Source organism: Urocitellus parryii, chromosome 9 (assembly GCF_045843805.1).
Source record: "Urocitellus parryii isolate mUroPar1 chromosome 9, mUroPar1.hap1, whole genome shotgun sequence".
NCBI lineage: Eukaryota > Metazoa > Chordata > Mammalia > Rodentia > Sciuridae > Urocitellus > Urocitellus parryii.
In genome coordinates this window covers 130,901,255-130,970,669 of record NC_135539.1, presented here as the reverse complement: position 1 = coordinate 130,970,669, position 69,415 = coordinate 130,901,255, and the positions used below count along the sequence as shown (strand labels likewise).

General features: G+C 39.9%; 1 long non-coding RNA gene across 3 annotated transcripts; it reads right to left on the bottom strand.

The window, feature by feature from the left end:
* Positions 1 to 47,796: 47,796 nt before the first annotated feature.
* LOC113185677 (uncharacterized) lies at positions 47,797 to 69,205 on the bottom strand. Of its 3 annotated transcripts, none has more exons than XR_013344336.1 (6): positions 68,945 to 69,205; positions 68,688 to 68,755; positions 66,573 to 66,646; positions 55,614 to 55,645; positions 53,793 to 53,824; positions 47,797 to 48,532 (listed from the first exon to the last, which is right to left on the bottom strand). It is a non-coding gene; the product is annotated as an uncharacterized LOC113185677 (long non-coding RNA). The 3 variants fall into 3 exon arrangements; XR_013344337.1 differs by lacking the exon at positions 47,797 to 48,532 and adding an exon at positions 50,415 to 50,487; XR_003301152.2 differs by lacking the exons at positions 47,797 to 48,532; positions 53,793 to 53,824; positions 55,614 to 55,645 and adding an exon at positions 62,560 to 62,725.
* Between the last annotated feature and the right edge of the window lie 210 nt (positions 69,206 to 69,415).

The window sequence follows — 69,415 nt, the reverse complement described above, 5'->3', positions numbered from 1 at the left end:
CAGGGCTATTGTTTGGACCCTGAAGATTCCCCAAAGGCCCATGTGTTAAAGGCTTAGTCTCAACTTGGTGCTATTGGGGGGTAGAAATTTCAAGAGGGGGGCCTATTAGGAGCTCTTCAGACCACTGCAGGGGTCCATTTGAAGGGGTGTGTGGGACACCAGCCTCTTCCTCTTTCTTTCTTTTGCTTCAGGGCCATGAAGTGAGTGGTTTTGCTCAACCATGCGCCCCTGTCATGATGAGCCACCTCACCATAGTCCCCAAAGCAACAGGGTCAACCAGTCATGGACTGAAACCTCCAGAACTGTGAACCACAATAGACCTTTTCTCTTTATAAGTTGATGATCTCAGGTATCACTTATAGTAATGGAAATCTGACTAATACCACCAGGAAACATGGTCTATATCTGTGTGGTTTTCTGCTTAAGGAGAAGAGAGAAAAAGATTTGTGGGAACAACTCTCAGTCTTTGAACAATTTTAAGTAAAGAAGAAAAATATCGAGTAGATTATAGAATTATTAGAAGGTTTGAGAACTAGGAATAGAAAGCAGACAACATCCAAAGGTTCCCAGACAGTTGTGAGTGAACACAATCAAATTCAAGCCCCAGGAACGGTCTAGTTAAGAGGCTCTGTGGGCACTATCACTGAATATTGTTGCAAATTTGTCTGACAGTGCCATAACAGAAAAGTCATTCAATTTTCTATTGTACCAAGGTTATGGAAATAATCTCTCCTCTTCATCTTTACATCACGACCTTTATACCTGAACTCTTGAACGAGAGTCACATTGATAAGACTCAATCCGATTGACTGAGTTAAAGCTCCCAGGAGGGTAAGAAGAATGAATGTGTGGCCCTTTTGTTAGTACAGTGGGTGGCAGGACTCTGTGTCCCTCCCAGGAGTCACACAATAGACATACCAAACTGGAAGAAGGTTGGTCTGTTGGGTAACCCAAGAAAGACAAATACCTGTTATACATGGTGTTCTTTGGGTAAGCAAGGTGTTTGTCAAGAAATCCAGCTTAGGGTGCTCCTCCCCACACCCATCACTGAGGTCCTAAGAGTGGCGTGCTTGACTGGCTCACCCAGGGCACAGTGCCCACGTATGTATTGGGGATGGGGGGGACTAGGAAAGACATTGCAGCTGAAAATCATTCATAATCCATGAAGTGGGGAAAGGGTGGTCACCCCAAGGTATACTATAAGATAAAAGTATGAAGTCCATTTTCAGAATCCCCATAACTATCTAGACTTCATTTTGACCAACATTTTTTAAAACTTTGTTATTATGTCTTCCTTTCTCAATTACCCGTATGTCTTTATAAACCCTCAGATGTCATTACTGATAGACCTCAGATTTTATCAGTCATCTCATTAAAACCCTATATAAACCTTCAACTACAAAGGACTAACTGCTGTGGGATTAACCTTCCAGCCACAAACGAACAAACAAACAAGTCTCTACAAAATTCATGAGACAACTTTGTATAAGCATTGGACAGCAGACAGCACAGGACTGGGATTCTTGAAAGAAGAAGTCACAAGATGAGCTCCATAACTCCATGACGGCCTACGGACAGCTTAGGAGTTCGGAGATGCTGAACTGGCTGGGATCTTTAAAGCAAAACAAGACACCAAAAAGCAAGGGGCTTCACAGAAAAGGGACTCAAAAGTCTCGGTGGATGTTTTTCATGTGTCCTTGGCTAGTGATAAGACTGATGTTCAGGATGAGAGACCAAACTAGAATCAATGCGAGTGGGTACTGTGGGAGTGAGTGGGGAAAGCAATATCAGAGATTAAGTAGCACTAGAAGGTGCTAGAGATCTGACCCATCCAGAGTGTAGGGACCTCCTTAGTACCCTGAGTCCAACAGAGACACCAATGAGGTCATGCTCTAGGGACGAGGATCATACTACAACAAGGCCTAAAATAGCCCACCCTAGCAAAACTTTAAAAAAAAAAAAGGACTCAGATGTGTAGGGATTTCAAATTTGGAAGCTGACTATACTCAGGTTAGAGGGTCTTGGAAAACACTTTGCATTTTCCATGTGTCTGAAATAACAGTGCAAAATAAGTCTATATAGGATCAATGTGCTCAACAGAAGTTGAACCTCCTCCTGAAACAAAAATCAATACTCTTCAGAGGATGATAATAGAATCCAAATGATCACGATACGGCATCCTCAATGTCTATTATACAGTTTAAACAATAATAAAATGCAAAACCTAGTACAAAAAACATAAGCCATAGTCAAGGAAAAAAGTAGTCAACAAAAATTAATTACCAGATGGCCCCAAAATTTGGTTCACAGATAGACTTGAAGCAGCAATCATGCAGAATTTCAAAGATTTAAAATAAGATATGGTCTCACTGAGGGATCAGACAGGGAATAATAACAGAGGAATAAAAACAAGAAGAAGAAAGATCCAGATAAAAGTTCTAGAACTAAAAAGTAAAGTCACTGAAAAGTTCACTGGAAAGGATTTACAGCAGAGTGGAGATGACAGAACAAATTACCAGTGAACTTGAACACAGGACTCATAGAAATCATCAAAAATTAGAAAGATTTATAATTAAAATCTCAAAAGGGAAAGAAAGTGAGAAAGGTTTAGAGAAAACAGTTGTAAAAATAGTGGGCCAAATTCTTCCAGATTTGATGATGGACAAACATTTGCCAATTCAAGAAGCATAATAAATTCTAAGCAGGATAAACATCAAGGAAACCACGGCAGACACGTCATTACTGCTGAGAGCCATGTGTGAGAGGTCAAGTCTAACGCAGGGCATTAGGAAACTGTTCACTGCTTCCCTGGACCTCAGGGTGGTGGGGAGAGATTGACTGGACACAGGCATGAGAATTTTGGAATGAAAGGAATGTTCTATGCATTGGTTGTGAGGGTGATGAAACGGCCGTATGCATTTATCAAAACTCATCACACTGCGGCACACTTCATACATTTTATGATGTCTGTTTAGTATGCCTGTTATTTCTAAGTCAAGTTTACTTACAAAACTAGAGGTGATATTTAAGATATGACTTTAAACATCTTACCTTGTCTTCATGTCTTTAGTCTCAACATTTTCATTCATATAAATCTGGCTTATGTTCTTTCTGTAAAAGGGCGAAGTTGACTGCGTATTGAAAATCGCAGACATTCAAATAACTTATGTGACTTGTCTTTTTCTCTTATTTTATGTGACCTCAGTCTAGTCCAACTCACTCACATAAAACACACCCACATACCATTTTCTACTGAAACAGAATGATTAATTCCTTGATAGAATGTCTCAGTTTCTGCCCTTGTACATTAGATATTGAATATTGCTGTATCACATACATCATTCATTAAAACGCAGATTGTTTAAATTTGCACATATAATTCCACTTTTGAAATGTTTGTAGATTATAAAGGAGTATGACAGTGCTCTAAAAACAGTGTTATATTTTTAATTTGCCATTTTGTTTCTTGCCTGCTATTTTAAAAATTAAAACTTTGGGGTTGGGGATGTAGCTCAGTGGAGCTGGCCAACCCTATAAGTGGCCCTGGGTTTAATCCCCAGCACTGAAAAAAAAAAAATTAAACTTTGACATTCTAGATGTGACATAAAGTTTCATCTTAACTTTAAAACGTGTTGAGGGAACTGGGATTGTGGCTTTTTCTCTTATCATAACATAAGAAGAAAAGGCAAGTAACAAGTTATTTGAATGTCTACGATTTTCAATACGTAGGCATGAGCACTTGCCTAGCATGTGTGAGGCACTGGGTTAAATTCTTAGCACCACATACAAATAACTAAATTTAAAAAATTCATCAACAACTAATGAAATATTTTTTTAAAAATGTGTTGAGAATTTTATCCAAGATATACAAACTTAAGGTAATTCATATGGAAGTAAAATGATTTACATTAATAGCTGAGATAATTTGGAACTTTTTCCCTTCCACAGCGTCCGCTGTGGATGAAAGCAGACCCTACTTGAGGTTTTGTGTTGTAAACATAACAATGGCAAAATGCTGAGAAAAGAAAAGACAGATCTAGTCTCAATGCATGATCAGTGGCAATAACTGAATCTATAAGGTCATTTTGGTCAGTTGTACCTATAGGACCCAAACAACCTGACATAAGCAAAGAAAAATAATACATTTGTTAAAGTTTCTGGTGAAGTGAAGAATGTCTATACTAAGTGATACAGAGTGGGGTAAGGATGATAATAAACACAAACTGTAAGGTTTAACAGTGGATGGAGGGTCCTTCTCCTACAGCTTTAGAAGTAGGGCTCATAGAAATTATCGAATATTAAAAATACATGTGACCAAAATTCCAAAAGGAAAAGAAAGTGAAAAAGGTACAGAGCAAATAGTTGCAAAAATAATGATTTCATTGCCTGCTGTCTGTGTGATATCTACAAATCTTGTTTTTTTATACTCCCAAACTGGCTGTAATGCTCCCTGTCTCCTGGAATGATTGTGAGAAGGAACTGAGATGACCCATGCAAATTCCCTAAGACAGTGACGGGCACACAGACACCCAGTGAATACGTGCCCATCCACGAACATCAGACTAAAAGACATGACCAGCGTTCTGATGGATTGAAGCTGGGCACAAGGAGCAGTGATGGTTTTTCTTTCTGGCTTCTACAAACATAAGAGTGCAAGCTAGCGGAAGGCGGATTTGCCATTGGGCCAGTTGTGTCTGGAGGAGCACTGGTGCCAAAGGAACCATCTACTCTAGATTTTCTTGGATCCAGCCATTATGCTGTAGGAAGACACTGAGGCAAGGTGAGCAGGAGAATCTGTCCTTGCGCTGTGATGCGACGATAGCAAAAGCAGCTGTCTCCCAACCTAGTTGTCTGTTGCTCCAAAAGTGAGATTAGAAGCAATACATTTTTTGTTCTGTGTCCTGAAAAACTTGAAGAGAAGGCCATGTAAGGAAACAAGCTTGAGACTTGGACAGCATCCAGAAGAGTGGCTGCAGAACACTCTTCTAATTGTTAGGTGACCATAAAGGTAATGCTCGCCATGTGCCAATGTCTGTAATTTAAATTTTGAGTATGAAATAATAATTTAATTATGGCAAGCAATTAAAAATAGTGAACCCTATTTTGCATCTCTTTAAGAGGCCTGCCAATTTTTTTTCATCCATTCTAGCATTGTGTGTGTGTGTGTGTGTGTGTGTGTGTGTGTACACACTCTCACATGCATGTGCAAGTGAGGTGGGAGGAGTTCAAGAAGTGAAGAATCAGATGATTCACTCAACCTTCTGGTCCACTAACGGGACAGAAAACATAAAAAAGTTTAAAATCTACTCTTCTAGGATGTACATGCTTTAAAATCACAATCTCTATTGCCTGAAACTATATAAGATTTTAAAGTTTCCATTTGTTTTTAATTTTCATTTAAACAATGCTTGTACTTAGTAAAAATTCAAATGGTGCTGGAGAACTCACAAAAACGGGTATTTCCCCAGCCAACTCTTGATAAATTCTCATCTCTTTTAATTGTTTCCACGTTTGGTTCTTTAGCTTGCTACATCCACACATGTAGTTAGTATAACTGTATCTTCTGATTTTTTTTATTTATACTCATTATCAACTAACTTCCAAGAAATAGAAATTTATACCACACGAACCTCCTCTTTTCCATCCTTTTCCAAACATTGAGTGTTCATTGTGATTCTAAACTCTTCCATGACTTTCATAACATTAAACAACAGGATTAAACATTTGCTTCCATCAGTGTCATCTGTGTCATACCAGCTTGGAAAGTGGACTTTCTGTCCTCTCCATTTCTCCCTTGCCCACGGCCCTCTCCGTCTTCTGTCAGTTACATAGTATTTCACATTGTCCCATATTGATTGACAGCTTCATTTTGTTCTGAAATTTCACCAACATTCCTGCTTTGTCCCCAGATTGAAATTTGAAAATAAGTAAATAGTTCTTGCATGAGTAAAATAATATAAATATCATTGACTGCTTGGCTAAGAAGCATATTAGACTACTTCTCAATTTCTATAATGTCACTGCCAAAGCTCTTGAGCCACTTTAAAGAGACTATTCCTAGCATCAAAGCCAAATAAGATTTTCCTTTTTTCCACTGCCTAAATGAACACCACATTTTGGGTTGCTTCCTGTTACACCATAATTTTCCTATAGAGTATTTGCTTTTCCTGGAATCCTTTCTGCCTCTTTCTTCTTTGAGAAAACGGGGTCACTTCAGACTTCTATCATGTACAAAATTATTATCAGTTTCCATCACACATTTGATTCCATTGAGACTTCCCTCCCAGTTCCCTGTGTCTTCTCTCAATAGTCCAGACGAAAGCTCTCTATATTTACAGCAAATGTCATCCTGAAAGTTCCCATCATTGTTTTACTTGGTGGAATTCACTGTGTTGAATTCCAAATCGCCCCTCTCCCCGCCAAATTATGCTGGCCTACATCCTCCAATAACCAAGACAAGTTGCGAGCAAATTACATTATCTAAGTGCTTTCTTGCCTTAGTCTTCTCTCACTACTGGCCAACATGCAGTTCTAACATGAAAATAATTTTCTCTGGTGTATCTAAAAGCATTGCCTCTTTTGTTTTTCTAACATCTCATTTCTCTTCAGGAGTCCAATGGCAGTCTGATATCCATTCATCGGTGAGTGAACTCTTTTATCTTTCTGAAAACTTTTCGGATCTTCTCTTTTTAGTGTTTTATAATTGTACACGGATGTATCCAAGCATAGGTCTTTTTTTATTCGTTGCACTGAACTAGACTCTAGTTTTCAATTCTAGTCATTTCTCTTCTATGTGTAATATAATTTCCTTCCTTATTTCTCTTTTCTTTTTCTGACACCCCTATTAATAGGATAATGGATTTCTTGGAATGTTCTTTTAATGTCTCATTTTCAAATTTCATATGTTTCATATTTTCTCTTTGACTTATTATTCTATATTCTGAGAGATTTCTTCAACTCTTCAATTAAATGCCTGATTTCCATAATCGTTCTTGGCCATGCCACCAGGCAGTCCCTCTGTGGCAGCCAAGTAGGTCCAACACTCAGATCCCCCATCACTCAGGATCTGCTGAGGGCTCAGTTCACTGACACGTCTGGTGCAATAGGTGTGGAATCCACCACCGCATTCAACCTGAGCCCTCTCAGCCCGCACAGTTCCCATCCAATGACAGAGCATGGCGGGACTCAGGGGCACCCCGGTGCTAGGGAGACTTTCTCAGAGCTGTACTGTCGTGCAATACCTTGCACTTGTAGTTATTCCAGTACTTACCAAAGTCTTGCTTTGCCACTGGATTCTAGAACTCTAGTAGCTGCTTTTTATTGTGTGCTAACTATATGCCCAGCCAGGCAAGGAGGGAAACACTTTCAAATCTTTGTTTCCTTTTCCATGCAAAGGACCCAATATACAGATGGAGACACTAAATCTCAGAGAGGGCTATAAATGGCCCACTGTCCCACAGTTAGGAGAAAGCACACATCTACCTGCCTTTGGAACCTGTGCTGTCTGTCACATCCATGCACTGCCTCTACTTCTGCCTGGACACTGAGGACACTCAATAGCTATGGATTGGTTGGTTCAGCCAAACAGAAAAATAGATAATAAAAATCTCATTTAATGTCCTAGAAAATGTGTTCGGTAGTCTGTGGTCATAAGGATTGCACATGCAGAGCTAAGGAAGCCTCATACGTTCTTGAAAGATCCTCCTAGAGTCAGGTGTGCTGGTGTATACCTGTAGTCTCAGTGATTTAGGAGACTGAGGCAGGAGAATTGCAAGTTTGAGGCCAGCCTCTGCAAGTTAGTGAGGCCATCAACAACTTAATGAGAACCTGTTCAAAATTAAAAAAAAAAAAATTTAAAGAGCCGAGGATGTGGCTCAATGTGTAAGTGCCCCTGGGTTCAATTCCAGGTACAAAAAAAAAAAAAAAAAAGAGAGAGAAAGAGAGAGAGAGAGAGAGAGAGAGAGAGAGAGAGAGAGAGAGAGAGAGATCCTCCAAGGAAGAAGCACCCTGTTTATCAATATCAAATCTTTTATTTTGTTTGAAGTTCCCTGACCCTGTGACACTCTAATAATAAGTTGCTTTTTTATCTTTGAAATACAAGTGCTGCTTAGGAAGAAGAGCATAATGAGTCTCTTATTTTCCCTCCCACATCGTGTCCTTTAGGGCCTCTGTGGCAGAGAAGGTAGTGTGTCCACATACGCAAGCTGGCTCTCCCACAAAAAACCAGATCTAGCTATCTGAGCCTCTCCTCGTGGCCCTGGAGAAGTAACTCAACCAAATCATTGACCTCTTCCGGAGGACCTCAGGAGTCAGCTTTATTGACAGGAGAGGAAAAGGTTGGGAAAGAGAAAATGTCATTGACCCTAAATCAGAATAAATCTGTTTGCACAGAAAACATGGACAGGAGATTTGGCAGCATCTTTTGTGATGTCCTTTTTCCAATATTCAGAAACATGAACTTTTTTAACACCACATGTCATCCTTTTTGTTGTTGGAATTCTTATTCATTGTGGACAATTACAATTTTGCTTCCAGCTGTTTGTCAGAGAATTAGGATCTGCCTAGGAATTGAACATGTGACTCCCCTCTCTCCCCCAGGAATAGGTCAGTTATTTAGAAGCAAAATTACATTTGTTTTTCTCCTCGTCTTTTCAATCACCAGCCCATGAGGCCATAATATGCACATTCACGTCCCTTATCCCAGAAATCACCAGAGATCAGCAGTCATTGCCCTAAAATGCAAAATGGTTATTTAACCATTTAGAATTGAGCTGTGACATGGAGAAGGAACTGGCACGCAGAGCACATTTGGCCAGCAAGGCTGGCCAGTGCCCAAGTCCTGTTGTAGTTGGTGGCCAATCGAAGTATCTATGGAAAACATATAAGCATAACATAACCTCTGTCCACTCTGGATGTTAAATTTTAGTTTGTCTCTTTTAAAATATTATGTCACCTAATCTGAAACTGTTCTCTGTTTTTCAAACATGACTTATTATCATGCAAGACTTTTAGAACTTTAGATGTTTTCTGAAAGGCAGAACTAACCTGTCAGACAAGAAGACTGCTGCCCAATCCGTTGGAAGCCCTCCTCTCCAATCTACCAACCTTGATCAATTACTTTCTACCATCAAGCCCCTGGAGTGGATGCCAGGGGTGCAGAGAGATAATTAGTATAAGATAGACATGGTCGCTGATGGTCACTGACATCAAGAGGCAATAACAGACAAATATCATAAATAAACAGGGCTGTGGGAGGTCCTACAAAGGTGAAGGCTGGGGAGCTATGGAATGGGCAACAGAGGAAAGCAAGACCTTATGGAAAGATGGGATGTCTGCCTTGAGAAGGTGGCGTTTACGTTGACGTGAACTGGAATTTGCCAAGGGAAGAGTAAGAGGCCCACTTGTGGGAAAGCCCAGTGAAGAAGGAACCAGAAAGCCAGTATGTCTTCAGAGCAGAGCTGAAGTGCTTCCCTCGGGGTCCACAGCTAGTCTCTGAAACACAGAGATGTCTATGACTTTGATGGCATCCTGAGAGTTCCAAAACACTCACCACCCATGTGCTGTTTGCTGTGCAGTGAAGAAGCAGCTCTTCCCAGGGTGCCAGGGCACAGCACGGTGGTGAGATGCAGGCTGTCTCCTGCAGAAACACCTGCACCCATCCCAAATGTCATTCATTGTCTGTCCTAGCAAAGACCAGAAACTCAATGTTCCTCTATAAGTTGCTGGTGAACTAAATCACACATACACACTTAATGTAGTAGAACACGAATGAGAAAAAGAAAATGATAACCTCTTTCTCTACTCAGATGACAAGATCTCCAACATAGAATATTAAGCGAAAAAGATTCAGAAAAATGCATACCAAGTGTCTGGTGGGAATGCAAAATGGCACACCCACTTTGGAAGACAGTTTGGCAGTTTTCACAAAATTAAACATGCTTTTACTGTATGATCCAGCAACCATGTTCCTTGATATTTGTACAAATGAGGTGAAAACTTATGTCTACATACACACACACACAAAAAAAAACAGATATTATAGCAGTTTTACTAATAATTGCCCAAACTTGGAAGCAACCAAAGTATACATTGGCACATGAATGGATGAATAAACTCTGGTATCTCCAAACAACAGAATATTATTCAACACTAAAAATAAACGAACTACCAAACCAAGGAAGGACACGTGGAAGAATGTCTTAATGCATATTACTAGGGGAGAGAAATCAGTCTGAAAGGCTACATATTGTATGATTCCAACTGTATGATTTTCTGGCAAATGTGCAACTGTGGAGACAGTAAAAAGATCAGTGGTTGCCAGGTGGGGACAGAGAGGTGAAAAGGAAGAACACAGAGGAATTTTTGGACAGCAATTCTATTTAACGGGATACTGTAATGATAGATCATGTCATTATACATCTGCCAAAACCTATAGAACGTGCCACTCTGCACATGAACTCTCATGTAAACCATGGACCTTGGGAGATAATGATGTGTCAGTGTAGGATCACTGATTCTAGCAAATGCACCTTTCTGGTAGGGATATTGATAAGGAGGAGGTTGTGCGTGTGTCAGGACAGGAGGCACAAGAAAGTCCTCTTTTTACCTTCCAATTTTTCCCATAAACTTAAAGGTGCTTTAAAAAAAATAAAATAAAAGATGTCTTTGTATTTAGGATTTTTCCACATCTTTGTTATGGTGAATTATATGGCAAGGAACAGGGGAGAGAAGATATATCTTTGAGATCCTGGTTCCAATCCTTTGGATAAATACAACTGGGACAGCTAGATCAGAGAATAGGTCTATTTTTGAGTCTCTGGGGCACTTCTAGGCCATTTTTCATAATTGTTGTAACAATATACATTCCCACCAATAGCGTGCAAGGGCTCCAGTTTCCCCACATCCTTGGTATCTTTTGTTTTCTCATAATAGCCACCTGATGGGTGTGAAGTGATATCGGATCACTTTGATTGCATTTCCATGATGATTCATGGTACTGAGCATCTTTTCACATGTGGTTATTTGCATGTCTTCAAGAAAAATCTATTCAAGTCCTTTGCCTATTTTTAATTGGTTTATTTGTTTTATTGCCATTAAGTTCCTTAAATATTTTTTTATATTAACCCTTTTTTTTTTGGATATATGGTCTGCAAATATTTTCTCCCCGTCCAGAGGCAGACGTTTCATTTCATTGATTGCTTTGCTGTGCAAAAGCTTCACAGTCTGTTGTGGGCCCGCGTGTCCTCTGTTGTTGCTTTTGTTGCCTGTGTTTTGGTGTCAGATCCAAGAAATCATTGCCAAGGCCAAGGTCAGGAGCGTTCCCTCTGTTTCCTTCTCGGAGTTTTTCAGTTTCAGGACTTGTGTTTAAGTCTTTAATCCATTTTGAATTGATTTTTGTGTATAGTATTTGGTGTCTTTTATTAAAAAGAAAGAAAGAAAGAAAGAAAGAAAGAAAGAGAAAGAAAGAAAGAAAGAAAGAAAGAAAGAAAGAAAGAAAGAAAGAAAGAAAGAAAGAAAGAAAGAAAGAAAAGAAAGAAAGAAAGAAAGAACCGACCATCGCTTCTCAGTCATAAACACTGCCCACGGGGTCGCCTTCCCCTGTGCCCTGCAACTGCCCCCCACCCACTCGCTCCCTCCCCTGTGCTCTGCAGCTTTGGTGTAGCATCCTGTTTTCTTGGTTTACTGTTGTTCCACATGAGTCCTACTCCTGGCTCTGATCCTAAATTCAGCCCTGCCTCTGACCGTTAGAACTAATGTCTGTATTGTTTACCATTTGAACCTGAATTTTACTTAAACTTATGTATGACTCCCACCCTAGCTTCATCCTCAGGGAACCACCACTGGTGGCAGGTTCCCAACGGTCACCATGGCTATCCCCTATGCTGGTGAGGGAGGCTGGCGGATAGAAAGTTAAATTAAACCATGTTTTATGCAGAGTGTATCATTTTTTGGCACAGTAAAAGAGTTGGCATCTGTGCCTGATTTCCAACTAAAGAAGTACAGAATTTATAAGGGAGCCATTTGACTTTCTAATGGGACATGATAAGCATGCCTTCTTGTAAAAGCATTTTTACAGAAAAACAGAACAGCACGAGGGGCTGACGGTGAAGAGAGTTCCATCAACAATTGCTGGAGCTATTCCCTACGGCGCTCAAGGATTACTGATCTGGAAGAGAAACCATAAGAAATAAGCTGTTTGGAAGTATAAGGAAGAGAGTTCCCTGGGCTCATTTCTAGAGTTTTAGGGAAAGAAGGGCCAGGGGCTTGCTGATTTCCAGCCTAAAGTGAACGTTGGGTTTGACAACCAGAGAGAACTCGTTCTGATGGGGGTTCTTTCCCCGATCTCGGCCACACTGTCTGCAGGGTTGGGAGGCAGGGAGGAAGAGCTGTCACTGCGGTGCTTTATGGTAACTATCAACAGGCTGAATTTGTGAGCCACTGCATGCTTAGCATTCAAAACAGTTCCCTTTAGGCTGAAGGAGGAAAGAGAAAAGAAAAGGTAAAACACAAAGGGATCGCTTCTGCTGGCTGGAAAACAGCTACAGCCCCACATTCCTAGCCACGGGCATGGAAGCACGCTTCTTTGTATTTGGGGACATCGTTTTTATTCTGATGGTGTTTTTAAAATTTTCTAGGGAATGCTTAGTTTTCACTAGGGAATAAAAATTTTTTTCCCTCTAGGTATGTTTCCCCCTAGTCTAAATGTGAACCCAGCCATCTTGAAAGCAAAGTCTTTGTTTTTTGTTTGTGTGTTTTCTCCTTTTCCTCCTTATTCTTTTTTCATTGAGTTGTCAAAAAAGCAGAAGAACGTGAGCTCATTATAAGGACGTCACGATAGAGAGAATGTGAAGTCACAGAAATTCTCTTGTAATCCTTGGCTGATAGTACCAGTAAAATAACGAATCAACAGTTTCAAAGTGCTCTATAAATGTCCCTACCTGACACTTATATGTGGACTGAGTAGCTGGTTTTGCAGGATAGCTCTGTCCCAAGGGTCCTCTATAAAAAAAGAAACAGCATAAAAAGTCACAAAAGACAAGAGGAAAGGAAGTATTTCCCATGGACCTGATACGCACTGGTCCTGTGCTGGATGCTTCTCAGACCTTCACCCCTGTTCTTCTCAGGCTCAGTCAGATGAAGCTAGGGTGCCAAAGATCAGGAGGAGGACAGCTGCCATTTTGGAGGTGCTATCTTCATTAGGCCTTTATTCAGTCAAGAAAGGTTTATTGAGTGCCCCACTGTGTGCCAGGACATTGAAATACATCCATGTGCAAAAATTCCCTATGAGGCTTCCTTTGGGAAAGAGAATGACCCTGGAGATGCACAATGATATATAAATAGGGAACTTCGAGAATATGATAGAAGGGGCTAAGAGCCATGGAGAAACGATGGATCAGAGGACAGCAGGCTAGGACTGTGGCGCGGGGTTTCCACTACCATGTTTAATTGCATGATGACAGGAACAGCTCCTGGAACAGCTAGAGAAGTTGACCACGCAGCATCCTGGAGAAGAGGGCTCCAGGTAGAGGGTGCAGCCAGAGTCACGGCCCTATGGCAGGAAGGTGCTTGGAGTGTTCAGTGGTCACTGAGGAGGCCAGTGTGGCTGGGCAGCCGAGTCAGGACACATAATTTGAGACCAGATCTTGTAGAACCTATCAGACCAATGCAAGGAGTTTGAATTCTACTCTAAGTGAAATGGTAGGTCTTTGGAGAGATGGGAGCAGACAACTGACGTGGACTGATGTATATTTTAAAATAATCACTATGGCTGTCAGGTTGAGACTAATACTACGTCTTCCAAACACTATCTCATTTAATGCAGTGGTGTTCTGATGTTCCTGGAATTTCTGTCTTACTAACGGGAAGCAGAGGAGTCCAAAAATCAAGTGAGTGGCAGAACCAGGGATCGAAATTAAACCAAGCACAATCTGGTCTCCGAGCATGGGTTCATTTTATGACTGTCTTAAAGAACAACTTCTAGGTTCACACTAGTTCATGATCACTGAAATGGAAATTTTAGGTGTAGAAAGAAGCAGTATATCCTGCCTGACTTCAAAGGAAGGTATCAAAAATAATAAACTCATGGGCTAATTCAGCAAATAACTATTGAGTTCTTAGAATGTTTGTAGACAGGCAACTCGTAAAGGAGGTTCAAACTCACCCCTTAGGTATTTTATAGTCCAGAAGGGGAAAGATGAATATTAACAAATATGTGTAATACAGTATTATGGGAATTATTTTAACAGGATGGATAAGCTGCCCTGGGGCCCAGGCAGAAGTTGACGTTCTAAGGTAGGGGGCACTGTGTGTTCCTTTATGCAGCAGGCAAAACTTTTTTTCATACCTAATGTCTCATACTGCCAAGTTCAGTGTCTCAACATTTACTTCAAATAGCTTGAGAAAAAAAGATTTTTTTTTTCTTTTGAGGTGCTTTCCAGGAAAAGAAAAAAAAAAAAAAGCAACTAAGATTTTTTTCTCATTCAAAAGCATCCTCTCTCTGGGTCTTACTACTAACTTTAATTTTGAAATTTCAGTCTGTTGAATTCTTCTGTCTGGGACACATTGCAGACTGTTAGAAACCCAGAAAACAGAAGGGAACAGAAGGCTGTCTGTGCCTCGGATTCAGTGAACTCTCTGTTTTAGGTTGAGTGTGCGTGTGCACGACGTGTGTGTGCATGTGTGTGCGTGTGCGCGCACATAAACACATGTGTGCGTCTCAGATTCCTGAGGGGGAAGAGTTTTTAAGGAAGTTTAATCGGTGTGGCATCGCCCTGATGAAGCTGGCATCTCTCTGTGGGATGAAGCATCCAGCCCCCCTCCCCCACCCTCCCCACCTCACCCCCACCCCCCATGAACTCTTGATTCTGCTACTTTTCCATCCCCGCCTTGGTGACTCCTTGGATCTGATCCTGCCAAGCCTCCCTTGACAACCATCAGACAGGGGATGGAAACAAGATGCTCCCAGGACACCTCATCTATCCTGGGTTAGAATTCCCCCGATACCTGCCGTGGCCCTGTGCCTGGCTTAAATGCGACAATTGAGGCAAGGAGCCCGACTCCTCAGACTGCTCAGTGGGTGTGGCCATTCCTAGGGTTGTTTTGGCAACAGAGTCTTCCCACCTTATCTGAATTTGTGGCCGGAGCCCTGGGTCATCCTTTGATTGACAGGGACAGCCACCCCTCCCTTTGAGGAAGAGCTCCAGGGGACACGATGGAGGCTGGCTTTATTTATTATCCCTGCTGGAAAGGAGGGAAACAGAGGCCAGAATCACAAGCGCCTCGCTGGGATTTCACCACTGCTGCTTCCGTCAATGGTCTCACCCCCGGGATTATGTAAATATTTTGTGTTCCCAGAACCTCACTCAGGCACTGTCCCAAGAGAGCTCAGGGTTTCCAGTTCCGCGTCCTCAGAAGTGTGGTTTCATACTTTGTGATTTAAGAGAAACTGCAGCAGGCCTCCACTGGGTGTTTCTAGGAAGACAGAAAGGATGTCAAGGTCACAATCACCAATAAAGATTGATAACCATGTCCTCTCTCGAGGACAGTTTGCCAGATGCCCAACTCATCCAGTTCTTGGGGTCAGCTTAGAGCTTACTGTTTTAGTCAACATTTTCACTGCTGTGACTAAAAGACACAAGGATAATTTAAAGGAGGAAAAGTTTATTTGGGGCCTCACAATTTCACAGGTCTTTGTCCATTCCTCGGGGGGCTCAAGGTAAAGCAGAAGAGCATGGCAGAAGTGTGTGGTGGAGGAAAGATCACATGATGCTCAGAAAGCTGAGAAAGACTAAGCTCAGCTCACCAAATATATATCGCCAAGGCAAGCCCCCTACCCACCTCCAGTCACCTACTCAGTTAATCCAATCAGAGGATCAATTCACTGATTGGATTAAGGCTTTCATGACCCCATCTTTCTCCTCTAAACCTACTTGCATGGTCTCACCCATGAGCTTTTGGGGGACACCTCACATGCAAACCGTGACACTTACTTCCTGGTCCACTCTGTGGTCACAGTTGCTCAGTATCTCATGCCATGACCCTTGACATGAGACGGTGGGGAGAGCTCTCAGCTCTCAGTGTTGGAGACAGTGGCTCTTTGAAAGCGTCAAGTCAACCCCAATTCATGGCCTTGAGAACCCATAAGCTCCCCAACAGGATGTGGGTTTTTTTTTTTTTTCTGTTTTCCTGGGATCCTCCCTCGCAAGAGCACCAACGGGGTCACTAGTCTTGGAAAGGCAATTTGAGTTTCCAGAAAGAAAGATGCTTGAACACCTGAGGTTTCATCATCTGTGGGGTGTGGCTCAGGGAGGAACCCCAGGCCTGATACGTGGGAGATGGGAGGATGTGTCCAAGCCGGTCAGAAATAGCCCAGAAGGGTCATGGTCAGAAATAAACACCTGCAGCCAACAAGCATCATGCTGGATGCATGCCTAGAATGGAGGCGTCCTGAAGCAACCTTCTCCTTATCCTGAGATAGAATCAGACCCCTCTGGGGTCATGTATCTAATTCTAAGAGTACAGCTGAGAGGGCAGGAGAGTTTGGACAGGCTTCAGAGAGAAATTGTCAAGATGATTGAAGGGCTGGAAAAGAATATCTAGCAGAGAAGGTTAAAAGAGACCAGGAAAGCACCAAATGCCAGGTGACTTAAGCCTTGTCCTTGGCCTCCAAGGAGCTCCATGCCCTCTCCTGTAGATGACAACAGCAGCCCATGCTCGCAGGTCCTCCTGGGTGTCATGAGGTGTATAGTCCAGGAGGAGAGGGGGCTAGGAGTGACCCTCTCTTCACTTCAATTCTGTGCCTGTTCTAATTCTGGAAAACAGAACAAGACAGAGTGAGAGAAGAAAGACCTAGACACTTCACCAAGAAGGCTTTCCCCAATCAAAAGAAAGGAGCAGAATTCTGAAAAACAAATGTAGCTAATCCTTCAGGTTTGGGTATAAAACTATCGTTATTGTTATTATTATTTTTTTGCAGTGCTGGGGGTGGGACCCACCGCCTCACATACAGATTCTACCATTGAGCTCCAGCCCCAGCCCTGAAATTATATTTGGCTCCTGATGCTTTCAGAAATGAGAAGCCCCAATTCTCATCCCTAGAGCTCCCTCCCCTTGTCTCATCCCCACTACCATGAGACCTTCTTGTTCCCTGGGGTCAGGCAAAATGGGAAGGGTCATTTATCTGCTCTCAAAAGAGTCACAAGGTGCCTGAGGACATGGGAGAGGAGGAGCTTGTGCAGGAAAGCCCTGCCCTGCCCAGTCATGTTGCAGGGTTAGCCCAAGGCACCGGCCAGCTGCAGTCGCCTGGTTTCCAACAAGCCTAATAAGGTGCCCAGCCTCTAATGGCATTAGCCTAAAACTTCTGCCCCTCATCCCTCCATGTTTGAATTCCTCTTTGGAGGAGCCAGGAATTGGGAGTGAGAGTAGAAAAACGTGGAACAGTCTAGACAGTGGTTGGAAAACACAACGCCAGGCCCCAGTCCTCACTGCGTGGGATGTGAGTGGCCACCCTGGTTCAAAGGCACAGGGTCAGTTTGCACAGAGTGCCGCAGCACAGGGTGATGGCCAAACGTCCACCTTGTCTGAACTTGTATTACCTTATGCCTCTGATCTGAACTCATGGTTTTCAACCTTGGCAGCCCATTGCAATCACCTGGGGAGATGACTTAAAAATACCCATGTCCAGGCCTCACCGACACTGATTTAAATCAGGATCTCTAGGAGTCTAGAAAGAATTTTCTTACACTATGCAATCCACCATGAACCACTCTATGCTTCCTGTGACAGGTTAACTTAAAAACATACAAACATATCAGAGGAAACACAAAGGAAAAGAAAAACCTCATGGGCTGGGGCTATGGCTCAAGTGGTAGCGCACTCACCGAGCATGCATGAGGCACTGGGTTCGATTCTCAGCACCATGTAAAAATAAAATAAAGATATTGTGTCCACCTAAAACTAAAAAGTAAATATTTAAAAAGAAAAAAAGAAAAACCCCAGCTTACAATGCCATGTCCCTAATGTATGTCAGACTCCTTAAGAAATTCTCTTCCTGGGCTGGGAGTACGGATCAGTGGTGGAGCACTTGCCCAGCGTGCGTGAGGCCCTGGGTTCATTAGCAACTCTTCTGTGCTGTTTTCCATACTTGGGATAGAGTGTTTTTATGTAACATAACCTTTAATGACCTTGGATTACAAGATGGGCCTGAGGAACATGGGCCCTCAAATAGTTTTCTGCAAAAAAAAAAAAAAAGTTTGCAGATCAGTTTTGGCCTCCCCTCACTCTGTCAAAGTTCCTCCCCACCATTGTGATTTTGTTGTAATGCTTTGTACTTAGTAGGAGCTCAGCGTGTTTTTGATAGCCAATAAAACAACTTTTGATCTTTCCCCTGCAAGTTTCAGTCCCCTAGATATTCAGATGACATTGGGGAAATTTATTCAGAACTTAGAAGGGGGGGTAGGGTTAAGTCAATACTTCATAGCCACTGGGGCTCCTGGCTGTGGTGCAGATTTACAGGATTTCATTTCCATTGACACTCTTCCTGCCCTACCTCATCTGTCAGAGAGACAAAGGGCTCTCTCACAGTTTTATTCTCACTGCAGGACATTTTCCCCCTGTCTGTATACGCATCATTAAATAGTTCAAGATCAATTGCAAAAGATGTAAATAGTGAAACAACAAAAATCTCTTTTATTGTTCATGGCAAATTTCAGAGCCGGTTCTTTGCTTCCACTTAAACCTGGGTTTTGTTTTAACATTCCTTTGCAGTTCTGCCACAGGTGCTGGGTGATGGAAGGGGCAGGAATGAAATTTATCAAAGGATCGGGCTGGCACACAGATTGCAAAATGTACGGTGCCAATCATCAGAACCCACTTAGTATCCCTGTTCTTCACCCCTGTGCATCTTGGTTCGAGCTTCTTCCTCTACCTGAGAGTTTTCATTCACACCTGCCATCTTCACTTACCATCTGCTGCCATTCTTTAGATCACCACGTTCCGAAAGCTTTCCAAGGACAAGGATGTCCTGATAACATCCACTGTTTCTCCCCAGGATCACACCTACCATGGAATCTAAACCACTTGAGGACAGAACTTGTGCCTATTCTTTTATGAATTCACAACATTTAAGCAGTTTATAAATAATAAGTTTCGATCAGTTTATAAACTGAATATATAATTGTTTGCCCATCATCCCAAAATACCATGTTCTAAGAGCATTTTCTCCTTACACCCTAAAGAAAGAAAAAAAAAAAAGGTCAATCTTCCTCGCTATAAAAGTTTCCAGGCTGCAAAGCTGGGTCCTTCTCTGACCCTGGCTCTCCCTAGAAAGGGTCTTCTCTTCTGTGGAATGTCTTCTAGTTGCCCTGAGTCTCCAAGCCTTCCCCTGCTGTCCTGGGCTTCACGTCCTTCCCTCCCTCTTAGGATGGAGAGTGGACGGCCTCATTTCTCCGTTGTGTCTTGTCTGGACCAATGTTGCAATCCACTTCCACAATAATCATCACAAATAAAAATACAAAATAAAAGGAATGTGGCTGAATGGTTAAGCAGCCCTGGGTTCAATTCCTGGTACAAAGAGAGAGAGAGAGAGAGAGAGAGAGAGAGAGAGAGAGAGAGAGAAAATATACCTTACTCACCATGAAAAATAAAAGAGCAGTATGAAAGGATACAAAATACCAAGAAATAATCTCTGGATTTATATGGGATAAATAAAATTGACCAAGTAGAAGGATCATATGTGTGAATATTTTTGATATAATTAAGATACTATTAGACCAAATTTTGTGACAATGCTATAAATAATAACAGCAATAATGGTAATTAATAATTATTTCAGTTCAGTTCATTACACATGAGAGCAGTTATTAAGTATATGCCGTGTTCCAGTCTTCTGGTATGGTGAAGCTAGGGAATCTCAAAAATGAATAAACAATAAGCAGAAAATAACTATATTAAGCATACTGTGGGTAATATTATAATGGTGGTAAATTTTTTTTAAGTTTATTTTGGTTTCTGGTTTATGGAAAGACTCACAGAATCAGGACCTTGATAGAAGGTACAGGATTTTCAATATCTTGCAGGGTATTGAGGATGCAGGGAAGGGTAAATAGACTAATAGATGAAGAGAAGCAAATTTTGTGGAATTTGAAATAAGAGCATGCTTTTAGACACTAGTTATATGCTATTTAGATAGAACATAAGGTCTTAGGAATAGGAAAGGAGTAGCAGAAACCATGGAAGTTTTAAAAGTTCATCAGTTTCAGATTGAAGAGGCCTCACAAGTTTGAATTTTTTTAATAGAAGGAAAGAAACAGTTTTGAGAAAATATTGGTAGCAGATTCTTGCAGAATTCTGTGGCATCCTTCCCTCAGAAGGTTGGAGAAGTGAAAACTTGGCTTAAGGTAACCAATTTCCTTTTTGCTGGAAATGCTAGACTTGAAAAAAATAATTCAAAGAGAACAGAAAACTGTGGAACATCTCAGATAACCAAGAGTTTGCTCTTAAAGTGTGGAATTTTACTAAACTATGTATTTGCATGTTTCTGTCACTGTCATAGAAGCAGATAGCATGCTTTGAGAATGCAGATCTCCTCAGGAGTTTCCTGGCTGGTACAGGATGGACTTTCAGATGGGGGCTTGGAGAGTTAACTGGGACAAACTTGTGCTGGGTTGAAGTGACGGGAGGTCAAAGGAGGCCACCAACATGAACCATTCCTTGAGTCTTCAGCAAAAGTGCCCACCGGTATTAAAGCAAACAAGGGAGGCCAAAATCAAAGGAATTCACAGTCACCAGCGGCTCCATTTGCATTTATTTATTCAGAATTAATATTAACTGGATGTGGCAGCTTGTGCTCATTTTCTCTGGATAGTTACAACGTTCTCCTCTCTCTGAGCCGAAAACGAAGCCAGCAATGCCCAGGTAGCAGCTAGAACAAGTCAGCTATAATTGCATCATAGTCTTCCTGTAGCATTTCCAGAGGCTCATTTGGTTATGGTTACTAGCGGCAATCCTGGCAGGTAGAGGGTATTTATTAAACAGGTGCTTCTTAGGCTTCCACCCTAGAAAAGATATGAGGGACAAAAGATGTTGCTGTGTATCTGCTCCCCCTCAGAAGCATTTTAACACCTCACCTAAATTAGCAAGAAGAAAGTAACGTTATCATAGTGCTAAAATTGTTAGAGATTTCTGTTGGCTCTTGGCTTATGAAAGGACACATGGAATCAGGGCTTGATTTATGTGTCGTGAAAATGTAGTGTTAGGGACCAATTTGAAGTATGAATGCTTTAAATATTAGGGAACAGGTCAATCAGTCCCATGAGTTCAATTTTGAGAACTATTTCTTAGATAATTCATAAAAGACAAAAGCAAAGGACTTGAATGAGAAAAGGAGAGGTGAGGAATGGGTAAGAGGTGGCTCAGAAACATGTTTTCAAGGGTGCCAGACCCTAGAATCCGGGCTGGTGATGCTTCCTACAGGTAAGCAATCTTGAATCTTTAAATGTTCAGATTTCTGGCTGGAAATGTCTCATCTTGAAGTTCCTCAAGTTCAAACCTAACCTAACACATACATTCTTTCTCAACAATCCCTGAGTCTTTCAGCATTGTGCATATAGTAGATGCTCAGAGATCATTTGCTGAACAAATCCTCACAGATACTTCAGCTCACACATTTATACGAAGTTGAACCTGAACCAAGTGACGATCATGTCTGCAGGTCTGTGCAGTTTCCAACAGGAACAAGTTGAGTGAGGACAGAGATTCTTTGTCAATTTGTTCATAGTTATCTGGTTTTTGAAGGTTTGTTTGTTTGCTTTAGTGTGTGTGTGTGTGTGTGTGTGTGTGTGTGTGTGTGTGTGTGTTGAATTGATTGCAATGTTGAAATAAGAATTTCCTTTCCCCAGGGCTTGGTGCATACATCCCAATCAATCTGGAAAACACCATGATTAGTTTTAGCAATGCTGGAAAGATCTTACCCTCATGTATCACTTCCAGAGAATGTGGGCAGATTCATAAGCCTGGATAACGAGTATGAAAGTTCCAGAAAGAATCAAGCATAATGTCCAAAAGAATTCATTCCCTTGAGCAAACTGGCCCATCGAAAGAACTGATAGCTCAGGCATGTACTGAACCACCATTTTCAAAGGGTTACTAAATCTCCCAGTGCCTGAGTTTCCTTATCTGTAAAATAAAATTAATAAAAAGTATCATAAGAATTCAGTGAGGGCTGAGGTTGTAGCTCAGTGGTAGAGCGCTTGCTTAGCATGTGTAAGGCACTGGGTTCAATCCACAGCACCACATAAATATAAATAAATAAAATAAAGGTATTTATGTCCATCTGCAACTAAAAATATGTTTTTTAAAAAAAGAATTCAGTGAGTTATTACATGCAAGTGCTTAGAAGAGAGTCTGGCACTTAGGAAACTTGATTCATGCTACTTTTCATTATTTCCTTAACATGATTTTTTTCTGAACTTGTAAAGTAAATTAATACAGAAACAATCTTTTCTCTTTGGGGACCTAGAAATAATACTACTTATTAAGCATTTATTATATTCTAGTCATCTGGCTTATATCTAATTTGATCCTCCTATGAGAAAGGAATTGCTATCATCAATTTCAGTCAAGAAAGTGAGGTTTAGAAAAAATTAAATGACCTGGTTACACTTGACAAGAGAGGGAGCAAGAGTTTGAACTTGGGGCCAAATAACTCTACAGCCCATTTTCTGACCCTACTGGGTGATATCTCTAAGATACTGTGGATGCTGCTCTGTATCCCAACATGAAACTGAAATCAGTTAAAAATAAGCACATCGGCCAAAGACTTCCTTTCCTTTCCTTATCTCTCCTAGAGTAGATTGCTTGGTGCCTCTCAGAGAATTTCCGCTTAACACCCAGAGATTAATTGCCCTGTGTCTCCGATCGGTTGAGGTCTGTTTAATCCAAGTCACATGTGGGCATTTTCACTCCAATTATAACGTCAGTTCTAAATCTGTTGGTATGTCACAAAGGCACAAGCGAAAACCCAGGAAAGAACTTGAGCTGTCAGTGTTCTCGAGTAGAAACATCCTTAGGAGCTTATCTGAACATAAGGCCAATCTGAAACCCTGGAGGCTTGCCCAGCCCTGGTTTCCTGTCTCACTGAAAGCAGAGAGACCCAGACGTGGAGCCAAGAAGTTCATGCTTGTGGGATCAGCAAGCTAAATTTAAGAACTTGGTCTCATCAGGCCACATGCAGCCTGAAGCGAGGGCCATGCTAGAACCATGGCCCAATGGGTGAAAGAGTACAAGGAAAAACTTAGAAGAATAAGGGAAGCATTAGAATTGAAATAAGAATACAACTAGGACAACCAGCCTCACGATCAGCAAGGAAGAGGAAACACATCCCCCTGGGATTATTTCTATAGATTATCCTGCTCTCCTTGGCATCCAGGAAAGATTGCTTGCTGTCTGGGATAATGCGTGTAGCTAACATGGACAGAGCGAGCTCTCAGCACATTGGTGATACGCACTAAGCACTTGACGCTTGTCATTTCAGCATGGAGTGATTGCAACTCAAGCCCATGGTCATGGTTGAAAAGACCCAGTGCCGTTTCAGAGTTTCCATAGAGGGTGTCATTTCAGCAGAATCTTGGCTGGACAGGAGCTACTCCATTCCTGGAGCAGCATCTGCCTTCAGTGTTTTCTGACACCCCAGCACGAGGTCACCTGGAGTCCAGATTCTTAGTTGTCACAGCGCGGTGAGCAGGACCGCAGAAGCAACCCCATTCACCTTCCTTGGGAAGCAGAACCACGATGCACCCAGGGCTCTTCAGCAGGTATTTCCAGCCTCTTCCCAGGGATGCTTCCTGCTCTGGCTGCAACTACCTAACCCACAAATTAAACTTCTTTCTTCCCAGCGGAGAACTCTCCCATTGCGTAGAGTAGACAGAAGGACATCTGTGAAAAGAAAGGGTGTTGACGAAACTCACCCAGATTCTCCTTGGGAGACTTAATGTCACATTGGCCAGAATTTGAATCTCCATCTTTAAATCCATCTTCACCCGAGTGTGCCTGCCATGATTACATTAGACTACCTGGGATCCACCCCTAAGCTGGGGATGGAGTCAACTTCCCCAGGATCATGCGAGCAGAGGCAGGCACCAGAATAGAGGTCAGGAAGGAAGAGCTGGGCCTTCTCTCCCTCCTCAGGCCATGAGTGAAGTCTCATTTTTCCCTCAAGCATCGCCACTCTAGGACTGGGATCTTCCTGTCTCCAAGGAAAAGAAATTGCCCCTCCTTATGTTCCTGTCCACTCTGTACCTACGTTTATCTCAGCACAGGTCTGTGTTTGCACATCTCTCTTGCAGCTAGACCCAGACGTCTCCTGTCATAGATACCATATGTGACTCACTTTTAAATTTCCAGCACTTGGGATAATTCCTGCAATAAAGTAGGTGCTCAATAAAGGTGAAATTGGTATGCTTTGTGAAAGTCCGTTTCAGCATTACCTAGAATGGGGAATAGTACGCATTTGGTTTTAAAAAGTAGGAGAAAGGAAGACGGCTCTATTGTTGTCTTTTAATTAATTTTTAACTTGCCTAATTCAAAAAAAAAAAAAAAGGAAGTGAGGGAGCAGGGTGTCGTGTGTAATGTGCTGTGCTTAATGCTGCCTTTCCTGTACTCCCACGGCCCACAGGACACCGTGGGGATGCAGCGATTTGGACTTCATCCGCCTGTGCTCTAATTCAAAGACAAACATATTTCCCAACTTGCCCAAGGCTCTGGCAGGGAGAACTCGGATCCCCAAACTCAGGTCATTCTAGTGCAGCAATAACCAGCTGGGTTTTCAGCAACTTGGATGGAGCCATCTGTTTTCCCAGCCCACATAAAAAATATGCAGGAGAAGGCTGCAAATCAGCAGATCCATAGCTTCCAGAGGACCCAGCTGGGATGCGTCCTCCCTGTGGGGACTAATGAAAGGTAAATCCAGTGTCAAAAGACAGGCCAGCAGCCAGGGTGAGGGGCTACGGGACACCAGACTCTCCTCCCTTTTCTGTTTTTCGTGGAACAGGGCCCATCTGGCTCCCTGGCCGTGGTGCCATCATGCCTGTGTGAGGGGCAGCCCGGTGCATGCTGAGTGCCCGGAAAATTACCAGCAGCCTCTGCCTCTCCCTCCGGGGGCACTGGAACTGGCCACATAGGAACGCTCTTCTCCTTGGTCAGCTGACTGCCTGGCCAACTCTCCAGGGTTCACATAACGAGCCTGGTGAGTCCAGGTGGCCAGGAATAGAGGGGCTTTTTGTACTGTGATCTTAGAGAAGGGAGCCCCGTAGCCTTTCCCACATACCCCCCTTTCCTTTCCTACCACTCCACATCACAGAGGGGAATTTAGAGCCATGCTGGCTCCCAGCAAACACAGAGGACAGTGGATTCCACAGGAAAGGAGGAATAAAATGGGGGTGCTGTTACCCAGCCACCCAGGTGCAGATGGCTTTTGGCAGCCCAGGACCAGGCTGTGATTGAGAAGGGTCTGCCTCGAAGCCATTACAGTTAATTGTCCCAGAGTCACAGAATCATCAGCAGGCAAAAAGCCAACTCCAAATCCCCAGGGAATTTTCTGATGGATTAATAAACAAAGTGGTGTGCACAGAAGGCAGCTGGTTCTCTATGAAGAAGTGATATCATTATTTCTTCATTCTTCACTCCTAGACCTGATGCCTATTTTACACTCTCACATCTTGGGACGCGTCTGTCCAACAGGAGTCTGGGTCGGGGGAAATACTCTGCTCCCTTGTTTTTATCTGGTAGCACAAACATGTTCACCATGGGACTAGTGCATTTTTCATAACCCCTGGTTGATCTTGGAAAAACACATTTCCACCAGGTCACCTTCTTGACTAGGTAGCATTCCTCCTTAAGCCAAATTGTGCAGATGGACACAGAGGCAACCTTGACTGCCATGAATGGCGTCGCCCCCATCGACCTATAGAAAGCCCTTCGGCAACCAGGTGCTGGAACAATAGCATAATTGACCCCAATGATGGCTGGAGCAGGATCTGCTCATTACAGCTAGTGCCCAGGAGAGCAGCAGGACAGTCCTGGGCTTCAACTCTAACTTCCTTTTCCAGCTTCTTTGTCTTCAGTTTTTCCTAAAAATCTGTGTCATTAATTCTGAGAAGCAGGCATGGTCTCAGAAAACCATCCTGCTCCTTGGTGTGAACGTCCTACGGGTCCACACTGCCCCACAAACTGTCAGCTCAGAGTGGAGGAAGGGAACTGCAAATCTGCTGTGGTCACTCCACCATGATGGGGCCCGGATTTGTCTGTACTTGATGGCTGTGAATTTTCAGTGCTTTGAAGTCCTCTCCAGGCTGTTTATCCCCAATGAGTCAATGAAAAAGTAAAGAGTTTGACTTCACAAATGAAGATGATGTGCTTTAAAAAACAAAACAACAACAACAACAATAACAACAAAAAAACAGTGAACTAATGATGCAGGAAAATGTTTTTTCTGGGCTGTTAGCTGTTTAAAAGTCATGACTAAATTACCATATTACAACTTGGAGGTATTCTTGTTTTGCATTTTAGTGCTATTTCCTGTTTCAGTTTCTCCAAGTGACTGAAGAGTCTATCATACTAAGTTCAAGCTTCCAGAATTTTCAAAACTGTGTGAAAATAATGCAGAAAATTTTTTGCTCCCAGAACTTAAACTGGTCAAGGCAAGACTTCTAAAGAATAATACCTTGTAACAGAGAATGGCAACCTTTTTCTGTAAAGGTCCACAGAGTCAACATTATAGGTTATGTGGCCATTCAAATTCTGCTGTAGCTATTCAACTCTGTCCTTGGAATGTAAAAGCAGTCATACCCAATACAGAAAGGAACGAATGTGTCTGTGTTTCAATAAAGCTTTACTTATAAAAACAGGCTGCAACACAAACTTGACTTAGTTCATTGGCCTTTGATTTGTAGTAAAGTCCTAATAAATTGTCTTCTTTAGCTAAATACTGAATGGGAACTCTGGGCATTCACTATTCTGTGGGAATGGCCTCCCCAGGTGGGTTGGTAGCCAGTACATAATTATGGGGTTTCTTTCTTCCACTTTCTATAAACACTCAAAATGACAATTTGCAGTTGTTTTTAATCATACAAAGTGTACACTATTCACTTGAATTCCAACTTGATAAGATAGTAATGTAATGCATATTATGCTGGACTTCTAGTTTCTGGGAATAGCAAGTTAGTCATACAGACTAATTGTTCTATTGAAATGCTGAATATAATACGGCAGCTAAGATCTAAAAAGGTGGACATAAATTATCAGATCTAAATAAAGGGCAATATTAAACAAGCACTGAAGCTATGTTTGCCTTGATACATTTGCTGATCTTGGCAAAACTGAACTTTTCATTTTGATGTCTTCATGGAGTCACCAGGACAATAACAAAAGTCCAGGCCCTACATAAGTAAAAATCATCTTAACAATTCATACCTGCCAGCCTGTGTGGTGGTGCACACCTGTAATCCCAGAGACCCGGGGCTCTGGGGTGGGGTGGGGTGCCAAGGCAACAGGATCACAAGTTTGAGTCCAGCCTCAGCAACTAAGTGAGATTCTAAACAACTTGGTGAGATGCTGATGCAAAATAAAAATTTTAAAGGGCTGGAGATGTGACTCAGTGGTAAAGCACCTCTGGGTTCAATTCTCCAGTACAGAAAAAAAAAAAAGAAAAGAAAAAAAGTTATCCCTGCAGGAAAATCTTTGCCAGCTATTCTTCTGACGGAGGATTATTATCTAGAATATATAAAGAACTCAAAAAGCTTTTTAAAAAATACCAAATGACCCCATTAATAAATGGGCAAATGAATTAAATAGGCACTTCTCCAAAGAATTACACATGGCCAACAAATATATGAAAAAATGTTCAACATCATTAGCAATTAGGGAAATGCAAATCAAAACTACACAGAGATTTTATCTCCTACTAGTCAGAATGACGGTCATCAAGGATACAAATAATGATAAATGCTAGAAAGATGTTGAGAAAAAGGAACACTTTTACCCTGCTGGTGGGATTGTAAATAAGTACAATCACTAAGGAAATCAGTATGGAATTTCCTCAAAAGACTAGGCATGAAACCACCCTGTGACCCAGCCATCCCACTCCTTGGTATTTATCCTGAAAAATTAAAGTCATCACAGGCATCCCAACATTTATAGTAGCAGAATCCACAATACTACACTGTGGAACCAGCCTCGTGTCCATCAATGAATGAATGGATAAAGAAACTGTGGCATATTCGCACAATGGAATTTTATTCAGTCTTAAAGAAAAATGAAATTATGTCATTTGTAGGAAAATGGATGGAACTAGAGACCATTCTGATTAAGTGAAGTAAGTCAAACTCAGAAGGTCAAGGGTCATGTGTTTTCTCTCCTAGGCAGAAGCTAGAGAGGCAAAAGGAAAAATAAAAATTTCATGGGAGCAGATCTCATGAAAATCAAAGGGAGATTAGTAGAGAAAAGGGACCAGAGTGTGAGAGGTTGCCGGGCAGGGGGGGGAAATGCTAGGGAGTGATGCTGGCCAAATGATATTGTTATATTGCATGCATGTGCAAACATGTAACAACAAATAGCATCAATATATACAACTATAATGCATCAATAAAAATGTGGGGGAAAAATAGAATTCACCCCTGCAATAAATTGGAACCTCAAAGAAATAACTCTTGGAGAAAAAGGAAGAAGAAAAATCAGACCTTGCTGCAAATAAGCAGGTAGATCTCACTTCTCCTGGAAGATCAAAGACGAGTCTTGAATTTGACATTAAGGTTGATAGTTCCTCCAGACATCTTTCAGAAGCAAATATAAAACCTTTCTGAAAGAAGGTGCATTCATTTAATCCTAGGTCTTAAAGACTCTTACAAATGATTTTCCAAGCAAAAGACCATTCATATAGTTAAAAATAATAATAATAATTAGGTACACCAACAAATGCAATACCATGATGGTAACTAGAACAATTTTGCAAACACTTTAGCTAACTAAAATGATCAGATACACAGTATAGAGCAAGAGTGTTTGCTATTCTTAAAGAAAAAAAAAGAAATATTTGGTTTAGTAGCAGAATGCCATTTACAAAAAGACAATGCAGGGGGGCTGGAGATATAGCTCAGTTGCTTGAGTGCTTGCCAAGGCCCTGGGTTCAATCTCCAGTACCACCAGCAAAAAAAAAAAAAAAAAAAGAAAGAAAGAAAGACAATGCAGATTTTTCTTTAAAGAACCTATAGAACTTCTATCTAAAAAGGGAAAGTGGAACAATCAAAATTCAAAACTTAATAAATTTTTTAGTAGTAGATTAGATATACCCAAAGAAAGAATTAGATATTAGAAGCCTCATTTTTTAAAATTAGTTGTTATGACAATACAATGATCTTGACATATCATACATTTGAATCAAATGGGTTATAATTTCTCATTTTTCCAAGTGTACAGGTTGCAAAATCACATTGGTTATACAGCCACGTATATACATACAACAATACTAGTGTCTATTTTATTCTGCTGTCCTTCCTGTCCCTCCTTCCCCTCCCCTCCCCTCCCATCACCTCTCTGTACCCAATCTAATGTGACACATTTCTTTTTTTTCTCTCACATCATCATACATGTATTTTGTATAACGATGAGGGTCTCTTTCCATCTTCCATGCAATTCCCCTTCTCCCTCCCATTCCCTCCCGCCTCTCTTCCCTATTTAGTAGTAATCTTCTAGAAGCCTCATTTTTTGAGACATACCAAATATCTCACAATAAACAGTGCTCAATAAATGATAAGTTTACTTCCTTGGACCTAAAATCCCACTGACTTTTCAATACATGGCCACCTTTATAGTCATATGTGTTATCCCGCTAACAATGAAAGGAAAACTTGTCTTCTTTTCTTTCCCACATTAAACTGGTAACTTTCCATTCAGTTTTGGACCCACTTTCTTCATCCTACCTACAAACTCCCCATCAAGCAACCAGGACATGATACCTTTGCCTTGTCTAGGAATTTGGTCCTCTGGGCAAATTCTCCTGGTTTGCCATGATGGAGTTCAAGTTCTTACCCTTAGTTTCCATTTACTCTGACCTCTTTGTAACTAACTGCACTTTGGCCAAGCTCTATCCGGCAGCCTTCACAAGGACCTGCAGGATCAGCTTGACCAATTCAGTAGGATTATTTATTTATATTTGCTTCTATAATAGACTATAGAATACTCCAATTCTGATAACACCTCTCCTCCTGATTATGTTTCAGAGTTTTCATGAAATTTTTGGTTTTGTCTATATTTTAAGCCACATAAGATGATAAGTATGCATTAGGCTTTACCATTTACTCTCTATATTGCTCTTCATTTTTTCTTGGATTTCTGAAATAACTTTCCTTTTAGGGGAAGAATTCCCTTTAGCATTTCTTTTAGTGCAAGTTCCCAGGTGAATTTTCTGTTGTTGGTGGTGGTGATTTTGTTTGTTTGTTTTGCTTGTATAGAAAGATGTATAATTCACTTTCACATCTAAAGGATTTTTCACTGGATATACAATTTCACGTTGGCATTTTTTGGTTTCTGTTTTTTCTTTCCGCACTAGAAGGGCATCATTGCATTACCTTCTGGCTTTTATTTCTCTTTTGAAAAAAGTAGCTGTCCGTCTTATTGATGTTCCTTTAAAGGTAATGTGTCTTTTTTTCCTCTGGGTACTTTTAAGACTTTGGTGTGCAGAAACTTCGGTTATAAGCTGAATAGTCGTTTCCTTTGTATCTATCCCACTTGGAGTTTGTAGCACTTCTATGATAATTTCAGCGATTCTCTCTTCCAACATTGCTTCTGCACTACTCTCTCTCTCCTCCCCTTCTGTGACTTCACTTACAGGTGTGTGGACTTTTCCTCTGTGTTGGGTTAGGACTTACGGTATGTCTGCCTTTTTTCTTCTTTGGCTATCTGTACTTCAATCTGAATATGTTAGCTGACACATCTTCAAGTTCACAAATCCTCCTTTTTTGTTAGGTCCAATTCACAATAAGACCATCTATTAAGTTCCTGTTTCACTAGGAAGTATCTTCAATTCTAGAAACTCCAATTGATGTTCTCATAGACTTCAGTTCACTGGTGAAATTCTCTCTCTTGGCACTATTTTTTTCCTTTGAATATATTAATCTGCTTTTTAAAAAATCCCTATCTCCTAATTCTAATATCTGGGTTAAAGTTGGATGCATTCCTATTGTCTGTTTTTGTTTTCTGGTCCTTGGTTTGTCTGGTAATTTTTTTTTATCAGATGAATAACATTGTTTATGAAAAATTGGGTATGTTTGGGATTAATGTATCTTTCTTCAGACAAGATCTATCCTTGCTGTGTAGACAGCTGTAATTTAGGAAACCACATTGACATGACCAGGGTCTGAGCTTTGGGAGGCTTTGTGAACCTTTGACACCAACTGAGAGTCTAAGGTTCTTACTGGAGCTCCTCTTCCTCTATTTTTATCTCTCTCCTGCCACAACACTACCCAAGCCTTTCTGTGCTTTACACCTCCTTTCCACTTTACCTTTTTAGTTCCTTGCCTGTGTACCTTGAATACTTAACAAATATCTCTAGTGGAAACCAGAGTTTCCTCTATACCTCTCTTCCCTCTGAGATCTTAGCCTCCCAGGTCCTGCCTTCTGTGTCAGCCTGAACTCCACTTTTTGCTGGCCTGGTGATGTGAGCTTACTAAAAGCATTGCTGGCTTCTTTGCCTCTTCTAATTCTCAACCTCTGCTTTGAATTCTCAACCTTTCCTTCCAATTTTCAACCTCTTCTTCCATTCCCCAAATCAGCTACTTCCCTAATTATGGCACAGAGAATAGTGGGCTCACCTCAATGAGTTTTTTTCCTCTGTGGAATCTTGACTCCTAAATTCCTGGCTTAAGGATGCCTTACAAAAATATGTATTTTGTGGGACTGGGGTACTGGCTCAGTGGTAGAGCACTTGCCTAGCACATCCTCAGCACCACATTAAAAAAAATAATAAATAAATAAAATAAAGGTATTGTGTCCAACTACAACTAAATATATATATATTTATATACATATATATATATATGTATTTTATGTGGACATTTCAACAGGATACTTGGTTTACTGTAAGATACTCCATCAAAATCAGAAGTAGCATATGTTTCATGTAATTGAAGCACATAATTTTTATCTTTTCTTCCATTGTTTTTTTTTTTTTTTTTGGTCAGGTTCTAGGAAATGCAGCTCTTTGTCTATTACATACGTGAGAATCTTTTTCCATGCTGCTTAAATGTTAGATGGCTTCAGCACTTCATGGCTGGGCTTACCCCATTCACACTTCTGATTATACCCAGACCTTCGAATAAGAGAATGACTGTCACATTTCCTGAGTTAAAATGTCACTGGAGGGGTTCTCAGAGAGAGGGACCTCAACTTAGAATGACTGAAGTTCTTGAAAAAATGTCACAAATTTTAATTAAAAGATGTATCAAAGGCAGCAAAATTTATTTAGGAATAAGAGACACTTTGGGGGTTCTCAAGCTCTTCCTTTAAATGAAACAGGGTGAGGGGTAGGCATGGAAAGGTATGTGGGGACACATCAGTCTGGTGATGACAAAGTAGTTTATGGTGGTCTGGGAATTCTCTGGGTCTTTGGTCTAATGTACTCTCCATTACTGGATCTGTAGATAATATTGGAAACCCTAGGTGACAGGTTTCTTAACATATGGTATCATCTCTCTTTGCTTAGTCTGTCTATTACATGGGCTGATCAACAGTGTGCAAGGTTAGTTTTATAACTGAGTGAATTTGCAGTAACGCGGAGATTTACAGACCTCCCATAAATTTGAAAGTGACAGATCTGGGAGACAGAACTGGCTCCAGGAGGACAGTGTGGAACTTTAGCATGAGGCTTTCAGAATAAAGTGATATTTCCTTGTTCTTCCTTTTGTCTCCTTTCTGCCTATCTTTTCATCTCTTCTGTCCTATCTCAATCCGTCCCTTGTCTAATGTTTGGAAAGACCTATTTTTAAATCTGGGTTTTCAAGCTTCAGGTTATTCTCTGCTAACTGATAAGTTCTTCTAACCTAGTGAGCTTCTTCCTGGAGTTTCCTTATCTATTCTACCAATGGTTTTTGTTTTTTTTTTTTTTTTTTTTTTTTTGCTTTGGTTCCATTTGAACCTATACTTTTGTACAAAAATACTTCAAAATGAGAGGAATATGAGACAAATCTATAGAAATCTATTCATATACCAGTTGCAATCCTTCTCTTTCTTTTGTGATTCCTTTAAAAAAGTATCTTTGAACTATATTTAGAATCCAGTGAGGCCCATATATCATAACCCCATTAGACATTATTAAGTCAATTAAAATAGATCATTCAGGAGACATTGCATGGAGCCTAATTTAAAATGCATATGCTGGAACCATAATGAATCGCCATATTGTCCGAGATGGTGCTTCTTCATCTGTTGCTGTTAAAGATGAAACTGTTTTTCAAAAAGTAAGAGCCATCTGCAGCTGCTTTGAGAGTCAATTAATATTTTGTTAATTAGCATTTATTTACAGTAGTTGAAAAACAATATCAAACTACAATAAGGAATGAGCAGTTTTAAAAAAAAAACAAACCTGGTGACATTGAGTTTCATCATTTGGAAGTTAGTGGAAATCAATTCTTTCAGAAGTGTAGAAAGAGAACCACTGAAGTCTGTTTATGTGTAAAATAAGCTAGAAAAGGGAATGAGAGCCTCCAGAGAGGCTGGGATAAGGTATGGCCCTTGGGTCTTAGAATGGAACAGATGTGCAGTCCAGGGGCCATTAAACAAAAGGGAAAGATAAGACAGAGAAGATGAAATCATTTCCTTATGAGTGGTTTTTTTGTCACATGCAAAGAATTACTGGAATTTTGATGGCAGATTCCAAATGATTAGATGATCACATTAACGGATCACATTTAGCACAGGTCCTGAAATGTTTCACCACCAACCTCTGGGCCTGGGACAGGCAGGGAATGAAGGGAAAAAGAAGAGTCTGATTTAACAGGAACATTTTGACATGTAAAAATTAGTTATTTGGCCAGGTGTGGTGGCTTGGGAGGCTGAAGCAGGAGGATCACAAGTTCAAAGCCAGCAACTTAGCAACTTAGGGAGAACTTGTCTCAAAATAAAATATAAAAAAGAGCTGGGGATGTGACTCAGTGGTAAAGTATGCCTGGGTTAAAGCCCTAGTACCCAACCCCCCCCACACACACACACAAATAATTAGATAAATATGGGGGATATGGGGGAAATGCCCAGTTTTGATTTCTTGCATTTCTTTCTTGCTTTCTTCCCTCCCTCTGACTCTCATGAAGTATGAAAATTAACTCACCAGGAAGAAAGAAAAATAAAGTCTAATATGATACCAAATTTCCAGTAGACCTTAAGTGTTGCTCTCAATAAATAAACACATCATAATTTTAATGTAACCAATAAAGAAGCTTATTTAACACCTCAGTCTTCAGTCTTCATCCCTTATAATTTGAACTAATGCTAAATGCTTATTGACCAAGGATCAAAACCAAATTCTGCCATTTTGTCTTTAAGAATTAACAGCTTTTCTAATCTAGAGGTCCAGTATGTTTAAATTTTTATGTTGATAAATGCAACACCACTTCATCTCTTTTAAACTTCATTTTGACTAGAAGCTAAGGAGCAATTGCTTTCTTTCTCCTAAAACTACTGACAAGCTAACTTTGCCACACACTTTCTTATAGGAAGGCAATGAAGCAAAACATATTACCAGTAAAAAGCTAATGATTTCCATGACTGTAAAGCCTGCAAACAGTTATGCATCTGGGAACTAAATATCTGTGTGTTTTAAGAAAATACTTCTGCAGGTTTGCTATGATTTTCCTACCCAGCTATTATTGCCACTCACTGAAGCAGGATGGGTAATCAGCAATCTGGAAGATAGCCTGTCAGCACTGGGGGCTTCTGTGACTCTGCCTACCCCAGAGAGCATATGCAAACTGAAGATACTGATAGAGAACATTTTCACAAGAAGAAAAGCATAAACTTGTGCATTCTCCAGCTCACACCTACCAGGCATAATATGGATGACGGTTCTGATCAGGAATTCAAAACTAGTTATCTAAACCACCCCCATTTCCTGAAAAGAAAGCTTGATAAGAGACTATAAAGGCCAGTCACTCAGAGAGTTTTCACTCCACTGAAGCCAATAATTGTTGCTTTAAAAGAAGGGGTGGCTTTGTATTTTAATTATTAATCTCACTTTGCACAAATGTGTTCTGAATCCACCCAGTTACTCCCTGGCTCAAGTCAAGTGAACTATTTCCAGCGCCACCCCTGTAGAATACTAGTAAATAAAATATTTGTGCTATCAAGTATTTCTCTTATAAATTTGAGTAGCTTTTGCCTACCGGTGATCCTAAAGGATGTACAGGGGGATATTTTCTGATCAGTCTATCATATGCTACCTTATTAAATGTAATTAAATCCTTCAACAAATTTGTATTTCAGGCTTTATTTTTCCCATTTTATATACTAGGAAACTAAGGCCAGAGAAGATCAGAGGGAGGTTCAAGGTGACTGTAAAGCAGCTGATGTCAGATCAGACCTCATGGTTCCAGTAGCAGTGCTTTTTCTATGGAGGACAATTTGCTCATGTCATTAAGACAATCAGAATGTGGTTGGTGTTGTTAAGGTGAAGGATAAAGTGAAACCCTTTCCCTAAGTTTCCAATTCAATCTTAAGCTATGCTGTCTTTTATTAAAGCTAATACTGAACCTTCCATTGTTAACTTTTAGAAAAGGCTAGCTGTGGCTTCATTTTTGTGCTAGCTTTAGAAGTATAGGCCTAAGTAGCATATTATATGCTTTCAAGCTTTCAAATTTGGAAATCAAAGTAGATAGGAAACTCGAAATGATCTCCAGGAGTAAAGGAAGAGCTTCTTATTCTACCTTAAATGATCTAGCTTTCTCATTTGGTTAGGAATCACTCCGCACTACTTTCTCTTTCCCAACTGAGCCATGCTTACATTTTCTTAAGTAGTTCTGTGGAGTTGTGATCCTCAGTATTTCCAAGTGAGTGAAAAACTAGCCTTTGGAGAGAGTGCGGAATGGAGGAGAGTATGGGCTTGGTCATATGCTGCCTCATCAATTTCCTTATGTAGCCACCTCCACGTTTTAAGAATAGATAAGCAAGTAACCTCTGAACCTGAGTTTCCTGATGATACTTGCCCTACAGAGTTCTTGCTGAATGAGAGAATATTAACCTATATAAGAGACAGCAAGAGTCTTCCACAGTACTGTATCCTCTACTTACTGTAGTATAGTTTGTCTAGAGGCAGCTTATTTTCTGCAAGGAATTTTTCTTTGTTGTTGTTTTTCATTGCAGGTAAAATAATAAGTTACCTGTAGCAGGTAACTTATTATTATTTATTATGAATTATGGTAAAATATACATAAAATAAATTTAATCATCTTAACCATTTTTTAAATGTACAAGTGGCATGGCCTTGAACACATTCACACTATTATCCAACCTTGCCCCTCTCTGTCTCCTGAGCCCACGTCTCCTGGCCAGTGCCCCAGCCCTTGGCCACCACCTCTCCACGGTCTGTCTCCATGAATCTGTCCACTCTGCGTGTCTCTTGTGAATGTGATCCTGCAGTCTTGCTGTGACTGGTGTATTTCACTCAGCCTGATGTCCTTAGGTTCATCCATGCTGTAGACCTGTGACAGAGTTCCCTTTCCTTTTCAGGCTGAATAACTTTCCACTGTTCATCTATATCACATGGGGTTTATTTTGATTATATGACTAATAGGTAATTTTGATTGTATCAATGCTTGGATGAAAATGTCCCTGAGGCCATCTTCCTTCAGAAAGCACCTTGAGAGCTCATCGGCAGGGCAGTGGGGGGTAGGTGGGGGAATGAAAGGTCGAGGATCAGAGGCCCCAGGAAAGCTTAGTGCTGGGTCAACACAGCTCTGCCACCCTCAGCCTCCAGGGCTTTCCCCCTCACAGGGATCCAGCACGGTTGCCCAGCATCTGCTCCTTCTTCTATATTAGGTGTGTCATAGGGGCCTAACCAAAACCCCAACCCTAAGCCTTTACGCTGAGTGAGGCAATCACCTACCATGGGGAGAAGGTGAATAGTATTCCCTGAATTTAGACATCTCCCCAAAGCAGAGTGTGCACATTCATGGTTCAGGATTTTTGTGCCCAGGAGATCCATCTTCATTCACCTGTTTCCATTTTCTCCCTCTTTAGGTCTCTGTCTTGCTCCTCTTTGAGTCTCCGAGCTCCTGCCATTTCTTTTGCTGTTATGATGAACTTAAATCATATTCTTTTCCTGAAATGGGGACTGATGCAAAGAAACTGACCTTTAGCGTACATAAATAATTTTCCTACTTGAAAAAAATTCCTTCTTTTTTGATCATTGTGTTTTTATCTTTAAGTCTCAAATCCTAGGAGGAAATATATATATATACTGAAATGCTAAATACCATAGCATATTATTGGGTAGTTCCATAGGAATTCAGAATAATGGAAAGTCTAGTGACAAATACAACCCATTTATATTACATTTTCTGGCTTTTTCTCAAGATAGATATCTCTTTGAAGAATTGTTCCAACACCAAATCTGCTGTAGGTAAAAAGAGAACATGGAGTGTTCATCCTTCTCTTGAGAAAATGAAGAAACATCAATCAACCTGAGTTTCTTGCCTTTGAAACAGTACAAAAGGCCACATCGGAAATGTGTGTTCTCCCCAAGCCATGCACCTTTCTAGCTCTCTCTTAAGAAAAGGGAACGAGGACTGGGGATGTGGCTCAAGCGGTAGCGCACTCGCCTGGCATGGGTACAGCCCTGGTTCGATCCTCAGCACCACATACAAACAAAGATGTTGTGTCCACCGAAAACTAAAAAAAAAAAAAATTAAATAAATATTTAAAAATTCTCTCTCTCTCTCTCTCTCTCTCTCTCTCTCTCTCTCTCTCTCCTTAAAAAAAAAAAAAAAAAAAAAGGTAATGAGGGGCTGGGATTGTGGCTCAGTGGCAGGGTACTTGCCTCCTGCGTGTGAGGCACTGGGTTCAATCCTTCCTCAGCATCACATAAAAATAAATATAAAATAAAGGTATTTATCTATCTATCTAAAAAGTCTTTTAAAAAAAAAAAAGGGAGTAAGTGAACAATTGAAAGACCAAGTCCCAAAGCAAATATATATATAAGCAGGCTTTCCCTAGAAACACTGGTATCCTGTGCAATGATGGTCAAAAAAGATTCTCAGAACCTTAGAGATGAGCGGTCTCCATCCAAACCTCTAACTGATGCATCTCTAATTCACGAAAGGGAAGACACATCCCCCAAAGAGTAGGGACAGTGGTTGTATGACTCATGACCATTGTAAATGCTGGGAGAAGGATCGATGTGGGGGACGGGGTGTGGGGGGATGGTGGGGTGGACGTGAGAGGAAAGAGAGGAGACAGAAGGCAGGGAAAGAACAGGGGGAACAAAGGAGAAGGAGGGGGTGCAGAGAAGGACAGCCATGAGGCCAAGTACTATTTAACACATAGACAGTCAGTAGCCTCTACTCTTTAGATCACTTAAATTAGCTCCGCAAACCCTTAATGAAGATATTAACAGCCCATATTTAGAATCAAAGTTCAAAGAATGAAAGGTCATTATTTTTTAACACACTGGAGGAAGGAGACTTTGATAGGAGAGGCAGGATCCTCTTGAACAGGACACGGTGGGACAAAGGATGTGCGTGACAGACGCGCTGATTGACTGTTTCCTGCCCTCCACTACAGGACTGGAACCCAGAGATCGCGGTGTGCCAGAGAGGTGCATGGACCCTGACCGTGGTTCTGAGTTAATGCTGACAAAGTTAATTTCCTCCATACTCGTCAGATGTGCAAAGGAAAAAATGATCCCAGGACTTGCAGTGCTTCCCCTTCTGACTACCCTGACACTTTCTTTAACCCCTGAACCAGTTCTGGGACATATGGGATCAGTAGGAAATGCCTAACAGCATTACAAAACGTTAAAAGGATGGAAAACATCACGACAGTCTAGACAGCGCTTGTACCCCGACACTTAAGTTTTGATGATTCTGACTTCAGCTCTGAGAACAATCAGTGCTAGGACTGATTGGGCTAATAGATGATTTCAGGAAAAGAAAAGACTCCCGAGGTGTGCTGGGTCTGCAATTTGTAAGGCAGGCTTTGCTGACAATAGGATTTAAATAATTTAGGAAAAAAAAAAAAAACGAGACACACACTCAGATTCTCCAGCGTCCCTTGCCTGAAGACACACAATTCTCTTCTCAGGGTTGCAAGGGTGATGTGCCCAGGTTTCCTGTAGACTTTGCAGGAGAATAGTAGACCCATTGTTGAACTTCCAGGGTCTCAGTTTCCTCCATAACAAGATGAGAAAGCTGAACTTGACTCTGAGGCACGTGCCACTTGCAGCCCTCCACCTTTGTGCTTCTCTTGAAAGGTCATGTGTGGGGAGCTGGAGTCACTCTAGACCTTTCTGGGCCAAATTTGCTCAAATTTTCATCATCAGCAGCAGAAGCAGCAGCGGCGGCATCAATATCACTGTTTCCTAAACAAATATTTATTATATACTAAAACCTGTATGTATGTTTTTCCTAATTCTCACCTTAATCCTTAAAGAATGTTGGTGATTAATTGGCGGTATGGCCCCTGTAGGATATTCCCAAAGCTCATTCACACATACACACAAAAAAAGCTTTTTAAATAAATAAATATACATTATGATGCTTAATTATTTTTCTTTATTTAGGATTACTTCCTTAGACTAGTTTCACTAAGGGAGTCATTGTATTTTCAAAGATATGCAGAGAAACTTCTTTTCAAAACAGCACAATTCTCACTGCGTCTCTCAGGCAGCTCTCGAGCTTATCTTCCCACAGACAGAAGGGACCACTCCCTCTTGCTGTCCTTTGTGGACCCAGAGTAATTCCTGTCACGGTGCCTAAAACATTTTCAGGAGTGGAATCATCACCAGCCTGTCTCCCTTTGCTGGTTTCTGTTTGTGAATCCCTAAGAAGATGACTGCTATCGTTACTGGAAGAGAACTTAATTTATTGTTATGGTTCGATTAATTCAATAGCATTTGACATATACTAGGCATATAAAAATCTTAAATGAATTAATGAGATGTTTATAAATTAGCTTTCACAGTATTACATCAATTTAAGCTACAGGCAAAAAAAAAAAGGATGAGCATGTTTTATCGTTCCTACACTACACATCAGCACTGGTAGCTGGGAGGGGGGGAAATGACCGTCGTGTTCTGTACTTACCTAAGCCCCACACTCTAAAAGATATTTTTAAGTGCGCTCCCATTTAGGTTAGGAAGTTCTCTCAGTTCCACTTGGCTTCAAACCACCTAAACCCTGATATGATTTCCAAGGTTTCCACTTTATCCCTCTCATATGTCCTCCTTCTTAGGTCCTCGCTACTGACCACCAGTGGGATGGTTACATGTTATTTCAAGTTTCCACTGACAAGATCATGATCTCTAGGGGTGGAAGCCGTTACCATCTCTTAGCTCTCAGCTTATAGCATTGTTTCTTGACTGACCAACCTTAGGCATTAGATGTTTGTTGGCTTTCTGCTGAAGCAGGGCTAGGGTTCACCTCTTATCCCTGCTCCTTCCTATTACTTGTTGTTTTTATTTCCTCTATGGGTTACACCTCAACTTATTTTCCCCCCAGCACTCTTTCTCCATTTATACCTTCCATTTGGTGAGGAGCACATCTTCAAGTAACTTCCTAAGGAGGGTCCACAGGAGGTAGTTTCTCGGTGTCCTGGGATATCTGACTATTGGATGGATCATTTGGGCACAATATTTTAGACTGAAGACATTTTCTCTTATAATTCAAAGACATTGATCCATTCTCTTTTAGCATTCGCTGTTATTATTGGAAAAAAAACGTCACTCCAATCTGGATCTCATCCATTTGGTGTGAAGTTTCTCCTCATCCTCCAATCCTCCCCCTGCTAGACATTCTAGAATCTCATACTCAGAAATTCACAAAACGTTGCCTAGTTGAATATAACCATTTGTGGCCTTTTCTTGGCATCTAGTGGCTCTCGGGATTCTGAGTTTCTCTCTTGTCTGTACAAATGTCACCATCTGAGCGAGGCCTTTCCTCACCATCAAATTGAAGTTGCACACTTGCCCCGGCCCTGGATCCTTCTTCCTTCCCTGTCTCATTTTTGTCCATAGAAAATTTTAACTTTTTAAAAACTGAATTAAATACTGATGTTCTCTTATTTTTTCTTTCCTCTTCCATCACTAGAATATAAGCTCCAATGAGTAGGAATTTGGATGTGGAATTTTTTTTCACTGTTATATGCCCAATACTCTGACACCTAGTAGGTATTTAATAAATATCTGTTTAAATTGTCTTGGTGGTTCCTATCTAAGGGGCAATTAGTGCTACATCTGCATACGTAGGGCTTTTCAGTCCAGACTGCACTGTCACTGTCCACAAGGAGAGCCGCCATTGAGGAGGAGATAACCCAGAGGAGAGATCAGAGGAGAATTCATACTGGAGTGCTAGCATCCAAGTTCTCTCCCTGAGACACAAAAATCTTATTTAAAGTTATGAGTAAATATCTTTAAAAATAACATGTGAAGGGTGTGTGGGGGGAGAGGGAGAGAGACAGAAAGGAAGAGAGAGAATAGAAATTGGAAGTTACTCGACTTACATACATGGTGCAATTACTGATTATTTTTTAATCTCTATATGTTCCTGAATCTTTATATATATATATATATATATATATATATATATATATATATATACTGTAGAAAGTTATGAAAATTTAAAAGTAGCCAAACAATTTCCAGATGATGCAGTGAGGACCAGAAATCCGTTTGCTGTGTAATGTGAACAGGTCATGTGAAAATCCACTCCATACTCTTCATCATGCCAAGCCATTACCTGATTTTCCTCTTCAGCTTTCTTCACATCCTCTTAACTTTTTACCCATTTGGAAATAACACTTTAATTTAGGCATAGGTTTATTTAGAAATCTTATATTTGATAGAGTTGTTAGCATTTCTGCTACCTAGGCAACAAAAAGTTATTCTGTGCTAACATCTTTTCATTTTCAGCAAAGCAAAATCTGAAAATCTTTTCATAAACTTGTAAAAATAAAAGCCAAACTTAAATATCTTCCTTTATCATGCAGAAAATAAAGATGAGGGTAATAAGTAAAATGGGCTGCATTTATGACAGTGTTTCTTGGAAAAAGCAGAACAAGTTTGGAAAAAAAAAAAGAGAAGGGTACATCTCTCAAAGCCTAACACATTCTGAAACATCAATGAAATCCCCTCTAATTTTCCAAGTTTGATTAACCCCTTGGAGAGCAATTGATCAATCACACATAGTGCATCTGGATACACAGAGAGCCACATACACTATTTTTAGATCATAGAAGCAATGAGTCTTATTTATAAAACATGAAAGTATTAAAAATATATTTAAGAGTTCCAGCTAAAATACCTTACCCTAAGTGCCTGTGATGGTTTGGATTTGGAGTGTCCCCCAAAGTCTCATGTTAATGGCTTGGTCCCAGTGCAGCAATGTTCATAAGTGGGGCTTTTAGGAAGTGATTGGATCATGAGGGCTCTGAGATCATCAGTGGATTAATCCACTGACAAATTGACAACTTGGTGACATTAGTGGGAGGTGGTGGAAACTCTAAGAAGTGGAAACTAATTCAAGGGAGTAGGTGCTTAGGGCAAGGTCTTGGGGACTATATCTTGTCCCTAGTCCCTTCCTCTCTTTAAGTTTCCTGGCTCTCATGAGCTGATCAGCTTCTCTCCACCACACCCTTCCACCATGATGTTCTGCCCCACCTCAGGCCCAAAGCCATGGAGCCAGTGGATCATGGACTGAAACCTCTGAAACGGTGAGCCCAAATAAAACGTTCCTCCTTTCATGTCAGGTATTCTGGTCACAGCGCAGAAAAGCTGACGAACACAGGTACAATACCAGAGATAATTTCTCCAGGATGCAGTTTTAAATTCTATACTTTTACTTAAAAATTACATTGTGAATATTTACTATACCATTCAACTTCTTCAGAATCAGAATCCTTCAGAACCACCCACGTACCGAGGTCTAAACCCTTCCAATGCCCTCTATCATTTTGTGTTTCCCAGTTTTTGACATTATGAATGAACTGCAAAGAACATTCTTATGTGGAAAGCATTGTCCACGTTTCCTCCATTCCTAGTGACAGAATTCTGGAAACTGCCCTGAGGTCTTCAGGCTCTGAAGAAAACAGTTCTGCCAAATGCCCCACCCACCCCACCCTAGGAAATCAGTAGCAGGGACACTTCCCCCACACTTCCGCCACAGCAGCAGCCACTGACCCTCGCTAGTCTTCAGTTAACCATGAAATATGATGTCTCGGCTTTTTTGAGGAAATTGAATTGTCCCTCATTTTTATTGACCATTTGTAATTCTTTTATAATCCCCCCTTTTTTTTTCCTGTTAAATTTTGATCTTTTTCCTAGAGATTTATAAAAACCCCTGAAAGCAAATGTTATTCTTTGTCATCTGTGGACTTTTCCTATGTTTTTTTTTTTTGGTAATATATTCTTTTTAGTATTATAAATGGCAGTTTTGATATAGACTTTGGAACTCTACGTTGTCAAACCTATCAGTCTTTTCCTTGATCAAAGGGCCCTTCTCCTTAGTCACCCTGATTTTCTCCTTGTGATCCTCAGAGGCCTCTGGAATTAAGTGTCATGTGTAGTGTGCGATCCAGCTTGTGATTTTCCATATTCCATGTATTGAGTAACCCATCTCTTCCTCTGTCTTGTGATGTCACCTTTATACTGTTTCAAGCTATTATATATAATAGGATGCTTGGTTTTTTTAGGGCTACTCTCTTTTATGGATCCATGCATGTCCCAACACCATTCTTTGCTGTAGATTTGCAATATAACTTCCATCTGTTCTCAGATTGACCTGTCTTGTTGGCTTTTCTTTTCAAATTCTCTTTTGCTATTCTCATTATTTAGTCTTCTAGAAAAACTCTCAAAGAAAAATAAATCCCGTTGAGAGTGCACTGGAATGCATTAGACCTAAAAATTAATGTGGGCAAAATTGAGATCTTTATAATCATCCACACGGTCACCCTGTATGTCTTTCCATTTATTTAAGCCTCATTTTTTGTTTCTTGGTAGAGTTCTGTGATATCACTCACAAAAGTCTGACACATTTCTTATTAAGCTTATGTTTCTAGGTATTTTATGTTTCTGTTACTATGGTAGAGTAGATTTTTCCTCATTATATTCTCTGACTGGTGCTGGTATGTTGAAATCCATTTAAACTTGTTTTCATCCGTCTTTCTGAATGCTCTTTTAATTTTTTTTCTGATTTTCTAGGGTGTTTCTAAGTATATGATCATACCATTTACAATTATGACTTTGTTCCTTCTTTTCCAGTAATCACACATCCTACTTCTGTTTTCCACTCTAAGCAATACTTATAAAATAATACAAACAGCAGGGAAGATAGCAGGAATCCTTGTTTATTTCTAGTGTTAATAAAAATGCTTCTAATGATAATTTTCCAATAATAATAACACAGGCTGTCATTGTAAGATATTCTTCACTATGTTAAAGAATTACTCTTCTATTCATATGGAACAAAAAGACTTTTCTAATGAAAATGATTATAATACTTTCACGGCTATCTTAAAATTTAATGATTTTATGATTTTTTTCTTTTTTGATCTATTGATAGGATGCAAACAAATTGTTAGTTTTCTACTTGGTTGTGATGGATAATTCCTTTCAAATATTCTTAGTTCAATTAGCTGGCAAATTATTCAAAATTATGAAATATGTAAGTTATTTTTCTTTTTCTTCTATCTTTATTAGGTTTTTATCACCAGTAATAATAATTATGGCAGTTGGGATGATTTTGTAAGCTTGTCCCATGTTCTGATGCATTAAATATGGGAGTTTTCTCATGTAATTCTTACATTGACTTTACAGGTTAGATTTGGCATTATATAATTGCAGATGAGGAAACAAGGTCCAGAAGGGGCTCTTGAGCTGGCCATGACCAGATGGTGTAAGCGGGGATCTATAGCTTTGCTATGTGGCACTAGGCTTAAACATGAGTTGAGTAGCTTTCTATATGCTATAATAGTCTACAAAGACTAGGAAAAAATCTGCTTCTCCAAAGTATGAAAAGACCAGTCCCTACATGCACGGGAACAAATGGTGCTGTCAAAGTCCACAGGCTTTGAAACCAGACAGAGGCTGTTCAAATTCTAGCTCCGTCCATTACTAAGTAGCACTCAATGGATAGAAGCTGTAATCATCAAAAAATATCTCTTTCCGGAGCCTGTTTTCACAATACTTTGCATTTGTGCCTGAGTCTTTTTCTAATATTTATCCAGAACATCCTATTATTCCCAGAAATCGTTTCATCTAGTTAATGAAATGTACTATTTCATGCTCATGTGTATTTTTCTCTTATAGTCTTAAAGTCTCCAGATCCATTGTCGAGCATGCACAAGGCCCTGCATTCCATCCCCAGAACCAAAAGAAAAGGAAAAAAACTGATATTGACCCATTAATTACTTTTTATTTATTCCGATTTCCTAACTTTATACCAACTTCATGTCTTTCCCTGGTTCCAGGATCCTGACTAGGATATCACCGCATTTAATCATCCTGTCTCTTAGCCGTGACAGTTTTCAGGTTTTCCTTGTTTTTGACAATGCAGTCAGTTTGAGGAATGCTAGTCTGGGATTTCTTAAAATACCCTTCATTGGGATTGGCCTGGCGTTTTTCTCATGATTAGAGCTGGGTTTTGGATTTGGAGGATGCAGGTCACAGGGGTGAAGTGCCATTATCATCCTATCATGTCCTGGGAACCTGCTGGTGACATCACTTATCATTGCGGAGGTAGTAGTATCCATTTCTCCACTGTAAATTACTCTCTTCCCTTCCTTAGTCTATTGTTTTACAAACAAGTAGGTTTTTTAAGTTCCATTGTTGCTCTGCTTTCTGAGTAATTAGTTTCTGCTTTTAGGTTAATTCCTTTTATCATACCAATGGTTCCTTTCCTGTTCTTTTTCTTAATTCTTGAGTTAAGGCCTAGGTTTATTTATTATTTTCTAAATACATTTAAAAAGCATTTAAAGACACATAATCTCCAGTTGGCAAGGGGTTGTTTTTCATTTAAATATTCGTCATTAATTTTCACACCTATAACTTAGTATAAAAGAGCATAGTTTATCTGGCACGTTCCATCCCCAGAACCAGGTGGTGCACACCTGTAATCCCAGCAATTTGGGAGGCAGGAAGTTTGCAAATTCAAGGCCAGCATCATCAATTTAGCAAGATCCTGTCTAAAAAATAAAATTGAAGGGCTGGAAATGAAGCTCAGTAGTAAAATGCCTGAGTTTAGTCCCCAGTTCAGGAAGAAAAAAAGCGTGTAGTTTCTATAATGCTATGTTTTGGAACATTGTTAGTTTTTATTTGTTTTTTTAATGCATGATTTCTTTTTGTAAATATTCCATAGACACTTTGAAAGATGCTTTCTGTGCACAGGGTATAAACTAGAGGTTTGCTGAATCAGATACAATGTTTCACTCTAAAGCTTCAGTAAGGAAGAATGTAGAGATGGGCCAACAGAATCAGAATAGATAGTTCACACACAGACCTCCATGTGGATGTGACATAGGACAGAGGAGGCTTTCAAAACAGTCGGCAAAGTATCTAAAGTTCTGAGATAAGTGCCTCAGTCTCCCAAGCCGCTGGGATTACAGGAGTGAACCACTGCACCCAGCTAATCCTATATTCTAAACTCCCCTGTATTCTCCAAACACACAACGCAGAGCAGAGTACACAACAGACGCTCCAGAAATAATTTTGGTCCTTTATGTTATTTCATTAATAATTGACAACTTTTAAATGAAAAATCTTGTTCTCTGTGAGGACACCATTGGCTTAAACGAACAATGAATTTAAATCTATTCTCTTATATTCTCCATTCTTATTACTCCAGCATGTGTTCATGTTTTATATGTGTTCCCATGTGTGACAACATATTGTGTAAACAAATAAAATGTTAGTAATGAATGAGATTTCTATTTTATAAGAGGAGAGTGTTATTGAGCCAAACGTTGGGGGTTTACATAGCTTTTAATCTACGAAAAAATAATTAAGTCTTTCTCAATGCTAATTTATATTTCAGTGTAAAAATTCCACATATCAGAAACGAAAAGATTTCCAGAATCATGCCAGAGGGTAGCTTCTAAGTTTACCCGGGCACCATGCCACTTAGAGGGTGAGGGAAAGTTCACGATTTCCCATTGTGTGAAGTCACATGTACAAAGTCCTTTTGTCCAAGTGGCCTTGTCATGTGAGACTGCTAAATATTTTTCACTTGGCCTTCTAATCACGTCCAAAGTGTCATACCCTAGAAGCAATCTGATGTATGAATAATGGAAGCTTGAACCAAAGCCCAAAGGAGTAACTAGCTGTGAGAATCATACTGTGCCTAGTGAACCACAGAGCTCCCTAAACCTCGCTTAGAGCACATGGAGATGAGGAAAATGCAAATTAAGAGACACATTAGGCAGGTGCTCTACCCCTGGGCTTCAGTGGTAGAGCACCTGCTTAATGCTGGAGAGAGAGAGAGAGAGAGAGAGAGAGAGAGTCATTTCAGGACTGAGAGGTAAAAATAGAGTACCGGTCAGGTTGTTGGAAGACAAACAGCAAACAGCACACAAGTTCATTTTATTGGAGAACAGTCTGAATAAAAAGGGAGTTTGTCTCATTGTTAGATTTGCTCATTTTGCCCAAAAGAAGCAAAATAAAATGATAATTTATCAGAAAGAGGAAGGTAAAAAAAAATTGGGATTTAATTTCTTACAAGGCAGGGGAATAAAAATGTGCACCATCTTTCCTGTTTTGAAAGATAACCAAGGAGTTACTTAGCAGGAATGGAGAGTACAGATTCCTGCTTTAACATACATGTTTTCTCTTGGGCATCCTTGCTTCTTAGGCGACACCTGCCCCTCACCCCCGCCCTGTGGCTGGTTCATCACATGCCCCACAAAGGCCCGGGTGCACCTGCTCTGTGCTGCCCATTCTCCCTCACCCCCATGAAGGCCTGTTCTGATGCTGTCCCTTTGCCAATTCTCTGCCATTACCCAAGCTCTTCCTCTCCCCCATAACAAATCTCCATCAGACTTCCATTTTCCAGCCACTTGAACCGTGTAAACTACACAAGTTTGCATGTTGTCTAGCTCATCTTTGCCAAAATTAGATGGTAACTTTCCCAATAAAAGGCACACTTGTGACATAGCTCCACCCTTTATGTGTGTCAAGGGGATATTCTTCCAAGGAACAAGTTCACAGGTATTTATGCAGTTGCTGGGGGAGGGAGACATGGATATTCTTCAAGGATTTCTAAGAAAGGGGCCATGGTCCACGTCCTCAGGACAGTCTCTAACAGAAATAAGTGAGATAAAAAAAGAACTTGTCAGCAGAGGAGACATTCCTCCATGGTATTAACTGTGGAAGTTATTTCCGGGGCCCCTTATGAGCTCTGCTTCCTTCCCTTGCTTTCCTGGCTAATGCAGGGAGTAGGTCTGAGGCCACTTTATGTTACTGAACAAATGTCTGGAAGGGTTTTCAACGTTCCTAAGCATCTGTCCATTGACCATTACCTTGGAGGTATTAGGGAACCGGACCCTCTTTTCACAGCACCATGTGAATATTGGTCTTTTTGAGTTGAAAATGCTGGCACTGGGATTCTAGAGAGGGCAGTGATCTGGATGGGGATGGGATACTTTAGGAAGCTGCATATATTTGCAAAGCAGATTGAGGAAACCTCAATGAATGATATTTGAGAAGCTTATAGATATTATAGGGTTGGACACCCCAATATCTCCCACACTCATACTTTGATTTTAGCTTTAAATTTTGATTTTACCTGTTTCTACTGGTAATAAGCCTCCCACCTCCCTGGCAGACAGTCACAATGAGAAACCTAACTTCCCCACAGTTTGAAGAACAAGTCCTACTGTATTAATTTCAGATTTATTTTAGAGTTCAGTTTGGCTCAGCTTCTTAAATTCTTCTTTCCTCCTAGGTTCACTATATGGAGTTAAGGCCAATGGAATGCTGTCAATATTTGATATTGGGATGTAAAAACCCAAGTTTTATTATGATTGCTCATTATAGTTTACAATGTGCTTTCTTTTATTTAATGATGTTTCTCAGAAATCATCAGAGGGGTGATGGGGGATATACAAGATTAAAGAATAAAGAGAATCATTTATTGTTCCTGCAGGTAAGACATTTAAAATGTTATTTATGTATTAAAACAAACACACATCTATTATTAAATATAATATATAATTCACGTGAATTTCTGAGAAAACATGAGACTTCAAAGAAATGTCATGCCTGAAATTTGCAGCTACGAGCTTTGCCTGCAGGCTCCTACAGGCCTTAAAGGGTATTTGGAAGAAATTTGAGTAGCATAGGGAAGCATATTCTCTTATTTTGTACCCTTGCCAAAAAATGTATAATAAATGACATATTTATCCTTTTCAGCTTCCCCTTAGGAAAGAAAAGTGAGTCTTGGGAAGTTCAGTACTTTCTAATTGATACTTTGTAATTGACAGAGCCTTTTCTGGTTGTATGATCTTAGTATCCAATAAATGAGTATGATCTAATTATCCAATAAATTCCCTGAGTTGTAGGCTAAATAACAGCCTTCTGGAAAAGTCCATATTCAACCCTGGAAATTGTGAATATATTGCCTGACAAGGCAAAGGGGATTTTGCAAATGTAGTGAAGGTGGATGCCCTCTGAGTGGATGAGTCTTTAGGAGAGCCCAGAGTAGTCATGGGATCCTTATGAATGAGAACCAGGAGGATCAAGATCAGAGAGTGCAGCGGTAAGGATGAAACCAGAGGTCAGAGAGGAGAGGAGACGCCATGCTGTGAGTGTGAAGGAAGGGGCCACAAGCCAAGGAATGTGGGTGATCTCTAGAAGCCAGAGAAAAGCAAGGACACAGATTCTCCTGGAAACCCCAAAGAAGAACATTGCCTTGGCAATGTCTTGATTTGACCTCAGTTTGTCCCATGTTGGACTTGCAACCTCTAGAACTAAAGCAGAATAAATTTCTGTTGGTTTAAGCCTCTAAATTTGTGATAATTTGTTGCAGTGGAAATAGGAAATTAACAGACCTGGTAAGGCTCTGACAGTCCCTAAATACTGTTTTCTTTCATCCTTATGCCAATTATCAATATCATCTTCTGATTTTATTTTAATGACTTCCGGTTATCACAGTACTTTACACACAGTTTTCAGTTCCATTGAAAGTTCTGTAAGTTCTGCCAGGCTCATAGGATGGCACACACCTACTGGCATACTCCCAGCTACGTGAGAGACTGAGGGAGGAGAAGTGCAAGTCCAAGGTCAGCTGGAACAATTTAAAGTGACCCTGCCTCAAAGTAAATAAAAAGAATTTTAAAATAGTTGGGGATGAACTCAGTGATAGGGTGAGCTTGGGTTCAGTTCCTAGTGCCAAAAATAGTAGTAGTAGTAGTAGTAGTAGTAGTAGTAGTAGTAGTAGTAGTAGTAAAAATAATAATAATTCCATAAGTTTTTTAGTTCCAGTTAAAAAAAAATTGAACAAGTGCTGGGGGTATAACTTAGTGGTAGAGCAATTAGCTAGCATGTACAAGGCCCTAAGTTCAATCCCCAGCACAGCAAAAAGAAATAAAAAGAACCAAGTGTGGGTAAGGATGTGGAGAACTTGGAATCCTTTTCCATTGATGGTGGACATGTGAAATGGTGCAGCTGCTATGAAAAACAATTTGGTGGTCTACATTAAGTTAAATATAGAAGTATTATATGGCCCAGGATTCCTCCTCTTGGGTATAAAGTCAAAACAAGTAAAATAGTGTTAAAACAAAACCTTAGGGCTGGGGATGTGGCTCAAGTGGTAGCGCGCTCGCCTGGCATGCGTGCGGCCTGGGTTCGATCCTCAGCACCACATACCAACAAAGATGTTGTGTCCGCCAAATACTGAAAAATAAATATTAAAGTTCTCTCTCTCTCTCCCTCTTTCTCACTCTCTCTCACTCTTTCTTAAAAAAAAAAAAAAAAAAAAAAAAACCTTGCACACCAGTGTCCACAGCAGCTCTATTCATAATAACACCAAGGTAGAAACAATCCAGCCCCAAATGGATAAATAAACAAAGGGTATATTCATCCAATGGAATATTATGTATTCTTAAAAAGGAAAGAAGTGCTGATACATCCTACAGAGTGGATGGGCCTTGGAAATATTACGCTAAAGGTGAAAAACTGAGTTACAAAAGGCCAATTATTGTATGAGTCCATTTATATGAAATATCTACAGCCAAAAAAAAATCCATAGTGACAAAGCACATTAATGATTACCAGGGTCTAGGAGAAGAAGGGAATCACAGGTAACTACTTACTGGGCTCGAGGTTTTCTTTCATGTTAATAAAAATACATTGGTACAAGATGGTTGTAAGACTTGCACAACACTGACAGTGTCTAAATGTTACTATAGGTTAATTTTAAGTTATATGCATTGCACCACACTGAAATTTTCTTAAAAGACAAATAGCTAGTGGGCTGGGATTGTAGCTCAGTGGTAGAGTGCTTGTCTAGCATGTGTGAGGCACTGGGTTTGATCCTCAGCACCACATAGAAATAAATAAATAAATAAAGTTATTGTGTCCACTTACAACTAAAAATATTTTTTTTAAAAAGACAAATAGCTAAAAATGTTTAAAGTTAAAATGTAATAAAGTGTCGGACCTCTGCCCCACCAATCTCTAACTCCCATTTCTAGATCTAGGGGCTCCATTTAGAACTACATGATTTCTGGAAACTGATTATTTGCATATTTTCTGCATATATCCAAATACCATGCTTACAGTGCCCTGTCACCTAATCATTTTAAGGTCTTGTCACTATCCACTGACTTCCAATTACAGTAGACGAGACTATAACTCTACTTGTGATAGTCGTGCATTTGGTATTGAGGGGCTCTTTCTTATTCCCTGGGTTTTGTTTTTACTGTATATTGTTCTTGTAAGTAGAGCAATATCCTTCTCTCTCTAGGAATGTAATTATAATTTTTTCAATTTGATCTTGCTGCAATTAGGGCCCCTGTTTACATGAGTTCTTCCCTCCTGAGTTCTTCTTCTCTGCCCTTCTTCTTGGAGACTTCCTGCACTTGTTTCTGATCCTTGGCTCTTCATATTTAGAAGCTAAGCCCTAAAAATTGGGCGAGCAGAGCAGTTCCTATCATTGCAGAATAATAGGGCCAGTTGGCCCTTTTAATAGGAAACTCATAAGACAGTATCTTAAAGTTTTTCTCTGGGGACACTTGGTTTCGGTAGAGAAAAGTTCTTCCAAGTTCCAGCCTGGTTTGGGTCAGGTGTGTGCATGAGAGTGCGGTGGCCGGCCCTCTGGGTTGTCCCTGAATTCCTTATGTCCCTCATGAACCACAGTGCTCCCCTTGGGTTCAGCTTCTCCCTGTAACAAGCGGCTGGTACCTGGGGTCACCTGGCTCCTAACAGAGTCTAGGGAGTAAACAGACTTCCCACCAGCACCTGTGTCGGCCTCAGGCTTCATCCCCACCCCACAGCCCCAGACTCACCTTGGCCTTCTCCGCCTTCCAGCATGTGGGAGGGTTCCCTTTTTGTTGTTGGTGGTGGGTTTTTTGTTTGTTTGCTGTCTGCAGTGCTGGGGATTTATAACCCAGGGCCTTGTGCATGTGACATGCCAAATGCTGCCTTTCTCAGTGGCAGCCCTTCTGCCAGGACTTGAGCCACTGCTTGTCTCCTCTCTCCTTTCTCTCTCTCTCTCATATACTGATTCCTTCACTTGACTTTTTGGGGCTCCATTAGAGGCTAAGATGTGTGCTCATCAGTTGAGCTGGGAATTGGCCTCGTTGACCTGGGGCCCGACATCCAGAACTCTCATTTATCCTGTCTGTGTCTTCCTCACAAAATTCCTCTAAGGATGGCCCATAAAATCATCTGATAACAGCTAGAGAAACAGCAATTCAAAGAGTTCACCTGCCCATGACCACACAGTGGGTAAGTGGTGAAGCTGAGATGCAACATTATCTTTTGACTTCCAATTATAGGGGTTTTGAGATGAGAAAGGAGACTACAAGACATGAGTGACCTCTGGAAGCTAGAAAGGGCAAACAGATTCCTTCCTAACCCTCCAGCAGAGAATACAACCCTGCCAATTATTTAAAATTAACCCAGTGACACCTGTGAGGAACATTTGACCTACAAAACCATAAGATAATAAATTTATGTCTCTAAATTTCATATAATTTTATAGCAGTAATAGGAAACTAATACTGGATGTCAGGGATTGTTCTGGTGCTAATATATATTAGCTTATTTAATCTTTATAAACACACTGAGGTTAATATTCTAGATTTCTGAAAAGGAAACTGAGGCATAGAAAATATTGGAACAGACACACTTTACAGAAGCTATAACTGCCAATAGGCACATGAAAACATGCTTAATATTAGAAATGTGAGTTTAAATAATAATGAGGTACTAGTTAATGAGTGTCTAAGATTAAAAAGACAATATTAAGTGTTGAGGCTCTTAAGCACATGGTGTTATTGAAAGATCACTATAAAAATATTTTCTCAGTTTCTTTAAAAGGCAAACATATACTTACAAAACACCCAGCATTCTTACTCCTAGGCGTTTCTGTAAGAGAAATCCAAACATAAGTTTCCACAAAGACTTGCATGCAAATGTCTCTGGCAGCTTCATTCACAATAGCCCAAAGTAGAAATGACTCAAAAATCTATCCACAGGAAAACTTTTGGGATATCCATCTTTTTGTCAGTTTAGCCTCACTATGACCAAAAGGCCTGACAAGAACAACTGAAGGGAGGAAAAGTTGATTTTGGCTCACAGTTTCAGAGGTCCCTGCCCTGGTTGGCTGACTCTGTATCTCTGGGCCCTGGGTGAAGCAGAGCATCACGGAGGGAGGGCGTGGCAGAGGGAAGAAGAGAGAGCTTTGCTCACCAGGGACCCCAAATATGAGCCCCAAAGTCACATTCCCAGTGAGCTACCTCCTCCCCCTACACTCTACCTACCAAGAGTTACCACCCAATTAACCCATTAGTAGAGTAATCCAACGGTTAAGTCATAACTCTCCTAATCTCATCATTGAACCTCTGAAAATTCTTGCGTTGTCTCACACATGCACTTTGGGGGGCCCCTCATATCTCAACCGTAACAACCCATATAATGGAATACTTTGGATCAACATAAAGAGAGTCTCAAAACAGGAAGATGAGATGAGTGGATCTCAAAAGCATGCTAAGTGAAGGAAGTCAGAGACAAAAGACAGTGCAGTGCATGTTTCCATTTGTGTAAAAAACAAACAAACAAACAAACAAACTCTTGAAGAAGCAAGTTGAATCCATAATATGTCAGATGATGAAGAATTTTTCTGCCAGACTATCCTATGTTGATTATCTGTTATTCCTTATTGATTAGTAATCCTTTATTTTGGTAAAAATTTAATTGACCATTTTTTTAAAATTGGCTGTAATTTTGCATTTTGTTGTTCTGAATTTTTAAAAATTTTTTTTCTCCCTACCAGTATGCAAATCACAAGGGTTTTATTTTTTCCTCCCATTGCTTATACCTCTCTTTTCTCTTTTTTAGAGGTTAGGAAAGACAACTAGTGTTATTTTCAACAATAGCAGTGAGAGTGAGTGTCCTTGTCTTGTTTCCAATCTTATTCAGATTGGGGCTAGAAATCAGGGACTCACACATGCCAGCAAGCACTCTGTCACTGAGCTACATCCCTAGCCCCTTGTCCCCAATTTTAAAGAAACTGCATTTTGAGCTTTTCCATAAGTATAATTTTTTAATATTTATTTTTTAGTTGTAGTTGGACACAATACCTTTATTTTATTCATTTTTATGTGGTGCTGAGAATGGAACCCAGGGTCTTACATTGGGTTGAACCCAGGGCCTCACACATGCTAGGCGAGCGCTCTACTGCTAAGCCACAACCCCAGCCCAGCAAAACTTATATAATTTTTGTTTTGAGTTTTCAGTATAAAATTTTACCATGTTAAATAGAGTCTCTGCAGTTCCTTATTTACTAATAGGTTTATCATTACCAGGTATTGACTTATTCATCAAACCTTTTTTCTACATCAATTGAGAGTATCATTCAATATTTTTACATTATTCTGCTAATGTGGTGAATTATGTGTCTAGATTATCTGATTAAACCATCCCTTCATTCCACATATAAAAGGAATAATTAAACTTCTATTTAGAATTTTTCCACCAAATGTAAATCTTTATTTTTTTTTTTCATCATACATAGTCGTAGTAATCATTAGTAAAATAGATCTATCATTTCTTTTGGATATGCTTTTTTGTGTTATCCTTATTGACTTATGAGGTCAGTTTTATACCAAGGTCATAGAATAATGTGAACAAAATGCTGGGGATTAGAAGTACTTACAATTTCAGTTTTCTTTTGTTCTTTAAGTATTTCTGTAAGATAGAAATTGACTGTTATTTGAAATATTTGTATCATTGATATGTAAAAATCATCTGTGTCTTGAGAGGTCACATGTCTTTCAGATACCACTTTAGTAATTATTGGTATCTTCTGGTCTATTAAACTCGTTTTCTCACATGTCAATTTTGACGTCTTGTAATTTCTAGGTACTTGTGTACTACATATAAGCTTTTAAACATTATAATTCCCTTTTATTATTTTATAAGCTCTTTGTGGAGAATAAAGTTATTTATTTGTAATTTGTGTTTTATTTTCATTCTTTCTCTTTTAAGTAAGCTCTCTATATACATAATTTTTAGTTTTATTTGTATATAATATTAGGCATACAAACCTACAAATTTTAGGTATTTCTGTAACCTATTTAAGAATAAAAAATGGCAGAGCAGGCCTGCATAGGAACATACCAAAAAATCATGTACAAAAAAATTATCACAGCAGCATAATTGCAAAAGTAAAACTGATGTTTATCAGCCATAATATGAATAAAGACATTTTAGCCCGCTTCTACTCTGAAATGACATACAGCATACAAAAAATAGATTACTACCACACACACTAAGCATAGATAAAATGTACAAATATAATATAAACCCAAATAAAGCAAACACAAAGACACACAACCTGATTTGTAGTATATTTTCATTTACACAAAATTGGATTATGAAGTCAGAATCATGGGTGACTTTGGAGGAGCAGGGACTGGGAAGATATCATGGAGGGTTCTGGGGTACCAGTAGTCTATAGCTTGACCTGGAGGTTGTTAGAAAGTTGTGCTACTTTGTAAAAGTCCTATGAACTGTGTGTGTACTTAATGATTTGAGCCCTTTCCATGTGTATGATATAATCCAGTTAAATATTTGTAAAGGAAACAGTGACTGTCACGTGGCACGATGAAAAGCCCTGGGAATATCCCAAGCATCAGAGGGACGTGTCACACGAAGTGATTTTGAAAGGTTGAAAATAGAGACATTGGCAAAGTGTTCCAAGACACATACAAACAAACAAAAGAATGTTAACATTAGAATTAAGCAGGAAGGGAACTCAGATTAAAAGTTCTAAATAGACCATAGCTGAGCAAAATGTGATAACACAAATTTATAAATTTATGCTCATTATGAAAAAGTTAACAATAATCACAAACTTTCTTATACCAAACAGTGCAGGAACTAAACAAATAAAGCAGATGAACCTATTTAGAATCTATTTCAAATGCATCTGGAGTGTGAGGCAGTACACTTCTTTTTAGAATCAGGGAATATGGGACTCAAACAAAAATGAAGAGAAAGAGAAATTGAAGAATACATCACAAAATCCAAAAATCAGAATAACTGTAGAAACTCCTAGTGTAAGATACACAATTTTCATGACAATAAAATATTTACAAAAATGAAACATACAATAGCTGGGCATGGTGGCACACACCTTTAATCCCAGCAGCTTGGGAGGTTGAGGCAGGAGAATCACAAGTTCAAAGCCAACCTCAGCAACTTAGTGGGACACTATGCAACTTAGTGAGACCCTGTCTCAAAATAAAATAAAAAGGGCTGGGGATGTGACTCAGCAGTTAAGTGCCCCTGGGTTCAATCCCTGGCACCAAAAAAAAAAAAAAAAAAAAAAAAAGAAAAGAAAAGAAAGAAAAATACAATCACACACACAAATATATATATATATATATATATATATATAAAACTTTAGATGTTGTTATAAAGAATTCAGTACAGTTAGAAATAAATTATAAAATTTTAACCAAAAATTAAAAAAAAATAACATTAACTACTTTGAAATTAGGGGACTTCTAAATAGTAATTAAATCAACAATATCTCAAAACTAAAATTATAAATTCCAAGAAGACAATGAAAAAAAGGAAAACGCTTTATACATGAATTTGAGGGACCCAATCAAAGATGTACTCTAAGTCAAAAATAAGAAGCCATAATGCCTCTATTGTGTATTATTTTAAATAAGAAAGATAAAAGATGAAAAAAATTAGTATCTATCCAGAATTTTATTTGTAATTTAGGAAGAGAGAATTTGTAGGGATAAAATTTGAACTTAATGAAATGAGAAACAAAAATTAGTAGAATGATAAATTAATGGAAATGCTGGCATTTCCAAAAGCCAATAAAGTGCATAACTTATTGTAAACTTGATTAAGGCAATGGGAGGGAGTAAAATAGAGAAGACTGGAAATGAGAGAAGAAGAAAAAATAGCAAATTACAGTACCGGAGAGTTAAAAATAATTATAGGGTCAGGGGTATAGGGCTGGGTGTGCTTACCCCGCACACACACAGCCCTGGCTTTGATCCCTAGCATCTCAAGGGGACAATATATATATATCAGAATTGCATGCAATTCTATGGAAACAACTTTGCAAATCTAGAAGCAACACAAAATTTCTTAGTAAAATATAAATGACCAAAATTATGCCAAGAAGAATATATGAAGACCTTTGAATAAATCAATCCCTGCAGAAGACATTGGGAAGGCCTGCAAGACCCTTCGCTGACAAGGTCACCCACTGTTTCATCACTTTCATCTCAAAGCTAAAGAAGTCGAAGGCAGGAGATGCAGGGTTTCATCATCCTCCAAAGCTTTTCCTACGACACCTTCAGAACTTTCCCATTTCCCATTTCATCTCTTCTTTTCTTCTGGCACAGCAAGGGTAGTAAAGCTCTCCACCGTCTTCTGTGAGCTCCTTTTTGTCTCACCCTCCTTAATTGTATTCTTTTGCATTTTTCCCTATTGGTCTCTGTCCTGTCTTCTTTCCCCTAATATTATTCATCTTTCCTGCTGCACCTGTGATTTCCTGTTATGTACAATGGCTTTATATTTCTCTTTATTCTTCACAAAGGTTGTCTGTTCTCTCCTCATCTCATTTAATGGTCTTGCACCTTTTATTTGAATACCTTTAGCTCCTCTTTAATTTATTTCTAGAGACCACAGTTTACTTATTCACTGTCAAGAGGGAACACAAATTCGGTGGCACGTTTTCATTTGGTGAGTATATTTTAACTGATTCTTGCTTGTCTCGTACCTTTTCCTTTGTGGCTAATTTTTTAGTCACAACTCAACTCTAAGGCCAGTTCTAAACTCCCTGACAACTTAGCACAATGGAAGCCTCCAGAACTCAGTTGTGAACTGAGAGAAAGTGGGAAAATGAAGATAGCATATTTGAAAGGAGGCCATGTTGTTAGCATCTATCATAAACTTGTGTGGGGGGGGGTCTTCTTAAAGACAGAAATTTTGAAAATTTTAGTGATGCTTAGAAAACGTGGACAAGCATGTCTCACATTAAAATCTTCACATTTGGGCTTGAAATGGGTGCCTCAGTTCCCCTATTCAGGCAACTGGCCTGATGGCACCTAATAGAAGTTGAGTTACACAATATAACTGGACCCATTACTTACAAAAGGTTGTATGGGAAGGGTCCATGAACTGAATAAAGGCAGAAGGCAAACTGGGTTTAGAACTTTTTCACACTGTTCTACCATATACATGTCTCAGATCTTACACTCTGGAGCCGCTCACCTTTAGGATAAGCGGAAAATCCACCTGTCTCTTGTATGCTTTTTAAATTGCTATTTGGTGTTTATTATTTTTGATTATTTTCTTCATGTATTAGCAGCAACAGGTAAATTGATGGTCTCCTGCCTTCTCTTGTCTACCCCATCAATGTGACTCTCTGTTCTTGCAGATACAGCAGACCTTCTCAGATTGTCCCTCAGCCCTCCTCTCCTGCTGCTCTGGGATGTGAATCCAAGTTTGGGATATTCCCACAAGCCACCTGCAAACCACCAGACCTACTGATGCACAATAGATGGTCTTGTGACCCTCAGGGCAGCCAATCACTTTAAAATATTTGCATGCCCTTGGGGGTATAAGGTATGTGCCCCTTTTTGCTGTGTTCCCTATGTTTGATTCATGTGTTACTATACATGAAAGTTACTCTTCATAGATTGTCATTTTCTGCCTTGCTCCTTCCTTGATTTCATTTTCCTCTCTGTGGTTTGTTATTTTTTGTTATGGGTATTGTTATCCTTGGTCTCACAGGGAAGAGAGGAGAAGAAAAGCCTTTCCAATCATTAACTAGAAGTCTCTATTGAATTTAATTCCATTCAACTCCATAAATATTTGCTCAGTGCCTATAAAAAATAAGGTGCTGTGATTAGGACCAGAGAGAACAAAAAGATGGAAACAGAAAATTAGAGCAGGCATTTAAAGAGCACAGATCGCCCCATTCTATTGTAGCACAGGTGTAAGGAACAGAATCTGCCCCTGTCACCCCATTGACATGGAGTGTTGTTTCAGCAGAAAAGTCTTCACAACTTTACTGTAAGTGAAATGTTCTGGGAACCCTCAGGGCCTTCCTAATAATAGCGATGCTTGGACGTGTTAATAAATGATGCTGAACTACCTAAATACTTATGGTAACTAATATTCAGCATGTTCTTTGGTAGATTCTTCCATCCAGAACCATGGGGGCCACTTAACAAAATAGAATTTTGTTTTTTAAGAAATGTAGAATAAGCAGCCACCGGGGGTGGCCCCTGGCCTAGCTGAGAGTGTGGCTGTGCCTTGCAGACTACAGGTAATTGTTCTGTGGTAACCAAACCAAAAATATGTAATAATGGTGATGATGAGAATTTGTGTCTCTTCAGAAAGCCAGGTAGAGAACAAAACATAAATGGGGTAAAAGGAACTGGGGATTCGGATCACTCTGCAAGCAAAAGAAAAAGTAGGAGAAGGAGGAAGGGAAGAGAACAAGAGTAAGAGGAAAGGATTTAAATTTAAGAAAGCAGAAACCAGGTGGTGGCCACTTCTCCAAAATTCTGGGGATATTAATTAACAAGAATTAAATTTCAAGATTCCGTGGGGTTCTCCCTTCTACTCCAAACCATGGCAAAAAATGTCTGCCTCAAGAAACCAGCATTTGACTCTCCAGGCGTTGGCTCACTTACCCCAACCTCCCTGCCCTCCCCTTCTCTGATTTCCCTGTCCTCTGGAGCCACATTATGCCCAGTATCTTTCTCTTGGGTTCTAGGCAGAAAGAAGCCAACCGAATTCAGACCTGCTATTTGTAAAACATAGATTAATGAGGTGAACGATGGGCTCTTTTCCTCCTTCTGAGTCTTGTGGGACGTTCTCCTGCACAGGAACCAGCTGTGGGAGCCCTGGACCCAGGAAGGGACCCTGGGATGGCAAGATTGAGAGCTGCTGGCCCAGCTTCAGACAGTGGCTTTCCAAGAACACTGATATATGCCCACGACAAATTGGTGACGTTTGACTCAGAATCACAAGCATTTATACACAAGCAAATTTCTAGAAGATGTGTTTGATTAAATTATCAATAAGAATGGAATGCCTCCTACCGGAAGACACAGAAGGAAGAGAATGGACAGCTATGGAATCAAGGGCTCTGGGGCAATGATTCTCTAAAATGTAGTCCCCAGACCAGCAGAATCAGCATCTTCACCAGAGAACCTGCCAGAAAATGCAAATTTTCAAGCCTTCCCCAGAACTGTTGGATAAGAAACTGTAGGTGTGGCTCAATAATCTATGGTAACTCTGATGCATATTAAAAATTTAAGAACCAGTGTATGAGGGGAAGGAAAAAAAACTCAAGGCATAAGTTAATGGATTCCAAATTTTCTTGCATCAATATCACTGGGGAAGTTTATTAAAATGAAGATCACTAGATCCTACCCTAAGAATTTAAGATGCAGTAGGAATGAGGAGGGGAAAATTTGCATTTCTAACAAGTTCTCAGGTGATCCTGCTGCTTCTGAACCAAGGACCACACTTTGAGAACCACCCGTCTACATAAAAGATTTCTTGGCCCCAGACTTGAAAAGGATTTTCTGCACTGAGGAGTGGGAGGGTGGGGATGAGGACAAGTAATGGCTTCATAGACATGTCAGCGATTCATACAAAGAAAGACTCTGCCCCCCTTGGGTCCTAGGGAAGCAGCCAATCCCAGGCAGTCAGGGCTGTGGGTTCACTCACCAAGTTCCCAGAACAGTAGAAAGACATGGCTGTCCAGAATGGACCTGGTGAACCGTCTTCAAATTGGCCTGTGTGAACCAATGTCTAAAGACCAACCACGGTGAAGACGTGTCAGTAGGTAGCTGCATGGAGAGATGAGTTCAGAAAAAATGAATCCTCTCCTCATAGAAGCTCCCTGACAACTTAGCACAATGGAAGCTTCCAGAACTCAGTTGTGAACTGAGAGAGAGTAGGAAAATGAAGATAATATATTTGAAAGGAGGCCATGTTGTTAGCATCTTTCATAAGCTTTGGGGGATCTTCTTAAAGACAGAATTTTGAAAATTCTAGTGATGCTTAGAAAACGTGGTCGAGATAGCATGTCTCACACCAAAATCTTCACATTTGGGCCTGAAATAGCTGCCTCGGTTCCCCTATTCAGGCAAGGCACCAAACAGAAATTGAATTATAAAATATAAAGTGACTAAGGATGGGGCTGGAGTTGTGGCTCAGTGGTAGAGCACTTTCCTGGCATGTGTGAGGCCCTCGGTTTGATCCTCAGTACTGTATATAAATAAATAAATTAAATTAAAGATCCATTTAAAAAAAAAGGATGAAGAAAACAACTGGTTAGACTCAAACAGAGGAATATCCTTCCAGACAACTGGCCCGAACATTCAAGTGGGTACTTCATGTGAGATTACAGAATGGTACCAATGTTTTCCTAAATTCAAATAGAAATGAGCATGACTTTTTGGATTGAGATTCGTATCTGCTACACTCATCCTCAGATCCTTACGCTACATGATGTCTCCAGAATAGTGATGACTGGAATAGTAAATTTCATAATTAGCAACAAAGAACTTACACACCAAGAAGTCTAGGGAATTGCTTTCTTTTTAAATTGTGGATGATTCTAGAATTCTCAAGAGTCCGTGAGTTCCTTCTCGAGGTGGTTGACTAGATGTTCTTGGGGTGGGATGCTGGGCTCTCCAGGGCAGAGGTGGAATATCACACAGTCCTGTTTTCAGTTGTTCCCAGGGGACAGCCAGAGTTTGCTACTGACACCTGAAACAGGAAGAGCAGCCTCTTGCAATCCCTTTCAACTCGACTGTTTGATTTCTCTCCTTGTGTGATCTTTTTTATCTTTAAATTTCTCACTGCTTGTAGTCAGAGCCCAACACCCTCATGCTTGATTTTTTCCAGCCTGGTATTATTCTCCAGCTGTTTCATGTTCTCATCATTCATCTCCCAGCCAGATGTAACCTCCTCAGAGGCAGGAGCTGGGTCTTCCATTTCTTTTGCATCCTGAGTATCATTTGCAGCCTGCTAGATCCCATAAACCCAGGAGAAACGTGGGTATTTGTTCTTGGTACAGTGGATGAATGACTCCTAATGTGCCAATTTGAAAAACAAGCCCTTCTCAGCAACATGTCTGCTGGATTTGAGAGAAGTTGAATAACAAGTTATTTACTAAAAATTAAGAATCCCGTCAGCACGCGGGACTCTCTTTGTGTCATTGGTGGTTGCCCACATGTCCCTTTAACTCCTTGTTAGACAATGGCTGCAAGCCTCGTTATTTATGGCCAGAAAGGATGCACCTGTACCTACTCATTGCTTATCTCAAGTGAGCTGTGGACTAACCAGGACAAGATAGTGAAAAAAGCAAATCCCCAGCTCTTCTGCCTCCTTAGAACTCTTCACATCCCCGCTGTATCTCCAGATCCACTCTCCTCCTTAAGTGGTAGCCAACCACTTAATTAACAGGGAAGAGATCAAGTGTTACCCCTTTTAATACTTACTGTAGTAAAAGAATTTATAAAGAACCAGCTTTGGGAATCTAGAGAAATTAATTTCTAATTATAAATTTTCGTACCCTGAGTGGGAGGGACACTTAGTTAGCAGGTTCCTGAAATCTCCCCTTCCAGGAAAAAGTGTATTTTGCCTGTCCCAAGGCCAGGGCTAGCAAGATTTATGACCAAGATCCCATGTAAATGTGAAGTTCAACACCTTGTTTTGCATAGGTATAGTCATGCTTTCAGAAATGGATTTGAACCAGTGAAACTGATAATTACTAGCTTATAAGTCAAAAAGTAAGGCATTAACAACATGTTTATGCTTCTCTTCTCAGAACAGCCATGTGTTTTATTTAAGACAAGAGTGTCAAATATCTGGTAGGAGTGCCAATACTTTCTCCTACTAAGCTCAGGGCAGACTTTGCTCACTGAGTACAGGGTTGCTTTCCTTCTTAGCATAGTGACCCAGGCACCCAGTGCTGTTGATCTACGCTGCTATGCAAGAGGACACTGTCCCTGCCTTTGCCATTCCTCCAATATCAAGCTACCCAGGAAGTAATAATTTATTAGAATAGTGCTTGGCAAGAGTGAAATCAGAGCAAACGACCAATCCCCAAATAATAACACAGGAATAAAAATCACAAGCGAAAATAAATTAGGCAGAAGAATTATAAAAGGGTTGGGTGGCAGGCATGGTTCTACATAGGAAAAATTTTATTTTACTTTATTTATGGGTTTTGGGGGAGTTGGTTCTAAGGATTGCACACAGGGCCTTATACCTGTTAATCACGTGCTCAACCATTGAGCTACCCCCTACAATTTGAGATGGAATATCACAGGAGGCACAGCAAGTGCTATGTGAGATAATGTCCTTATTTCTATGATTAATGCAGCAATGAACTTCATAAGACTATTGGTCATACCATCTTTCAGTAAATGCCAAGGGCCTCAGGCTTACTTCAACAGAAGCAATTCCAGAGAGGGACAAGATAATGTGTTCTAATTCGATCCCAGAAAAATAAACTTAGACTACTGAGAATTGTGGGTGGGTAATACCAAAGGGAATTTGATAGTTTTGCAGAATATTTTCTAAGTTTGGAATATTACAGCCAGCCCACAGTGTGGTATAACTTTCCAGTGACTGTGTAATACCGAAAAATACTAAAAATACTAAAATAAAATTAAAATACTAAAAATACCCTTTGGGTAAGACCTGGCTAAATATTATTTTTCTCTCCTTTTAAGTAGTTGAGTATTCCAGAAACTTCTGTCATTGCATTCCCTCCTAATAATGCTATGTCCTATATTTAAGGCATTTCTGAACTAATTATATTTTAGAATTGCTTCTTTCAAACATATGAAACAGATCAAAATGTCAGAGGTTCTCTGTTCCACAGAAGAAGACATGCTGGTGCTGTGTCCTGAACATAGCGATTATAATTCCAGCCATTTCAAGATATAGAACATGCCTATACACATGAGTACTCAAAAAATATGCATTGAATAAGTGAATGTCAGGGACACTGTTTTATTTTCTCCCACATGCTCCAGGTTTTGGAAGAGTTTGTCTAATAGATGATTTGAATTCTGATAATAATAAATTTGCTTCTTCAGATCAAGATGATAGAATTCATTTTATCTTCTAGACTCGCTGTAGTCAAATGCAGGGGAACATGCATCTAGCTTGATCTCACTGATTTCAAGTAAAGGAAAGATTGAGCAATCTTGGCCCTGTTAATTCTGATTTCCTATGCTATTTGATTCTTGCTGAGTTTCACATAAAGAGAATGAAACACACCTCCTGGTCCTGGAATATTGCCTTACTTTGGAAGCTTTCATCAGTGATCTTCGTGTGGTCCTTACCTCACATCATAAATCAAAATAAACTCCAAAATATTTCAGAGATAATTGGAGAAAACGTAGCAAGGGTTTTAAAAATGAAGTAAAGTTTAGATGTTTCTCTTACATTTGAGAAAGGAACCTAAACATGAAAATTTATAGACTTTTTTATTGTATCAAAGTCACATTTATTATTTATTTATTTATTTATTATTTATTTATTGCTAAAGGCAAATGAAAATTAAGAATATATTTTATTAGTATGTAAAGATTTAGTAGCTTCTGTTACAAAGCACCCACATAATTTAATCAGTATAAAAATTAATTCCTCAGTAGAAAATTAGCAAAGAGCACAATTTTAAGAAGAAAAGGTAAAAATAGCTACTAAAAACAATTTAAATGGTCAGCATTAATAGTAAAACACAAACAGAAATTAAAATGAGATACTCAGTTTAATCTCTTACTCTAGTACATATTTCAGAAATAATGATACTTAATACTGGCAAGAGTACAGATTTTCTGGAAAGCATTTTGATAATATGTGCCAAAAACCTTTAAAATTCCCAGTCAAACAAGGGCAAAGTCATATTGATCACATTATTTTCATTGCATTACTCATTATGACCAAAACTGGGAAAAATACAGATGTTTGAAGAGAAGGAATGGTTAAAATAATTAAACCATTCAAGTAGAAAGTTTTTGATAGAATTGTGTAATTATGAAAAAATTCATAAGAAATAATGTTAAATGAAAACAAAGCTATGTATATCTATGTATTCAGTACAACCTTGATTACTTAAACCCTATATATCTATATGTGCCTAGAAAAATATAGAAGGAAATATTCCAGAATACTAAAATATTGATTCTGGGTTGTGCTAATATGATAAATGTTTTTCTTTGTGCTTTTTCCTGATTCACCAAATTTTCTGCAATGATTGTTTATTATTTTTCCCAAGCTTTAAAAAGTAGCATATAAAATTTAAAAAAAAAAAAAGAATACCTGATGTAAATGACAGATTCTAGCGTATTTCCATATAAACGTTCTGCTTTTCCTAGGTTGAGTTATGGCTCAGTACCTTTCCTAAGATCTGTGATCTGGTCTTAAGTCATGCCCTTAAAACAGTCTCAACTTACCTCCCCAGGGACACTGCACTTCAGTGAGAAATGACACCATTCCTCTCAGACTACACCTACATTACTAAGAGCCAGGTCAAACTGAAGGGTCAGATATGTGGTTTGTAATAAGAAAGCAAAAACAAAAAAATTAAAAAACCAACCTGGGGCTGGGGTGTAGCTTAGAGGTACTGTGCATGCTTAGCATGGGAGACATCCTGGATTCAGTCCTCCAGCACTACAGAAGAAAAGAAAGGGAGAGAGAGAGAGAGGGGGGGGGGGAACAACCTGTCACTAAGAAATAGTCAAAGTGGTTGCCATCAGACTTCAGAGGAAATTTTCTGCTCAATACAGTCTCCCCCACAACACTTCTTAAGTCCCCTGGAGCCTAGGGTGCCTCATCTGGGTTCTGGCTGTCCAAACTTGACCTCTGCATTTACTAAGCTGCTTTGATGTTCTCTGTGTTCCAATGCCTGCCTCCTGTACTGCACCCAACAGAACTGTGAATTCATTACTCTCTGTAGCCTCAGAATACAATGCTGGGCAACTCAAATTATTTCTTTCCTACAGGTTTTATCTGAACCTTGACCTTAGAAATGAATTCAAATGAGAAGTGTTATATTAGTCTCTTGAACAAGGATCAGTTTGATGATGCAGAATCCTGCCTGCTTTCCCAGCTCAGTGCAACAAATCACACGTATAAAAAAATAAGAGGTTTCAGATTATTCTGCCCCAAAAGTGGCCATGTGAAACCCAACCCTGTGTCATTATCACGTTCTTTTACAACTTGGCAGGTCCGTCAGCAGACCAAGCATTAACTCAAATAAGCATTTCTTTTAATAACCTTGCTTGGAAATGACTACATAAACCCATGAAATAGAATTGAAAGTTTCTTGTTTCACTAAAATTGGATCAACATTTACTGTCATACACTAAGTGCTGTGGTCACTGGCTGGCCAGGGGCCCTTTCTGCTGGCTGCTGAGTTGTGTCTTATTTGTAGAGCCAGATGCCCAAGGCAAAGTTGAGCTGTGGAGTCTGCAGGAGTCCTGCGAGTCTCCTCAAGATGGGAAAATCCTTCCATCTGGAACTTACCTGTATTAAAGTATCAGTGCGGTTCCTCCACTAGGAAACCTTTTTGTCTTGTCCAACCGGGGAACTAGCATCCTTTAAGGACCCTCTGCTCTGTAAAACTTTACCTAACCACTCCCTCCTCTGAACCCCACTGAACTTTGGGCTTCTGTCCATATCTGTTTCTCTCACTGGACTTTAAGTTCCTTGAGGGCAGAGATAATTGTCAGGGTTTTGTAACACATGTGCCTGGCACAATGTCTGAGGTCAATAACAATTTGAACCAAATCACTAGGAAAAAAAAATGATGCTTTTAGATGCGTACACTTATTATATTTTTAGACTCAGTCTGGGAATTACAGCCACTGCTAAACAGAACTTTTCTAGGACATAGTATCGTTAGTAGAAACGTTTAAATCAGAGGTCTATCACTCCACTGGCCTTAGATACTAGCAAGCTAATATCCCTAGAGCCTCTCAATTTCCTGACCTAAAGGGCAGTGATAACTGTATTATCATAATTATAATGAAATTAGGCCACTCTCCTGGCACATTGTAGGGGATTAATAATCTCTCAGCTATGTTTAGAGTTTCCCCTATGCCTTTAAGAACATATTTCCCCACCAAAGGTTTTTCCATGCTCGATTGGATTCTTGTTTCCCTGCCCCCGCAAGACCTCAAGATCCTCTAGAGTAGGGATCAATAAACACTTTTTGTAAAAGGGCAGATAGTAGACATTTTAGGTTTTGCAAGCCGTGTGTCTTTGCTTCGTCTTTTTTCTTTCTTTTGTTGCTGTTGTTTTGTTTCTCTTTCTCTACAACTTTCTTAAAATGATATTCTTAGCTCATGGGTTATACAAAAACAGATCTCCAGCCAGATTAGACCTGTGACCTAGAGTTGGCTGAACTCTACTGGACAGCAATGGATCTCAAACTCTGGTCTCTTGACCAGCAACATCAGCTTCTTTGGGGAACTCATTAAAAATGTAGATCCTTGGGCTCATCCCTGACCTACTGAATCAGAAACTAAAGTTGTGCTCAGCAATATGAGTCATAATAAGCCCTCCAGGTGATTTTGATGCTGGTGCTCAACGTTGGCTGCATGTTAGAATCACCTGAGGAGATTTAGAACATGTCAGTACCCCAAGCTTCACCCTGTATCAAATCAGAAACTCAGGGAGTGACTCCAAGGCATCAATGTACTTCAAATACCTGCAGATGATTCAGTGTACAACCATTGCTGAGAATCCTGGTGTAAATCTGGGAGAAAGCTTTCATATCTGCAAAGAAAGATTTAGTGGTGGTAATATTGCCAAGAGTAAGCAATACTTGAGAGTCTTCTAGTTTTGATAATTTTGAAGGAATTTCACTCTAACCCATTAATCAGAAGAGAGCTATTCGATACCTACACAAACAGTGTTGTATAGGTAAACTGGGGATTTTAAAAAAATATATTGAGCCTTATTTACCTGTGAGTAATTTGCATGCAAAAATAAGCAAAGTGCTTCTTTTCAAGGAAGCTCATAATTTCAGTTTTATAAGGAAAAATCAACTCAGGAAGCACCACCCAAATTTCTTTTTCCACATTTCATGTGGTTAAACCTGAAGGACATCTTCACGATCATGGCTGCCTCATTTGCTTCGCCAGTACCACAAAGGGCTAGCTCCGTTGCTTGGTTATTCCACATGGAGTAAGTTGTAGCGTGCTGCATTCTTGTTTCAAAAACATATTTCTCCTACACGTCTTCTGTGGGAAAAAGCTTTGCCTGGTTTTATGCTGGGAAGATAATTCTAGAGTGCCGCATTTGACAAATGACATCAGCTCGCCTGTTCTAGCCATAAACCAATTTAGAACTCTTATGCATAATTTGGCTTCAGGTCAAGGTGGTGTAATAGGAACCAACAGAATATACAGCACAGCGTGTCCTCAGCAGCTCTCC